Raw genomic sequence first — 72,089 nt, 5'->3', positions numbered from 1 at the left:
TTACTTAAGAACAAATGGTCAGTATTTGCAAACTTCTATTTCTAAGACTTGTGGTTACCTGTTTCTAAATACAATTAGAATATACTATATGTTATCTCAAATATCAGCTTCCTGAATATAAGGTGATCCTTCATTTTCCAAAAGGAATATTTGTAAGTGAAATAAGGATTTTTTTCCAATTTGAATATATAAAGTTACAAGGATAAAAACAGTCAAAGTTCTACTTATAATATTAATTTTTGAATCAGATTATACCTTAGCCAAAAAGACCAAACCTGCTGCCGGCGAGTCGAATCCCACTTATAGCGACCCTACAGGACAGAGTAGAACTGCCCCATAGAGTTTCCAAGGAGTGCCTGGCAGATTCGAACTGCCAACCTCTTGGTTAGCAGTCATAGCACTTAACTACTATGCCACCAGGGTTTCCAGATTATACCTACAAAGTTAAAATCACATCAGTACAAATATTGGTTAAGAAATAGTGTTTTGTTTTGTTTGCCCTCACCTTTTGTTAAAAATTTTGTTCAGGCTCCTAATGTGCACTCAATGTCTCTCTTAGAGCAACTTTCTAAGTCATCTCAGGGGCTGAGTGATGTCTTAGAATCCCTGTATGATAATACTCACTGGATATTTTATTTTGAGAAACACCCTCTCACAAAATAATAGGATTTTTTTTCATTTATCCTGTTCTTCTGTAAATGGGCAACATAATCATAAACTGTTGTGATTGTAGCCTGAAGAAATAACTACCAAATCCATGTTAAATGTCGTTGCTCTTTCTCTCTCTTTTTTTTAAATTGTGCTTTGGATGAAGGTTTACAGAGCAAATTAGTTTCTCATTAAACAATTAATATACATATCGGTTTGTGACATTGATTGCCAACCCCGTGACATGTCAGCACTCTCCCCTTCTCATCCTTGGTTTCTGCATTTCCATTTGTTCAGCTTCCTGGTTCCCTCCTGCCTTCTCAAACTTGCCCCTGGGCTGGTCTTTGCTCTTTCTTTTATCAGTGCTATCGGAATTGACTCGACGGCAGTGGGTTTGGTTTTTTTCATTTATCTCCAAAATTAGCATTAATTGAGTTCATTTCAGGTTGCTGTCTTGTCTGAACAGTAACTTTTGATCAAAGCAGGGTATTAGAAGAGCACCTCCTAATATCAGAGGTTGCACAAGGACTGAAATATAAGGCAGCCCCTTCCCCCTTCCCATTTTGGGAAGGATAATTTTGGGAAAGAAAACCTCACCTTACAACCTGACACATTCAGTTTGCTTGAATTCTGCATGTCTTGCATTTATATAATAGCTAAGAATTACAACGACACTCTCCATCCCTATGTCATGTTTGAGTTAAACCTTACTAACGATCAATCCTTGGGCAGAAAGATAAACAAGCGAGAGTACACAAACTCTGTAAGTAATAACCTGCTTATTTCCAAAATCTACTTGAGAAGACCTAAGGTAAAATACTCAAGTGCAGTAAGACCCTTAAATGAAAACAGAAGATCAGAAGCATTAAAGAAAGAAGGCAAAAGGCCTGAGATTCCTTAGCAAGAAGCACAGGGCAAAACTGTATGCTTGAAGACAGGAGAGAAACATAGTGGAATACACATGTTTTATTAACTGATAAAATGAAGCATGCCAATTTTTCAAATGTATTTTTCCCACTGTAAAATTAGAAAACTCTTCAATATAGGAGTCCTCTATGAAGAAAGTGAAGAAAGAGTGGACATTGCCCTCATATTCGCTTTACAGAGTGGAAGAAATTGCCTTTCTACGAATCCCTTTGAAATTACTACTACAACAACGCTATGTGCATCATAACATTTATTGTAATTTACAGGTGGTGACCTTCAGCAGATACGGTCAGGCAAGCAACATTTTAGCCAATGATAGATTTATTCGAAGACCTGACGACCCTGCCATTTCTCTAGTCATTCTGCCTTGTAACCTTCACTGCCAGGACTTTCAAGCTGGGCTTTCCTCCTGAGCTAGAGAGAGGGCAGTTTGAGGCTGAAATCTCTGGTGAGAGCTTGGAGTGCAAACATGCTGTGCTGCAGACTGCAGTAGGAGCCATACATTCTGGGCAATACAAACATTCCCATGTACTGACTACATGTAATCGGCTTTAGCTGGTGTTCCCTTTGATTTTCTTAACACTTGAATGCTGCAGATAAGACAAGACAAATGTTACATAGTAAAGATTGGGTGTGTGAAAGGAAACGTTCCCTGTGACAATGGTTTTGAAGAGTTTGGACATTAGTAGGTGGAATGCAAAGAAGGGAACGACTCCTCACACGATGGATCTAAACACAACCCCAAATGTGGCAATCTATCAGTAAGGGCAAGGTTTGAACCCATGTAATTAGAAAGTCATGATGGAGCAAATGCTTGGAGAACAAATCATAACAGACAAATTGCTAACTATAGAATTTTTAATCATTTTTTCATGTCTTGCTTCATTTTGGTCTCACATAGGCACTGGGTTGATAGTGATGTTGAATTGATTTATACTAACATTGTTGTTTTCAGATCAGTAAAGCACCAAAAACTTTCTCAGCCTCAGGACTTGTTAGCAAAATGAGCCAGGACAAGGACTCTGGTCTCTTGAACCCAGACCATCATACTTCCCCTAGAAATTGAAGAATTGAGAGAAACTGAAAGAGTCTAAAGTTTTTGATTCAGGGCAAATCACAGTGGAATTATGGCTTAAAGCTCTTTGGTGGTAGAACGAAACTTATCGTTACAGGTAGGTATGGGAAGAATGCAATTTTTTAAGGTAATACCGGGGAGGCAAGAAAAAATTTGTTTGGAATAATAGTGAAAATGTTTAGAAAAAATGATGGAGGAATGTGATGGGGTAGAGATGTAGAAAACTAGGAGAGATTTTTAAGTTAATTCCTATACTCAAGGACAGCATCAACAATGTTACGCAAATATTGTAATAGGGTTTGGTTTTGTACACATAAAACCACATAGTGCTCATATATCATGTTTGTAATGATATCCTTAAAGTGTTTGACCCTGGGACAAATTTTATTATTAGTGCCAGTAAGTTTGACACTTTTCCTTTTTTGATGGTCAAATGGTGTTTGAAAAGAGCTTGGGCCTTGGTGTCAGACCAACTGGAGTTCCGAATCCACCACTTACTCCTTATGTGCACTTGGGCGATTATGCACTGGCCTTGGTTTACTAATCCTTAAGATGGGGTAACAGTATGTATCCTGCATGGTTGCACAGCAGTTGAATAGGAGAGTGTGAATAAAGTGCTTCACACATTCTCCAACACATACTAGGCGCCGGATAAATGTTTCCCTGACTTCAGTTGTAATGGGAGAATTATATTCAGTATGGAGAGTAGTTTGCAGTCGACAACGTTTACACAAGAATCAGGTGTACTTTTAACTACTGAAGTGTGAAGTTATTTCACTGTCCCCCTCATAGAAAATTTGCATTTGGAGATACTTTCTCTTAACACACATTTTCCTCACTTGGCAAGAAAGATGTGCTTAAGATGCATTTGTTTTAATTGTTGTTGTTGTTGTCCTAAGTGCTTTAAATTTTAATCCTTTATCTTAATTAATGTTGTCTCTAATGCCAATAGTTATTGGTCCTAAAATTTAGAGCCAATAAATTTAAGCTTCATGCTCAGGTTCATCAAGAAAAAAAAAATTACTTGAATTCATACAGATAGGGGTCAAGCTATTCAATCAATATGATACAATTAGATACAAATCATATGTCTGAAATTTATACTTAAATATGAAATATCTATAATTACTTATTTGGTAAAAGGAAAAGGAACAAAAAAAGGCAACACTTACAGAAATAAATACCAATATGTACGGTTGAAAAATCATTCTTTCAACTAAAAATGTACTTGATATATTTTATATTTATACAAAATTCATGCTACTGCATATTAATATAACATAAGCAACTCAGACAATTTAACTCAAATGTATTGTTTAATTATGCAGATGGCCATATATAAATGGATTGGACAGGTTTATTATTTTTTAATCTGGTTTCCATTCCATATGGGTCATGAAAAAGATGTCGACCACGAAAAACACTCTTAATTAAGTATATTTTCAAGACCATGTTTTAAAAAAATCAAAATGTAATATAGTAAACCAAAATTAGGGCATTAACCATATAGTATCAAGAATGAAGAACTATTAGACTGAGAAAATTTGGATGTTTAAGATTCGTTTCCCATGAAAGGAATTAAAGAATTTAATAAGGATCAAGAGTAAACGAAAGGTATATTAAGTAGAGAAAACTTCCAAGTTCATTATTTGATTTTCAATTTTATTATATAATAAATCAGAAATATTCCTATGGAAAAAAAAAACCTCAAATAAAATCAGATTCTTTAATACATTGACTGAAGATAAAAATTATGTAAATATAATACATAATTGAAAAGTTAATCGTTTTATATAACCTATTGCTTTTTATTAAATGAAAGTTTGTAGAAATACACAGGCTTGCTATTATAACCAATAAATATGCTATTTACACTAAAAACAAGATATATGGAATCAATTAAGCATATTTGACCTAAGTATATTTATAGCCAGATTTTTAAAAATCAACATGATATGCTTACTGTTTTAATATTAAAATCAGGAGTTTGCTGTTGTGTTATTAGATGCCACCAAGTCCCTTCCGACTCACAGCGACCCTAGGCACAACGGAATGAAACACGGCCTGGTCCAATGTCATCTGCACTATCCTTGCTATGTTTGAGCCTGCTGTTGCAGCCACTGTGGCAATCCATCTCATTGAGGGTCTTCCCCTTTTTGTATGACCCTCTACTTTACCAAGCATGATGCCCTTCTTCAGGGACTGTCCCTTCTGATAATATGTCCAAAGACTGTGAGACGAAGGAAATCTTTCTGACCTTGCTTCTGAGGAGCATCTGGCTGTACTTCTTCCAAGACAGATTTGTTTGTCCTTCTGGTAGACCTTGGTATTGTCAATATCTTCACTTATACCATAATTCAAAGGCATCAATTCTTCTTTGGTTTTGCTTATTAATTTTCCAGTTTTCACATGCATATGAGTCAACTGAAAATACCATGACTTGAATCAGGTGCACCTTAGTCCTCAAAGTGACATCTTTGCTTTTTAACACTTTAAAGAGCTCTTTTGCATCAGATTTGCCCAAATGCAGTATTTCATTTGATTTCTTGCCTGCTGCTTCCATGTGCAGTACATTTGTTAATCCAATGATTGAAATTATAAGTGGTAAAATCCTTTCCAATTTCATTTCCAATTGAAATGCAAATGCTTAGCCAGTATTCTCTTTCAGCTAGGTGTATGTTTATTTAATAATCCAACAGGCAATTTATTAAGGAAAAAAAAGAAGGAAATTTTTCATTTGAGAAGAAAAGGAAAAGAACAATCTTTGCTCCTGAAGCAGAAATCCTCAAGATTTTTTTCTTTCTTTTCTTCTCAAATGAGAAATCCAATATTTTTTCCTTAATAAGTTTTCTGTTGAATTCTTAAACAAACAAACAACTAGCTCAAGGAGATTACTAGTTAAGCATTTGTATTTCAAATGGAAATCAAATTGGAAAGGATTCTACAATTTATAATTTCAGTCATTGGATTAACAATACATGTATAATATCCTGCAATATTTCAAGTGACATGCCTTTGGAAGTGTATCATATTTTGTTATATATTTTGACATTATGTTCAGAAGAAACTCTGGAACTATAATTTTCCATATTACACCAATTGTACATATATTTATTCAACAGGTTGAAATAAAATAGTAGAACTTTGGAACAGTTCAGTAGCTAATGAGGTAAATTCAAATTTTGGGAGAGACACTGAGAGTCAAAATATGGATATGCTGATATGTGTGGACCCTCTCACTAATGGAGTAAATTCATTTTAAAGTAATTATGAAAAATATACCCCTGGCATATAAAAACACTTAAAATGCTTTTTGTGAACAGTTTCTAAGGGGAAACAAAATTTTGATAAGTGAATTACTTGATAAATTTCAAATAAGACCATTTCTGAGAATAATCAATAAAATGCTTATTGGAAATGCTACTGTTTTGCCTCTAAATTCAAGAAATCATAAATAATTTGGAGGTGCAGTTTTCATACAGCACTATCAAAAAACCTCGAGTGGTTCTTATATGAAATTGAGATGTTTATAAAGTTAGAGATCAACCAGAGAGAACACCATGAACTTCAGATCTGGGTATGGAATCCACATTAGACTCTAAAAGGTCAACTTCATAATTGTAAGTACTAATGAATTAGATTCCCTTTATAACGAGTAAACGTATATTGTTAAAAAACAACATTAACAATAAAAAACTTCCTCTTGACCATTACTCACATAGGAGATCAAATCAACATGGCGCACTCCATTCAACTAAATGAGGAGTCTATGATTCCACAGAGTTACAGATTATGAGAATGAGAGAGATGAGGATGTGAGTTATTCAACCAAAGAGGGTAGAAGTTCTAAAGTTCACACGATGGGAAAGGGAAGCACTTTAGAAGAGACCAAAGATTCTCACCTGTGAGAGATCCAAGCATGTTAAAGTTCTCAGCTCTCCTGTCCCACACCTTCTCACCCACCTTGAAAACATGCTCCATCATGACTGAACAAAAGAAATAAAAAAAAGTGTTCAAGAATATTGGAAGCCTTGATTATGAGGCCATTAAATATCATGTAGGGAGCTCTTAACCCAGATTCTAGTAGCTGTGACTTTTGGCATATTACTTCTCCTCCTGAACCTTCCCCATTTGTCAAATAAGGACAATAATATGTACCTTGAAACTTATTGCAAGGATGAAAGGCTATAGTAGAAGCTATATCAATGGCACCTTTTCTTCCATTGCTATGCAATAGATTGTTGCAAATGGCAACATTTGTGTTTCTCTAACAATGCTTTTTAATTGGTATTTCACTTTCCCCTACAAATAAAAGTCTTGATGCAGACCTTTCCTCCAAGGCCACAATTTTTCTTCCTTCAGTTTCTGAAACAATTGAGCACAAAGCTGGAACATATCTTTGTCTTCTTGAGAAATTTTTTCCCTGATGTTATTAAAGTAGACTGGAAAGAAAAGAACAGCTATAGGATTCTGGAGTCCCAGCAAGGAGATACGATAAAGACTGGTGACACTTTCATGAAATTCAGCTGGCTGACCGTGACAGAAAAGTCGTGGGATAAAGAACACCAATGTATGGTCAAACATGAGAATATTAAAGAAGCTGATAAAATGATTCTTTTTCCTTCGATAAAGAGAGGTATGTGTAAATATAAACTCCCAGAAAACTTATTCCTAAGGATATTTCCCACCTTTTTCTGTCAAGTATTGATGCAAGCAAAGAAATATGGAAATCCTTCTTAAATATGGCAGCACTAATAAAAAGAAAAAAAACTTTTTTTTTAATACCCTACTATTTCCCCGTAGAATGGGAATGGTGTAGGTTTTTGGAGGGAAAAAAAAGAGAAAAAAAAAACCTGAACATTTTACTTAATCTATCTCAGCCACAGTTTTGTTATCCAAAATGTTAAGGTCACAATGATGTTTTTAGGGTGCTGGACTACTAGCCAAAAGGCTGGTGGTTTGAACTCACCCAGAGGCGCCTCAGGAAACAGCCTAGTGCTCTGCTTTTGAAAGGTCACAGCCTTGAAAACTGTATGGCTCAGTTCTACCCTGCACACATGGGATCACCATGCGTTAGAATCAACCTAATGGCAACTAACAGCAACAACAACATACACAAATACGTTTATATGCTACACAATGAGTGCGTTTCTTGCCATTGGTAAATGTAGTTCAACAGACTTTTATTGTGCAACTAGTGTATGGGAGCCCTGGAGAGGATCTATAGATCAACAGACTAGGAAGAATTAGTGTCCCAAGGAGGATGTACTCCAGGAAAGGAAAGATACTCTTTTCCTTATCATGCTTGATTCAGATATGTCATCCCTATGAGGCACTTTGATGCAGATGCCGTACGTATTTAGATAGTGCGGCTATAGGGTTGTATCCTACCCCTGGCAGTGGTCTAGTACCTCACTATGCATTAAAGTCCTCGGTCTTAACAGACTAAAGGCACCAGGCACTGGGAAGAGATAGTTTTGTACTTTTCCCTTTAAGTAAAAAGGCCTTTTTAAGCAGTGTGGACCAAGCAGTAACTAAAGGTAGCAAATGTGACCTCTCAGATTGTTTTTCCAATTATCAAGTGAGACTTTAACACTTGCGTTGGTAAGTGTTCATTGCAACTCATGGGGCTGGGATAAAGAGCAAATGAAATAATGTCTGTGAAGATGCTGCTTTCAAAATTATAACACAGACACATTTATCAATATATTTCTTGTATTTATGTCCTTTCTTAAAAAGGATTAAAAAAACAGCTCTAATTCTCTACTTCCGTTGCTAAGAAACAGAGGGGAAGCAAATATGCAACTGAAAGGCTGATATAACCGCTTTGACTAAGTATTCACTTAGGTTCTGAGTTTTCTAGTGGTAGGAAAAAATGAGAATACAGTAAATTCTACAATGATTATTATCATAAAGGAGGGATGTTTCAGTCCATATTATGTTCCTATACCAGTTGCTGTTGAATTGATTCCCACTCATGGCGGCTCCATGTGTGTCAGAGTAGAACTGTAGGGTTTCCAATGACTGATTTTTCACTTGATTGCTAGGCGCCCCTGGATGGATTCTAACCTCAACCTTTCAGTTGGCAGCTGAGCATAATAAACCTTTTGCATCACCCAGGGGCTCCCATTATATGTTTTACTTGGCATTAAATTCTAAAACCAATGGTTCACATGAGTTTCTCATGGTAACACTGTAAGTGAGAATGTTCTCCTGAAGTTATACAAGTCTCCCATACTATTTCTTGAAAGTTTTTTTTTTTTTATATAAAAGCTAAAAATATGACATGGAACCCTGAATCAACAAAGCAATTCTGAGGAGAGATAAAACTAATCTGGTCTAAGTCTGTGACCAACCCTGACAGAGAGAATTTAGAATACACATAAATATTTCATTATGAGTAATTGTTACTTTATTGTTTTTACCTCAGTCAATGCATGGTGATAGGATTTTTATTTATCTTTTAACAAGTAAAGTCACTGTAAGGAAAAGAATGAGATTTTCAGGACTCATTAAAGTCAGTTGATGAAGGTATTTAACATTTCAACATTTTTACATTAACATTTTCATTCCTGGGAATTGATCTAAAGCCTATACCTCAAACTCATTTTTTTTTCCCCCCTTGATACGCCCAAAGAGGCAGCTCAAGTGACCTATTTGATTATTGGCATCTTTGAAGCTCTAACGTCCTGTCACCAGGTGGTTAGAGCTGTTACTAGGTATGCGAGCCCAGGCGTATAGATTAAGCTCAGGTGTCCAGGTAGTCCGTCACCAAGTGTGTGGTGCAGGCTCTCACCTACAGTCCTAGACGAGCAAATGTGATTGGTGTAGGCACAGGTATTGACTGTAGTAGGGGGTCACACACTGAGCAAGGCAGGGGGCTGACAACTGTCCCTTAGTGTCTGTGAGGAAAACATGTCCCTGTTCCCTAGAGCACGTAGGTGGTGGGTTTTGCAGCTGGAATCTGGGCACCCAATGCTGTTGGCTGTAAGGACTGGGAGGTACCACTTATTCTTGGACCCCATCACTGGTGGCTAGGTGGCATGGGTGGGGCTGCCAGTCTTCAGGCCCCCGATGTGGGTAGGTGAGGACCCTGCTTAATAGGCAGCGTGGTGTCAAATGTCACAAACCTGCTTCTCCACCAGGTTTTGCCCAAAGGGGTATTTTTTGATCTGCACAGTAGGTTAGATGCACGTATTTATATTTTGCTGATTGAGCACCGCTTTCAGTGATTCTTGAGGTGTGAGTACAGTCTCCGCTGCTTGGTTTCTTCTGATGTGGAAAACGTATCCCAAATGCCACCGCTTGCTTCACTGAGCTCACACCAGTGGATCTGGCCTGTGGGATGCTGTTTCCTGCCGGGTCAAGTCTGGCAACTCCTTGTTGCTTATGAACCATCTCTCCTTCCCCCTGCTGCTCAGTCTGATTCCTCAACTTTGCCTTTGATGTTCAGGGCTCCTAGATTGTCAAATATAATCGATTCACTTATTGTTTTTTTGGTCTTTGTTGTATGAGGGACCACAGGAAGCGTCTATGCTGCCATCTTGGCCCCACCTCTCAAACCCAGTTTTTAGAACAGACCAAAACAGCATCTTGTTGAGCACATAAAATTGCATAGCAGAATCTTTTCCATGTGGACAGGAGCACATCCCGTAGGAAAAGGATAAACTGAAACAACCAGTGTGCCAGTGCAACTGTTTCTCCCTATCCGACAGTCAATTATCTTCATGAAAATGTTTGTTTTTGTTTTTGTTTTGTTTTGTTTTTTTTACATCGTAGGTAAATACAACTCTCACCTCAAGTTTTACATTTTCGGAGAACTATAAATGTGATCTAGCCAATCTTTTTGTAACCAGGAAGAATTGTATTGAAAATGTTGAGCTCCTGTAATAAAGGCCATTTTCAGAGAAGAATTAAGATATGCAGAAGATTTTCTTAGTGTCCTCAATGGACACTAAGAACACTAGGTTGTCTCTTTCTAGGTTATTTTTTCTGTGTTTCTATGGATTATTTTTACAAAGTACTCTCCAAAAGCCTTATCTTATTTAATCCTCCACCACTACCCTTTGAATACTGGGTCTGCCCCTCGTTTGTATGACTTTTGGGAAGTTACTTATACTCGAAGTCTTATTTCCTGATTTGTAAAATGGCGTCATCTGTAATATAACTTAACTTGAGAGTGTTATTGGCGGTTGAACAAGGTAAAGCATGCGAAGCATTTAACCTAGCACCAGGCACAGTAATACTTACTCAGTGGACAGAGTAGAACTGGCCCAAAGGGTTTCCAGGGATCAGCTGGTGGATTTGAACTGCCCACCTTTTGGTCAGTAGCCTGAACTCTTAACCACTACACCACCAGGGCTCCAATGGGTGTTAACGTTTATTAATATCATTGGCATTATCTCCACAAACACAATTCCAGAAAACAATTTGCATGAAACAGGGAAATTGATGATTATAAGAAAAAATTCAGGGTTTTCTCTGCTTAGGAAAGGTATGGCTGCTTTCCTTGGCTCAGATGAGAAATCTCATGTGCCGAAACATAGTGTATGAATTGAACCTACTGAATTGCATAGAATTAGGCCATTTATTCTTAGGATTGTGGGGCTTTTATTTTTTAATGGCTGTCTCTCTGTTGGAAGACTGTGTGTGTGTATATATATATTTATATGTACACACACTCATACACACACACTGTCACACACCCACATACCATTAAATAATGGGCATGAACAACTGATTAATACTTGCTCTCATTTCTTCTAGACTTTGCACTTACAAATGCTACAAAATCTTGTTTGAACAATGAAGTTGGTAAGTTTTTGCCTATGTTTGCCTGTGGGTCATACTATAGCATATTTTTTCTCTTGATCAACTTAATGTTTACATTTACCTGGCTTAAGGTACAAAAATCAGAGTGGTTGGATGCTGCAGAATAGACTGATCGAGAGTTTAAATTAATCCACATTCCTAGTAGTCATCTTCACACACTAAACTGCTGGGTTTGGGATGAGATTGACTGTAAATTAGAATGTGCAGTGATGTGCTCTGAGTTATTTCAACAAATGAACTCCATTTATTCCTATGGCTTTTGCTTCTAATGACGGGGGAAAACATGATATCAAGTTGTTTCTATTTTTTTTTTTGCCTTTGGTTTTTGCTAAACCCATTGCTGTTGAGATGATTCTGACTCATAGTGACACTACAGGACAGAGTAGAACTGCCCTGTAGGGTTTCCAAGGAGTGGTGGATTAGTTCTTTCTAATTAGTTCTTCCTAAAAAAAAAAAAAAAAAAATTAGTTCTTCCTAGTTGCTAGTAAATAAGCTGACATTTACTGAGAGCTTCTGATACAGAAGGCATTGTGCTGTATTCTGCAGGAATTTTCCTGTGTAATCCTCATAATACCCCTATGAGGTGGTACAGCATTTTTCCCCCATTTTATTGATGAGGGCAATGAGCTAAAATTAAGCTCCCTATACCACATCACAATGTGGTAAATCTGGAATTTAAACCCTAAGCCATCTGAATCAAGAGTTCATACACTTAACTCAGCCCTCTGGTCTTCCTCTGAAATAGTCATAGAGCAAGAAATCTCAAGTCCAAGGCCCTAAAACCCAGTGGAGACATGGTAGGGGGTGGGTGCATGGTCTTCAGAGTACCACGGACTAGACTTTCATCCCAGTTCTTTTAATTACTTGTGGTATGAATATGGATAAATTTTTCTCTTTTATTTTTTTCTGAGCAATAATTTGCCTCCTCTACAAACGAAATAATTAAAACTAACTCAGAGTCATTGAAGAGATATGGAAACACACGTGAAATATCTAGCATAAGGTATCTCATTTAGCAGGTACAGAATAAATACTTGTTTCCACCCCTTCTCCCTGTATATGTACAAGGAAAGTTGCTAGAAGCATTGGCCCTAGCTCTATTAGTCCTTCCTCCATTTCCAAAAACAAGGGGACTCTGGACCTCACCTGCCACACCAGGCAAGGAGAGACAGTAACACCTTACCTGACCAAGGCCCAGAGGTTATGAACACATCACCTCTTGAGATCCCTTTCCACACCAAGTGCTATTGATTCTGAAGTCTGACTCTGAAGATCAAACACGTAAAATGGAAGTTTCCATAGGAAGCGGTTCAGTCTTATGGTTCATTGAGCAGCCACCATCATTGTCATTAATTATTTCTTGACATTGCGTATTTCTTCCAAAACTTCAGAGGCCATTAAGCGCACTTTTCTTGTAGTATCATAGCCACAATGGGACACATTTAGGAAAGACAGTTAGCTATGACCTTCTAAAAGTTTGAAGGATTTGGATTAGCCACTTCCCTCCATTTTCTATAATGCCCTTTTTTCTAAAATTTCCAAACCATGTCCCTGCCAACACCACCACATTTCCGTGTGTTGTAGCCTTCATAGGGATCGCACTTCATGCACAACTTCTAATGGTTCAGATGCTTCTATGTCAACAATTCATCTTTACATTTATGTTTAAAAATGTTGATGTCTGGGGTATTTATTCCACATGGAGGTGCAGAATTACAGAGTAGCTAAAAGCTCGTTCCCTAAAGGCATGCTGCTGTGGTTGAAAAGTGGTTCTGGCACTTGCTGGTTGCATGACATCAAGCCAATTACTTCCCTCCCTGTCCTAACTTTCTTTATTTGTAAAATGGAAGTAGAAATAATATCCTCTTCATAGGTTGTTGTAAAGATTAAATAAGACTAAAGCTTTACATACAAAGTTCTCAGAACAGTGTCTCGCATTTGGTTAATGCTCAGTGAACATTATCTATTTATTATTACTTACAGACATGGTGGGGATAAATAAATGCTAAAAGCTAATTATTAAAAATATTTTTTCTATTTGGGCTCATTCATTCAAAATGCAACCTTAGTCTTTAAGACTTGGAAGTGTCTCAAGTGAATGTTGGCAGAGTTCATTGATTAACTAGACCTGCAAGCTGAATTCTGAGTTGTCTTCTCATTGATGGTAGTAGTGGTAGATTTACTTTTGGGTTCTTGTAGGTATGTGCTCTCACTTCAATATAGATCATCATAAATAAATATTTGTGACTGCCCACCCCATTAATACGTCCTGTCCTTTCAAAAGAACAGAAGAAACTAACTGAACAACTTCTCTTAGATACCCTGCGGCTGCAGCTCATGAACACCCCAGCGTATTATACCTACCTCCTTCTCCTTCTCAAGAGTGCTGTCTACTTGGCCACTGTTGTGTTCTGTCTGCTTAGAAGAACAGAAGTCTGTGGTGATGGAAAGAGTACATAGCAGATGGTGGCACAAAGGGGCCATCTTTTCTTCATTTTTATTGTTCCTAAAACTTTCTGTTCAGAATCTAGCTGGATTTTCTTTTTGAGTTTCGGTTATTTCAGTTCCCATGTGTATTTTTTTTTTTTAATGATGCTATTATTGACCAGCTGAAACCACTGGACAAACTAGGAAAAGCTTACTTTGTAACAATAACAAAAAATTCTACCACTACCCAATGGGAGGGCCAAGAGGTCGCTTACAGAAGCCTTTGGCACCATTTTTATTATCATGTCCATCAACTTCTCCAAGCCAAGCCAAATAAACACACTGATTATAGGCAGTGTGCAGTTTCTAGTCATACCCCTTTACCAGTTACCACTTGGTGTTGCATTGTTTCTGACTCATGGTGACCTAATCTGTGTCAGATTAGAACTGTGCTCCACAGGGTTTTCTATGGCTGATTTTTCAGAAGTGGATGACCAGGTCTCTCTACCAAGGCATCTCTGCATAGACTCGAATCTCCACCCCTTTGATTAGCTGTGGAGCACTTAACCATTTGCATCACCCAGGGACTTCCTGCCATGCCCACTTAGTGTGTTCCTTAACCAGATGGGCCCCTTAAAATCTTCCATTTTATACTCCCTGAAGCTACCCTCTTTGCTATGTGAATTCTGTCCTTTGTTTTTTACATATAGGAACAATAAATTTAAAAAATATTATAACTCTGCTTTTGTTGATGTGTACTTTAATTTCATAAAATCTAACTGGAAGTCCAAGGAAAGAAACAGCTTGGCAGTTGAGCTATGAAATCCAGTGTTGGTTGTGATGATGGTCCAATTCCAATTCCTACTCCTTTCGCTGAGATAGTAGTTATGACTCTTTCCTTGGAGCACTGGCTCTGAGAGGAGCCACAGGTAATGAAGGTGCAATGTTACTTCTCCTTCAAAGATTACCAGGTTCAGATTCATTTGGTTTGGCACATTAGAGCAGCAATAACACAATGCCTAACATGACTTGCACTGCTCTATATGAGAGTTTCAGAAGCATTGTCTTTGCTGATCTTCACAATAAGCCCATGAGAGCAGCACTAACACCAGAGAAGCAGTGTGGTGGAGTGGTTAAGTGCATGGACTGTGGACCCAGAGTGCCTGGGTTTGAATCCTGGATCTGGTTATTTAGTATCTGTGTGACCTCAGGCAAGTTATTTGCACTCTCTGTGCCATAATCTCCTCATCTGTAAAAGTTACAGTGCCCTATCTCCCAGAGTTGTTGTGTGGAATAGAAGATTGCTTGGTACATGCAAGGTCTCAACAGCATTAGCATCTTCTGGCATATTCTGCTGGTCAGTCTACTTTAGAAATAGTAGATACCACAAAAACAAGCACTGACTATTAACTCTAATCTTATTTCTCTGTAGAGAGGTTAGATGTGGAAGGAGCAGGGACTTAGTGAGCTCCTACTATGCAGCAGGCAACTTAGATACACAATCTCATTAATCTTCCAAGAGCCTTGGAGGTAGATACTGTTGTAGTCCACAGTTTATACAATACAGAGATTTACTTACCTGCCCAAGGTCACTACTTGGTAAGTAATAGTCATGATTTGAAGCCTGGTTTCTCTGAATCCACAGCCCATATTTTTCACACAGTATCATATAGCTTCTTTCCCTTCACCCATTTTCAACCGGGGGAAAAAAAAATACTGGCGTTGCTTCTTCACTAAAGTCATCCTCCAGGAAGACAGTCAAAGCTTTCTTAAAGACTTCTGGGTACATCTGTATTTTCTCCTCACATATATACCAATTGTCACCAATTCATTTTTTGTCTTTCTTTTTTGGATAAACTGTGCCCTATCAATCTGAGAGCAACTAACAACAACTCTGGTTATTACCATAATTGCTCCCCTTGTTATCAACATCATCGAAATCCTGCCTTGCTCTGTGCAAGTGGGTGTGTACCAGATTTGTAACTGCTCTTTTAGGGGATGCTGATAAGATGAGCTGTGAGTCTCGGACATAGTTAGGACCGTTAATGGTGCTCTCTGTATATGTATACATGCTGACACCCCAGCTCCTTCTATAGACTGAATGAGCCTGGAGGTCCTCACATTAGCCCTGTGGAAGACCTAATGTACCCAGATGCATTTCTCATGTAGGAGGCAGGCCATTGCTTCCTGGCCCAATACTCTTTCCACGACTGTACAACTGCCACATGGTGTGGCAGGAGGAAGAAAAACAAACAAAAAAACCTGTTGTCATCGAGTTGATGCCGACTCACAGTGACCCTATAAGACAGAGTAGAACTGTCTCATAAGAGTTTCTAAGGAATGGCTGGTGGATTCAGACTGCCAACATTTTCGTTAGCAGCTGAGCTCATAACCACTGTACCACCAGGGCCTTGGTGAGAGTAATACTTGACTAGAAATCACACTTCACGTACAGTGAGAAATATTTCACAGACTACTCGGTCTAGTTCTAAATGGCTGTATTATTTGCTCTTGACCAAGTCATAGTGCCTAAGTTAACCCATCTTTCTTTAAAAGAAAGTGTTCAAATTAAATCACTCCTCACTATGTACCAGGTACTGGTGTAAACACATGCTAACTCATGTAATTCTCACAATAACCCTTTGAGGTATGTACAATGATCTCTACTCTACAGACATGGAAGCTGAGGCAGAGAGGGGCTAAACAACGTCCCCATAGTCACACATGCAATAAGAGACAGAGCTGGGATTCAAACCCAAGCAGTCTGGGTTCGGGAGCTCTGCTGTTAACTTCTACATTATTTGCTACTAGTAGAAACATGTTACTTTTATTGAAACAGGAAATTTCCTTCCTTACTAGGTTAAGAGCTGAGTAAAGAGAACTATCTCTTTGCCTGCCTGTATTTCCTGTTGTTCCTATGCTGTTTTTACAGCTGGAGGGTTATAGGTCAACTTGTCACATGACTTCTCATGCTGGGAAGACTTTTATAGACTGGCTTCCTAGCTACCATGGGGATAAAAAAAAAATGTGCGATTAAAGTCCATGATACTCAGTTGGATACAATAAATACCAGAACAATTGGCTGCATTCACAGGTGTGTGATGGAGAAATTAGGCAATGATTTATATAGTTCCACATAAAAATAGTTACGTCTCAATAGCCTTTACAGACCTAACACACCTTATACCCTTTTCTACTACAAAACAGGAAAACTTCACAGTAACACTTCCCAGCATTTTCTCCATCATAAATTTCCTCTACTGTTTTGGAATTATTTTCCTCCCAGACTCCATTTTTGGAAGGGCTGCATTTTTTAAAAGTGTTTGACTATCAAGCAGGACACAACAGTTAAGTAATACTTGATTTTCCTCTTTTTATTAATCAAAGTCCTATGTAATTGCCATCAGAAATTCTGAGCAACAAGAGACAACCAGAGATACTATACCAAGATGATACAATTTAGCCAAAAGGCTCGAAACTCAACATTTTCATTAGCCAGGAAACTTATCTAGGTAGATGTACAGTTTCCATCATATTTTTCATTTTATTTGAGTAATAGCAAGTATCACTTAGTGAACACCAGGAATTCTGCCAGCCAGTTTACATTCTTTATTTCTAATGCTCTCAACTGTACCAAGTACAGGCATTACACTAAAGTCATCAATAAGAAAACTAGGTCCAGAGAGGTTTAAAAAAATGCCAATGTTAAATCCTAAGTAGCAAAGCCCACACCTGATTCCAGGTCTGTCTGATTTAAGGCCTGCTGCTCTATCCATTATACCAGCAGCTCTCCTCCTGGCTGCTTTTAAAAATGACTGAGGCCTGGGCTTTATCACAGGTCAGGCATCAGTATCAGGACTTTTAAAAAACTCCTTAGGTAATTCTAATGCACGGCTAATGTTGAGGTCAACAAGTGACAGAAATAGCTCCAGGACTCCAACACTGCTGCCTCAGATCTCAAGCAGTGAAAGCCATTTTACAGCATGTTATACAAGTATAGAACATGCTTCACCTTCAAAATGTTCTTACTGCTTGACCCATCAATTTCCTGTACTAAGACTTAAATGTGCAACAATGTTCAGTCACTGTAGCAATATGTATAGCAGCCAAAAATTAACTCACTGTCCAGTAAGAAATTAATAAAATAAACTGAAGTGTGCCATATGATGGATTAGTATGTATTCTATAAAAATGTAGACCTAAAAGAAATGGAAAATTAATCAGAAAGTACTGTTGAAAAAAAATAATACGTATGGCATGACTCCCTTAAAACATTGTTAGATAATGTATTCACACGGTTCAAAAATCAGAACTATAAAAATATGCATTGAGAACCTGCCTTCAAGCACAACTCCACCTTAACAGGTCACCGTTTTTACTTGTTTCTTATGTATTATATACTTCCAGTTCTTATTTAGGCAAATGTCAATGTATGTACGCATATATACACATGGAGTCCTTGGGTGGTTGAAATGGTTAATGTTCTTGGTTGCTAGCTGAAAAGTTGGAGGTTTGAGTTCACCTAGAGGCACCTCAGAGGAAAGACCTGATGATGTACTTCCGAAAAATCAGACATCGAAAACCTTGAGCAGCACAGTTATACCATGACACACATGGGATTGCCACGAGTCAAAACTGACTCCATGGCAACTGTTTTTTTATATATGGTGGCACAGTGGTTAAGAGCTCAGCTGCTACCCAAAAGGTCCGCACTTCGAACCCACCAGCCACTCCTTGGAAACCCAATGGGGCAGTTCTACTCTGCCCTATAGGGTCGCTATAAGTCAGAATCGACACGATGGCAGTGGGTACATTCTGCTTTTTCTTCTTCAAAGGTAGTATACATTATTCTGCACTTCTCTTTTCACTTGTACACTCTAGAGCTCTTTCTAGGTCAGTATATGGGGACCTTTTTATAGCTGCATGGTATTTCACTGGTGAACGTACCATACCCTATTTAACCAGTTCCCTATGATAGACCCTTGGCTTATTTCCACTCTTTTGTTCTTATAAAAAATGCTTAGGTGTGTTTTTGTCATTTGAAAGTGTGCATTTGCAATTTTGATAGGCATTGCCAATTTGTGGTCCGTAGAGAGACATCATGGGGCACTTCTACCAAATGTAAGTGCTGAGACTGTGCTGTTAAATGTCAGGAATTTGCTAACCTGACAAGTGAAAAATAGTATCTCACTGCAGTTGTAATTTGCTTTTACTTTTTTTTTTTTATGAGGATAAGCATGTTTTCATATGTTTAAGGTCCACTTATATTTCTTTTTCTGTGAAATATTTGCTCATGTCCTTTGAGCACCTTTCTACTGGGTAATAATACTAACAAGTATATTTATGTGTGTGAGTATATTTTTACAGGCAGAGATTTAAAACAGAATGTTCAATGGATAGGCAGGTGGGTGGAAAAATAAGCTGTTGTGTATTCTTCTAGTTTTTCTAATAAATCCTTTTAAAAACTTTTATAAGATTAAAACAATGTCTAACTTAAAATGGGGCAAGTTATTTGTTATTTTTTAACAATCAGCTTCAGTATTTCTGTGAAACAGATTCTTCTGGAAACCAAGTCCAGGGTTCCTATTGGAAACAAGACCAACTTCATACAAGAAAGGTTAAATTTAACTTAGATCTGCTTGATTCTCATAAATTTGATTGGATTTGTTTAGGCCAAATATATGACCCTCTACTTAGAGATATGGGCTATTTCTGCATTGAAAAAGCAAAGAAGCCAAGGGGAAACTTTCAAATCCCTGAAAGCTTTATGAGAGTGATTTCACTGGCAGAGGGTACTAGGTAGTGTCTCCTGCTGCTTCAAATTTCTTAGCATTTTCCTTCCCCACTTTAGCCTGGGCAGCCCATAGGTAGCGTAAGGGGGAGAGCAGTAGTGGTGGGGGAGACAGTGGGTGGCGGGAGAGCGGCAGTGTGGGTGATGGTTTTTATTTTCTCAGGCTTCTTTTGTTTATGTGCTCTGCTAAATGCGGTTAATTCGTGGAAAATGCTCAAAGCCAAACCAGCCCCTAGTTGGGGTCCTGCGAGGGGTGGCTACGGTGTTATCAGATAAGGACAGTTAAACCACAACTAACTTTGCTCACTTTAAAAGGCCACAGCTAGTGGAAATACAAGATCCAGCTACACACACGTATGAGATTGATATTAAACATACAATTAATGCTGTGGCTAGGTTGGGTTCCCGTTTTTTTATACAAAGTTTACCCAATTAGCTACTATATGAGCTGGAAACCTCATGCCCAGCAGTGATCAGACACTGCACCTGTGATCTTCTCTCATGACACTGCTCTGAAGGAAACCGTGAGAAGGACTTCTTGTAGGATTAAAATAATCCCCAGTGCTCCACCGACTATCTGTGCTTTGCCACGGTGTGCTTCTCCGATGCTGGTACCTTCTCGTGTCCTCTTCTCGGTGTAGACAGGGTGACACAAGGTTCGGTCCTGCGGATATATTATCACAGACTGCAGATGCGGGCGGCAGCTATATGCTTCTTTCCCCACAAGAAATATGGAGGCCCTGAGTTCAACCGTGTGATTGAATGACACAAACCGTATCAGCAGAACGATATATAAAGTCTCTCTAAAGGAACAAGATGACTTCAGAGCCAATCCAAGCAGACTTAACAGAAGACATTAACGGAAAGCATGAACAGGGTCGGTTAGAAGAGGGCCGTTCGGCCACGCTCCCACCTCTGCCCTGCCCAAACATGGTGCAGAGTGGCTGCCCTGGCCCACGGGCCCATGCTATCCAGGCCCAGGAGGGAGTATGACTCTATCGGGATGCAGACTTTAGGCTTGCACAGCCTGACTTCACTGCACATTCAAATCATATTAACTAATTCCCCCTGGTCTGTGCTCATGGAGCCAACTTCTGACCTAGCTTTGGCTTCCCTTGAGGGTCAGTTGCACCCTACTGGTTCAACCCAGTAGGCCCGGGTGAGAGCCATTGCTCAGGCTAAATGAATGCACTAATGTTCTGGCTCAGGCATCATCTATGAGCTTGGAGTATGTGACTCCACTCCTGCGATGGGACATTCTCACTGTGACAACCCTGTTGGGTTCCTGAGGTTTTGGTCCCTCAGTGCTCCCTCATCATGAGAAATCCCTCCTGGTTAGACCCTGACCTCACACTGAGCCTCCCTTTTGCATTTCTGATATCTGACTTGCTCTTAGAACAAGCATAGATGGACCTGATTTGGTTCAAACAAACTGCCAATTTCCACCCAAACCAGCACTATACACAATTAAGCTTTTCTTGACTGTCAGAATGAATGATGGAAGAAAACTAATAGGCATGTGGTGAATATTCAGGTTTGAAAAAATAGCTCACAATATTATTTGGTTCATTTTTAATTCAAATTAGCCAAACACAAAGGAAAAATAATAGCAATGATTTCATAGTGTGGGTTCAAAATAAGAAACTCAGAATATTTCAGAACCATCCTTTCTAAGAGAAAGACAGTGTTTAATGATAAAATAATACAAAATGTCTGGTTACATTTTACAGATCCAGTTCCTCCTTGTTCCCCTTTTAAATATCTGTAATTGCAACACTTTAGGCTAAATACATGATGAAAAACAAGTAAAAATTATCGTTTTGATAGGGTGGATTTTATTAACATTTTAAAATTGTACAAAGAGTGCATGTGCATGAGTTAAAAAACACAAGGGAAACATGGGGTGTTACAAAAGAAATACAAACTAAGTTTGAGACACAAAACAAAAACCTCCATACTGTGAATCAAAATAAAAAGGTACTTCATTTACCAAAAAACTGTTATGTCAATATATTAAGAAGTGTTCTGATTATGAATACAGCACAAGACTTCTGCGATGATTCATGAACAGATCAGATTCATTCTCACTGAAAACAGAATGGATCATGACATTATCTTACTGGCCCCAAGCAGGCTACTAAATGTACGTGGATATGGTACAACGTCTGTGAGGTATTATAATAAATAAGTTCTTATCAGCCATTCAACAAAGTCAGCAGTGGATGTCAGCATTTCTACTTTCCAGAAGGAGACCCCCATCGCCAGCCTTTTTTCCTCCTCTGATGACATTCGGGAAGGGCTTTTCACACTATGAAAAGAAAAATATTCGAGGTAGTGTCAAAAGGCAAAATGCTATGTTTTGCCTTAAATTTTTGTGACAAAATCTGTGCCCTAAAGATGGGCTGTGCTGCAGACACATAAAGCAAAGGGCTGTGTGCGTGATCACACAAGCATGTGTTTTAAAGCATTTTATAAAAGGATGAAAAAGATCAACTATTCATGCCCCCGCCTTTTTGCTTTCTGTCTAAACTACTGCTGTATAAAGAAGGGGCTGAAGTGTGATGGAGGCGGGTGATGTGGGCACAAGGGCTCCGTGAGAACCTTCGCTAGACTCTGCTGCTTTGGTTGGCCAACCGGCCTATATCCAAGGACACAGACTCCATCAAATACTTCTTCCTTCTGTGATTAAATAATTGGGCAGAGGTGCTAGTACTACAACTTACTTTATGTTTATTTGCCCTGCATTTATGAGGCACAACGTTTTCCTTTGATGCTTTAAAGGGATTTAACAATGTGTTTCCCCTTGAAGCCTATCAAGCACTTCAGCTTTGAATGTAAAACACCTTTTATCTCAGAAGCTCCAAGGCACTCGAGACAACATAGTGTTGGGTTAGTATGGACCCTGGTACCAGACTGTGGGTTTGAGTGCAGTTCTGCTCCCCTTACTAGTTGTGCTGTCTTGGACAAGTTACCCCTTTCTGCCTCTGTTGCCTAAAGTATAAACTAGGGGCAGTAACAATACTTACATCTCAAAGGGTTGCTGTCCTCACCACACAAAAGCAGTAATATCTGTAATTAAACCATGTCTGGCACATAGAAATTCTGGTTAAGTAAACAAAAATAAAAGGAGTCCTGGTGGTACAGCGGTTAAGTGCTTGGCTGCTAACTGAAAGGCTGATGGTTCGAATCCACCAGCTGCTCTGCAGGAGAAAGATGTGGCAAGCTGCTTCCGTAAAGATTTACAGCCTTGGAAACCCTATGGGACAGTTCTACTCTGTCCCACAGGGTCGCTATGAGTCGCAATCCACTCGACGGGAATGGGTGTGGGTTTTTTGTTTTGGGTTTTAGACAAAAATAAATGCATTTTTATTTTACAGAAAATTTGGATTCAGGTATTTTTCATACTTTACAAATTTAGATGTATACAGAAAATGTTATTTTACATTGATAAAATGTGACTGATAAGTGAAAGTTAATAGGACAAATCTGGCTATATACTTCCATTTATAATGTTTGAATTTTACTTTGAATCTACTAAAAAGAAAAAATTCTCCACATTTAACTACTTTGTTGTTACAAATTCATTTTGAAACACTTACTTTAAGAAAAGCAGTACACTCATAGGTCTAAGAGTGGTTTTTCACTGTCCTGTTTTTCTTCAGCTTCTTCTTCAGATCCTACATGGTGGCGGAGGAGGAGAAAAAAAAATTTCACTCTAAGTGGTAAACAATTTCTTTAAAATTACAACATATGAATAAAATTTTAAATGAGAGATGCATATAGTGAATCATCAAGAGATTTAGGCTAACAAAACTGTAATGTTAGAGTTTTACTTTATTTCTTATAGGAAAAAAAACTGTAATGTTAGAGTTTTACTTTATTTCTTATAGGAAAAAAAACTGTAATGTTAGAGTTTTACTTTATTTCTTATAGGAGAAAAACCTTTCAAATATATTCGATCACTCGGGATAACTCGTCAAAAAGGATTTCAACTTACATAGTACCAAATGTGTTACTCTTCCACGTCTTTGCTGGCAAACTTGCATATATTTTTAAGTGCAGATACCTTTGAGCTCTGGTACCCAGAATTTACTCCAAGTAGTATTTAAAATCACTTTTCCTGGTGAGTGAGACAGTGGTGAGGGTGACGTCACATGGCCACCCTTGTGTGCTGCTGCCAGCAACCACTGTTAGGACTGTTCTGGATCAGTGGCTCATCAACTTATATTATTCATACATTTGACCCAGTCATTGCACTCCAGAATTATTCCCTTAGGATCTACCCCTGAAAATACCATATTTATTATCCATGACGGTGCTTCCCCTGACCAAAACCAAAAAAACCATACCCGCTGCCGTCATGTTGATTCTGACTCACAGCGACCCCACATAACACAGCAGAACTGCCCCGTTGGGTTTCCTAGGCTGTAATCTTTACGGAAGCAAGCTGCCAATTCTTTCTCCCTTGGAATGGCTGATGGATTTGAACCATCGACCTTTCAGATAGCAGCCACACACTTAACCACCAGCGCTCCTCTCTTCCCCACAAATATTAGGAAAAAAAAAATCTAAATGTCCGAGAATAAAGGTTAAATAATTACTCTATGAAATATGCATGCATTTATAATTATGTTTATGGACAGTTTATAAGAACATGGAAAGTGCACATGCTAAAAAGTAAAAGCAAACGCATAGCTGTACATACCATGAGGTCTTATTTGATAAAAAGAAAAAACCAAATGTACATGTGCAAATCAGAAAGACTAAAGAAAATACCCAGGTGACCTTCAAATATTTTCCTATACATTCCAAAATGTCTACAATAAACTTGAATTAACACCGTACTATTTAAATTGTAATTCTTAAAAGCAGGGTATAAATAATACAGGCAGTATGGCCATAATTATGTGAGACTGCATGCACAATGAGGAGGAACTATACTAAACCGTCAACACTGATTTTTTTTTTTGGATAAGTGATTTTAATTTCTGGTTCTTTCTATATTTTTATAAAAAGCATGTTATCACTTTTTAAAAAAATTTTATTGTGCTTTAGAAGTGAAAAGTTTATAGCTCGAGTTAGTTTCTCATTCAAAAATTTATACACATATTGTTTTGTGACATCAGTTGCAATCCCTGCAATGTGACAGCACCCTCCCCCTTTCCATCCCAGGATCCCCATGTCCATTTGTCCAGTTTTCCTGTCCCTTCCTGCCCTCTTGTCTTGCTTTTGGGCAAGAGTTGCCCATCTGGTCTCATATATTTGACTGAACTAAGAACACATGACTCCCTGTGTTACTGTTTTATAGGCCTGTCTAATCTTTGACTGAAAAGTGGGCCTCGGGAATGACTTCAGTTCTGAGTTAGAAGGGTAGCCAGGGGACATAGTCTCGGGGTTCCTCCAGTTTCTGTCAGACCAGTAAAAAAAAAAAAAAGTAAGTCTGGTCATATGTTGACTTTTGTTCTGCATTTTTCTTTCATTCTGTCCAGGACCCTTTATTGTGCCACGTATTACTTTCATAGTCAAGGAAGAGAAATAAAAGGGACCTGTGAGACGACCAAGGCAGCAGGTTAGGGATGTAACCTATTCCCATTCAAGGAAGAAGCAGCTTGCCTCCACTGCTGCTTTACTTTTATTAGATAATCCACTTCAAAAGTATGATTTTTTTCTTTTGAGAATGCCCGCCTGCGTTATAGCGAAGAACAAATTTGGTATAGGAGAAAGAATGGCTGAGAATCTCAAGAAAAGATTGTGTCCCACATCTTAACTTCATAAATGTCATTGAGTTCAGGTTAATTTTTTTGTAAAATAAATAGATAAGGATATAGTGGTTGGAAGGCTTTACTTTACAGCCTATTAACTGCTGTAAATTATAGAAACACAAGTGTGGTTTAACTGCCTTCTCACTCTGAGAGGCTCTGAGGAAGACAGTCATACCAAGTCTTCCTGTCTCCCAGCTTGCTCTACCTGCCAAGCCAATGGCATTTGAACCACACAAGATGATGTGTCTTGGAAGTACCTGAAGTCCTAAATAAAGCTAAGCCTTTAATGAAAACATAAAATGTGCTCTTTATATAATTTAAAAGTTAATGTTAGCAGGGACTTCTGGCTGCAGTCAGGTGAAAAAAAAAAAGGTGAGGAGGCCAATAAATCCTCTCCCCGAAAAGCAACTATAAAATAAAGCTGGATAAAATTGACCAAAGTAACCATTTTGGCACTCTGGAAATGACCAAAAGCATATAACAGTCTGAAAAATGTTTATGTTTGAAAAACCACAGACTTCAGGGAAGAACAGTGGTGTTCTTGCTTGGGCCTGCTCCCATCCTCCTCCCTAACCCAACACCGGCTTGATGTACATGGAGGTTCTGCCAGGGTGGGGATAGCTCATGAGAACTGGTAGTAAACTGTGTGGCTAAAAAGAGAACTCACTTAATTTGGAGTGGGGAGTGTTGCTCACACCCAGCAGCACTGATGATAAAGTCACAAATTCTGTGGTGGGCAAGCAGGAAGGACCTCCGGTGCTACCAGCCTGAGGTTGCTGCTAGTCTGCAGCTAGAGCAAGCATATGCCTGGCTGAGGCTAAGTGCATGTGTAGCCAAGACCCAAGAGAGCCCAAGGTAGCCAAACACTCTCGAGGCTGAGGCTGTGAGCATGTGCAGAAGAGGAATCAAAGAACCCAGCAAAAAATAGGCTGGGGAAGCCTTGAAAATGGCCTGAACTTTGAATATGCTTCCATCCCCATACACATATCCATTTGGCAAAGGATGGAAGTCTGAGTCAACGTGCTTGAGCACAACCTTTGTCCAAGCATTGGCTACCACTATGTAGCAATATAGACACAGGGCAACCTCTAAGAAGCTAGGCTGAAAAATAAAAGCAAAACCTAAAAAGACAAAAAACGAGAAGAGACATCAGTAGCCATGCACTGCAGGGGTCATAGATTTCACAGATTTAGCCCAGGCAAGTTACTGAACAGACAGACAGGCAGCAACAGTAACAACCTTCCAGGGAAAAATCAGAATCCAGAGTTACTACAATACGTTATATAAAACGCCCAGTTTTCAACAAAAAAATTACAAGTGAAGAAATAGGAAATGTAAAAGCAACAATAAAACAAAACAAAAGAAAATAGGAAAATGTGACCATTCTCAGAAAAAATAAAAACGAAAACAAAAAGTCAATAAAAACTGTCTGAGTGTCTCCAGATCCTGAATTTAGCAGATAAATGCTTCAAAAAGAAGCTATTAAAATGAGTCCAAAGAACTATATAACACCATGTTTAAATATAGAAAAGAATGACATTAATGAATCAATAAACAGATTCTCAAGAAGCAGCTATAAATTACCAACAAGATAATTAAAAAAAAAAAAATTCTGGAGTGGAAAACTATAAACACTGAAAATATTCACTGAGGAACTCAAGAGAGTATTTCAGATGGCAGAAAAAGGAATTCTTAAACTTGAAGATAAAATCAATAGAAATTATCCAATTTGAAGGACTGAGAGAAAAAGGCTGAGGAGAAATGAAAACAGCTCAGAGACCTGTGAGTTAACATGAAGCATACCAATATATATGTAATGGGAATCCAGAAGGAGAAAAGAGAAAAAAAAAAAAAAGGGAGTCAGAAAAATATCTGAAGAAATAAAGGCTAAAACTTTCAAAATTCATTGCAAAATATCCATCTACACATCTAATAACAACTTGAACAAACACCTATTACAACATATACAAAGAGATCCATGTGTAAGCACATCTTAATCAACCTACTATAAGTCAAAAAGTCAAGCATGCATGAAAATGAAAACAAAACATATCAACGTTTATGAGATGTCCCTGAAGCAATGCTTAGAGGAAAATGTATAGCTTTAACTCCCTAAATCAGAACATAAGAAAGGTCCCAACTCAATCATATAAGCTTCCACCCTAAGGAACTAAAAAAAAGAGCAAACTAAACCCAATTCAAGCAAAAGAAAATAATAAAAACTGGCATGGAAAAGAGAGAAAAACAAGAAAGAAAATCAATGTAATAAAAAGTTGTTTCTTCACAAATATCAGGAAAAAAAAAAAATTGACAAACCTCAAGCTACAATTACCAAGAAAAAATGAGAGAAGATACAAACTACCAAAAGTCAAGAAAAAAAGATGGGACATCACTACCAATCCTGTAGCAATTAAAAGGATTATAAGGAAGTGTTATGAACAATTTATGCTAACAAATTAGACAATTTAGAAGAAATAAATGAACTCCTAGAAAGATAAAAATTACCAACATGGACTCAAGAAGAAATAAAAAATCTGAATAGGTCTATAATAAGTAAAGAAATTAAAGTGGTAATTTAAAAAATCTTCCCACCAAGAAAAACCCTGGCCCAGATTTCTTTACTGGTGAATTTATCAAATATTTAAAGAAGAAATAATATCAATACTTCAAAAACTCATTCAGAAAATAGGGGAGGCGAGACTTCCAGCCAACATGGCGCCACAGACAGAAGTACTACGCCGTCCCTCCACAGCAAAGACCCAAAAAGCTAAGTAAAACAGAGACAAATGTCATTGCTGGAACCTGAAGTGTCAAACGAAGAAATAAAGAACTCAGAAAATAGCAGAGGAGAGAACACTTTGAATAAGATTCGTGGTTACTCTCAGCTGGCATCTAATTAGAATTTTAATGCCTTATCAAGACTTGTTTAGAAAAGATTGTATTATGTAATTTACCTATTCCTCATTTTAAGTCAGTCTTCTGATAATTTAGGAGGTGAAAAATTAACTTTCCTTCAGTCACAACTGGTTCATTTAAGCCACCTGACCACGTGTAACAACCTCAACCTAATCATTTTAAAGAGGATTGGGCTTCCTTATTTTCCATTTAATACACAGGTAAGCAGGATGTGGTTACGCCAACAAGCAAACCTCCCAACAACCCACCTTTACATCCTTTAAAAGTATGTCTACTGAAATGTTCGAATTTTCCAAATCCCTGTGGTACTGACAAAATTCAAGCCATTTCTTTACAAGGAAAAATGCTAAGATTTCTATTTTTGGTGTTTCCAATACCTTTCTTTTCATGTATTCATTCACAGGTATTATAAATGTACTATGTGCCAGGCACTGTGCTAGGTGCTGGGTAGGGAATGACAGAACAGGCAAGGCAGGTCTCTGCTGCCCTCACATCTACTAGGGGTCAATCAGTGATGTATCAGGACAGTGGAAGCTTATGACTTCAGCTACTGTTTATTTTTCAGACCTGTTTCATTTTTAGATTCTGGCTTAACTAGAAAGCTTTGCTTTAGATAAGAGCCGCCTTTTATTACGCACATTAATTCCAATAGTAGTTTTCAATTTTAATTCTTTCCTAAATTGAACTTTCAGACAACACAAATAAACCACTTTGTACACTCCTCTGCCAAGTACTACTCCGCATTTTTTTTGTTAAACAAAGCATCTACCCAACATGGTGAAAAGTGTTTTTGCTCTTGTTTAGCTTGATAACCCAATAAAATGGAAATGCTTCTGACTACCACTAGGTGGTGGTACAAGTCACAGGCAAGAAGCCAACAGATAATAGCTTGAAAAACGCTTGAGGTGGTATTCCTTACTACTATTCTGCTGTTCTGAATTTCTAATTAAAAAAACACATTCGTACTGAGAAATTTTACTAGTCTCAGAAAAAGAGGTGGCTATACAAAAGCATGAGCTAGAATGTGAACTTCCTTTTTTTTTTTTTTTTTAAAAGAATGAGTCCTATGGTCTTCAAAACAGCTGCATGAAATAAACCTTATAATGAGGTAATGGAAAGTTTAATACTTAATTCTAGTTTTGGCTGGCTTAGAAACAGAGTTTCTGCTAATCCATATCGGTATTTCATCTGGCTCTATGTTTCTGTCCTTTCTACTGCTTTTAGATCCAACACCAACAGTTCAGAATATCAAAGTATTTGGAGTTCCCCTAATATGCTGACATTTCACACTGTCATGTCTTTGATCATTCCCAAGGCTCTTTTCAGCCTAGAATCTGTTTTATTATATTGTCTGTGTTTAAGATATTTACCATGCTTAATGCTGCAGTGAGGTTCTGATGCCTGACCTGGGCAAGTGGTGGACAGTGCTGCCTTTCTCAGACCTGGGGAGTCCTGGAGGAAGGTCAGTGTAAGGGATGAAAGGCAATGAGGAAAGCACCGAGACTCTTCCCCTTGTCTGCCTGTCTTCTAAGATGCAGATCACACCACAATGTCTTTGCTCCTTTGCCGCCCTTACGTGTTGTGTTTACTTCTCTGCGAGGTTCTCACCACTGGTCTCACATCAAGGTCATACGTTACTTATTTTTGTATCTGTAGTGCCTGGTATCTTGTTGATGTCAGATGGATCTTAGCTGAAAGCTGAGAATAACCGTATTTTATTGACTATGCAAAGGCATTCGACTGCGTGGATCATAACAAATTATGGATGACACTGGGAAGAATGCAAATTCCAGAACACTTAATTGTGCTCATGTGGAACCTATACATGGAGCAAGACGCAGTCATTCAAACAGAACGAGGGGATGCTGCATGGTTTAAAATCAGGAAGGGTGTGTGTCAGGGCTGTATCTTTTCACCACACTTATTCAATCTGTATGCTGGGCAAATAATCCAAGAAGCTGGACTATATGAAGAAGAACGTGGCATCAGGACTGGAAGAAGAGTCATTAACAACCTGTAATATGCAGATGACACAACCTCACTTGCTGAAAATGAAGAGGACTTGAAGCACTTACTGACGAAGATCAAAGGCTACAGTTTTCAATATGGATTATGCCTTAACATAAAGAAAACAAAAATCCTCACAACTGGACCAATAAGCAACATCATGATAAACAGAGGAAAAATTGAAGTTGTCAAGGATTTCATTTTACTTAGATCCACAATCAATGCCCATAGAAGCAGCAGTCAAGATATCAAGTGATGTATTGTACTGGGCAATTCTGCTGCAAAAGACCTCTTTAAAGCATTAAAAAGCAAAGATGTCACTTTCAGGACTAAGGTGCACCTGACCCAAACCATGGTATTTTCAATTGCCTCATATGCGTGTGAAAGCTGGACAATTAATAAGCAAGATGGAAGAAGAATTGATGCCTTTGAATTACGGTGCTGGTGAAGAATACTGAACATACCATGAACTGCCAGAAGAACGAACAAATCTGTCTTGGAAGAAGTACACACAGAGGTGCTCCTCAGAAGCAAGGATGGTGAGACCTCACCTCATGTACTTTGGACATGTTATCAGGAAGGACCAGTCCCTGAAGAAGGATATCATGCTTGGTAATGTAGACTGTCAGCGAAAAAGAGAAAGATCCTCAACAAGATGGACACAGTGGCTACAACAGCGGGCTCAAACATAGCAACAGTTGTGAGGATGGTGCCAGACAGGATAGTGTTCCATTCTGTTGTTCATAGGGTCACTATGAGTTGGAATAGACTGGATGGCACCTAACAACAACAATGCCTGGTATACTGAATGCTTGCTAAGCGTATTGAGAGAGAGAGTAAGAGACAGACAGACTGAGACAGAACAAGTGAGTGTGCAGGCCAAGTTTTTGAATGGTGAACAGAAACACAAATATTATCAATTTTTTTACCTGCTTCAGATTCAGGAGGAGAATAAAACTGACCATCAGAAAGACCACCAGGTATAAGTGCTGCCCTCTCTGAAGCATCTTGAACTAGTAGGAGTCCTAGAAGAAAAGAAATTCAGATGCTGGGATGATGTTACATTCTTACAGCTTCTCGCAAGATTAAGCACAGTAAAATGGTGTTACTAGTACATTAAAAATTTTTTAGTAAAAAGAGGTACTTCAAAAATCCTTCAACCATTCTACCAGAAGGATTTTTTTTTTTTTTTTTAAATTAATGAACTAGGAACCACTACTGTAAGGATAGATACCAACTAGTTTAAACAAATGCCTTATGCTACCCATGGAATTCTTTGACTCAGTATTTATAGCGTCTTTCCCTTGGTAATACCCACCTCCCTACGAAAATCAACAATTACAAAACCCAAACCCAAAACGAAACAAAAAATCAGGCAGCTTGTACAAACCAAACACTGTACTGTCTGCACTTGGTTAGAGAAATGCCAAATGCACAGTGTAATAAGAGGATGGACTTTTATATATATATAGAAAGTATTTAAAAAGACAAAGAAATATTTATGCAATAAAAAGTTCTCAGAAGTATATTAAGGAAAAAACCCAAAATAGAAAAGGAGGAAGTACGATGTGGTCAGCTCAAGAACATGCACAGGGTGAGAGCAGCCATCACCACTGAGCTCTCTTGGCTGAAGCCTGTGTTAAGGCAGAGTTGGAGAAAACGGCAGGCCAAGCAGCAGGTGCCAAGTGTGTGTAATATGTACTACTGACAGGTAAACAAATGCTGCCTTGAAAATGTTCATTAATTTCTGTTCCACTTCATTGGTTACTTTGAATTTCATTTAATTGCCTAAGCTTTCAAGCCTCATTTACATTAATATTTAATACATTTTTGATAGAGTTCAATTTGATGTCTATATAAAATAAAGAAGTGACATCCACTTGATTTACTTGACCCTTTTCTACAATATGTTTTCATAAAGGAGCAGAGGCTACAAGACAGATGACACATTTTGGTCTGATTAATATGTTTTTCAAAAAATCTGCTTTTGCATTATACCCTTTATCTTATAGATTTCTTTTCTGTAAAATTAGATTTACCAAAATAAAACTACTTGCAAGGATATCTTCCTCCCTCTGCTTCTTGAGGCTACTGTGATCATGCTTAACTTTCTATAGATACAAGGTTTTTTTTTTTTTTCTATTAAAAAACCCAGATAGGCAGGGGAAAAAGTGCCAGTGACTGACAGAGGCATAAACATGGTACGTCTTGAAACTGCAGGGGTCTCTGATTTGATGTTTGATTATGTAATCTCCAGAGGGTGGGTGGGTCCAGGCAGCTTCCATTAGTGACATCATGTGGAGAAGAATCCCAGCCCAATAATTAACCATGAAGCTCAATCAATCACTTTTGCCTTCCTAGTTAATATCCTGGGACACCCAGAGCCACACACTGACATTAGCACGGCTTTGACAGGTCTCACTATTACACAATGCTAGCTATCACACAGCTACTCCAGGACGATGATGAAAGCCTGAGATGGTTATGCATTTCTCTGGCATGCTACCTTCCTCCTCTGGCTCCATCTTCATTAACTCACAAACAATCCCAACACTGTTCTGATTATGGCCCATTCAAAACTCCCCCCACTCCACCCCCTCCTTTGCTATCCGAGTAGCAATGTGGAACTATAGAAAACCGCTGACTTTCATTTGGAATTGCTGCCTCAGCTCACTTAAAATTGGTTTAATTTTCTCTGTCCTTAAACAATGAAGTTCTGTTTATACTCACGGAATGTTTAGCGTCCTATCATTATTATTACTAGGGAGAAAAGGTCAACTGGTCTGAGGAGAAAGAGGTGCTGGCTATTTTTGTTGCTGTTACTTGAATGCCTTTTTCACGAGTGTTTGTACTGTATTCCCGCTCCAACAGTTGGCAACAGCAGCCACGTTCTGTTATGAGCCATTCACTTATCCCTTCCCTTGATTTCTGCTGTTTCCACTGAAGAACAGAGATGGTTGACCTGCCTAACTCCATCCATCTGCAGCTCCACTCAAATTAAGACATCCTTCCAGCTCAGTACTGGGTCAGCTGAAGGAAGTTAATTTTAAGAGAAACTTACTGTTTTCTTCTTCCGCTTCTTGAGGTAACACTTTGAAATCCAGGAACCAGGTCTCAATCCAGGCGAGGATGAATGAAATGATGGGCAGCACATAGCCAAAAGCCCCTTGAGAGAAAAGCTGGAAGAACAGATGCCACCAGGAGAGAGAAACGCAGTTACCACAAGCTCACATGGGAAAACGAGGCTTTGTCATTACAGACGGCAAATGTACAGAGAAAAGTGCTAGGCCGTACCTTTGAGAGGATCACTTTTGCTAATAAAAAGGCACTGGTCACTGCGGTCGTCAACTGAAAGACACATAATCCAGTATCTTCGAATTAGACATTTTATACTGTGAAGGCGCCTCCCTCACACAAGAACTGTCGTCACCCATCTGAACCAGGAAAAAACCCAGTGCTGTTGGCGGATAACTAAAAAAGCTTCGCTTGGCCCCAGTGCCTGGCTCCTTTCCACATGGCTCACCTCTATCCCTTAAAACCCAGGCTGGGGCAAAGTGGGCTTCTGTGTGGCATTTACTCTCCCACTGCTGCTTGTGGTTTCCCTTCTCCCACTTTTTAGAAGGCTGCTGTGCCGGGAAACTAAGTTTTGTCCATCAAGGTACAACATCCAAACCCATTACCACCACTTAAAAGGATCAATGAAATCCACAAGCAGGGTTCTTCCTAGGGGTTGTGAAACCCAGAAAGAATCCCACAGTTCCTAGGCCATGTCACTCCATCCTCCATCTAATATTTTAGCAGGGTGAAACCTGACCAAAGTAAATGCCAACAGCAGCCTTGACTGACAAAATGGAGGCCTGGGAGCATCACGTATCGTGCTCAGTAAGTAGTAACAAAGTTGAGAAGTTAGTACTGGTTAACAAAACACCACCACCACCACCACACACACACACACACACACCAGCCAGAGTCAGTTGCTTGGCAGACACAGCCTTTTACATACTGATGGTAATTAACTTTACAGGCTGACACTAACTGTTCTTTAGGTACCAGCTGACTTCTCCTTCCCGCTGTCTGGGCTCTCTCTGCAATTGTTTTTAAAAACAAGTATCAGAAAAGAAAAATGGATTTGCTAAATCTGACTTGTCCTTTTAATATTTTGAAAGTAGATACTCAAGAAAATGTCTTAAAACCCTCATAGAGTAGCTCTATGTCAGGCACTTCTCTGAAACAAATGGAACAGATCATCTGACCACACAGTACACATTACGGAGACTCTGGGATAGAATGTCCCCAATGAGGAATGTTGTAAAAAATTTGGAAGGTATAATCATCACAGCTATTGTGATACAGACAAAACAGTAATCAGAAATGGGAGACAAGTCTGGCCAAGACTATCAACCTACTTCTGTGAATGTGAGCTTCATCTCAGCAGATGGTCTGATCATGGCCCTATGATTCTGTGAATGATCAGAGGAGATGGCCCAGGCAGACACGGCCCTGCTGGAATCCACCCTAGGAGCACGGCACAGACTTCTTTTCCCAGTTGGTCAAGCCTGACCTGTCCCACACACAGACTGGAGGCCACACACTCTACCTACTGGACTGCAGGTTATTCCTGAGCAATTCTTTCCAGTCTGATGAGCTCGACATTTCCCCTCATATACCTGCCTTATTAGAGCTCTCAAAACCGTGACTGTTCAGACATCTGTGGAAATGTCAAAAATAATTCAGGAAGAATAGCTTATAACTGTTCTTTCAATCAATAAAAATTTACTGAGGGTAAATGCCATGTACCAAGCTCTGTTCTAGATGCATGAAAAAAATGAGTAAAAAGTCACCGCCTTCAAGGAGCCCAGAGGCAACAAGAAAAAAAAAGCCCACTGGAGATTTCCCTTCAAGATTGAAAGTGGGGAAACAAAACAGGGGTGGGGATGGGGGTGGGAGAAGAAGACTTTATTAAAGTCCAAGTCAGGAAAAATCACTAAGCAGTTTTTATCAAATAAGAACATTTTCAAATATTTTTGTGGCAGTGGTACTAATCCCATTTCTTATTTGCAAAGTGGAGTAAATGGTTCTTGGCCAATAATTACTCTTGGGTCTCTGGATTCCTCATTTAGACCAGTGTCCATAGAGATGAATCTAGTTACTCATTAACACAGGAAAGAAACCCTGGCGTGTTAAAACTACTGAATGGGGAGGAAGGAAATCGGAAAAAGCTAGTAGAATTCAACCCAGATTTAAACAGCATCTTATTCCAGATCTAGCTGCATGAGCAGGTTCTGGAAACCCCCACTGGAGGGGATCAATCCTCATCCAGGGCATACTCACCGCGATTGCCCACCAATGGCGCAGTCTGCATACAGCATATGCAAGTATTAACACTTTAAATCGAAAAACTGCCAAAAGCTATTAAAAAAAAGAGAGAGATACGTTATTTAGGACATATATTAAAAATAATTTAGCTTTACTTTAAAAATATAATAAATAAAAACAATAAATAATATTAAAAATAATATAATCTTCATTATTCTGATTTAGCTGGCACCAGACTATAGCATTTGGGAACCCTTGCTCTAAAACTTAATTATACTACCACCCATATAAGGCCTTTAAATTAATTTCCCATTATCAAAGAATAACATGTCATTGAAGGTTTATTTTTTCTTTCTTTTTGAACCCACATGAATATATATATGATTATTGTTTTAAGGCAGGAGAAAATCTTCTGGAAGTTGACTTTTCCATTCCAGATACACTCACTTTTAGAAGCTACAGGTTCTCAGTAAAGCCCACATCAAAACTCTGGTTTTTGGGGTCTTGGTGAGAGGTCTACCTTTTCTAGTAGCTAAGTATCTCATTATTTACTATGGGTCATTGAAGCCTTTTATGTGTATTATTATCCTACATAATCCCCCACCCCAACAATCCATGAGTCAATCATTATCACTAATCCCATTGCACAGATAGGGAAACTGAGACAGAGAGGTTAAGAAAATTGTTCAAAGCCACACAGCTCCTCAGTGATGAAGCCAGGATTTGAACCCAGGCAGCTTGACTTCAAAGAGCAGGGATCTTAAATACTATGTCACAGCTGCCTTAGTAACTTTCATGCACTAAAAAATTAAACACAGAATAAAATATTACCAATTTTAGTTTGAAAATATGCCACCTGGTAGAAGTCAGGTGACTCTTGAACAATTAGTCAGGGTAGGGATGTGCCAAAAGGTCCTCACTAATCAAAACTGCTGAAAGGCTGGGGGCTGACAACTTCTTCACTGTCATGGACCAGAAGACCTCACTTAAGATCTTTTTATATAAGTGAAGTTTTCAGGCTACATTTGTTCTTATTATGCCACTTTCACTAAAAATGTGTTTTTCAACAATCTGCCCTTGGGTTGTGTCCTCAGTCATTACAACTCTAATTCTGCATTCTGGACACGGTAGGACAAGCCTTTACCCCTTTATCTCTATGTGTCTCAGGTTCCAAGGTTTCCCAGTGGTTGTGTCCATTTCCCAGGTCAGACATGACAGTCCTTCCAATCTGAATTAATGAGTCCTATTATCTATCTGTCCAATACCATGAATACCATTAACTCCCTAAGCATGGTGGCCAGACAGCCCTTGGAGATCTGGCTGGTGGATTAACCTGGCTTCCTGACAGTTCCTGACTCAGGCCATTTCAAGATAAAATTAATAAGAGGAAAAAAAAAAAGAAACCATTTTATGATTATGTGTTAATAGTTCTAGAAGAAAGAAATATCCAGAAATTTGAGACTTCAACATGCTCTGCTACCAACTTAAATGACCTAGAGTAGGTCAAGAAACTGAATCATGAAACTATTCACTTTGGAAAAATAAGGGGATTAAACTACATCAGTAGTTTTCTAAATATTCTGTAGCAAACACTTTTTCAGCAAAATCCTATGTGGAAGCCTAACACACTGAACAGACAAAAGTGGAACTACTCAGGTTGCAGACAGTCCTACCCTTAACCACGTGAATAGTGCCTCCATGGGTCTAGAGATAGCAAATGAAATAGTTAAGATGAAATTTGGGGAAGTCACTGTGAATTTTAATTGCCTATGCTATGTCTAACGCAATGTTAGAATGTGACTTACTTATACTATAAGTTACAAAGAGATACTATTGAGCTATAGCAAACCCAATCAAAGCCATAGTGTGTCCTAGAATATAATACACTCATTTAAATAAAATGAATGCCTTATCTACAGATAAATTGCATCTATTTAATTCTACAACTGATATTGCCCAAGATTACCAATATATAACTTTATTCAAAAACCACTATTACAGTAGAATAAAACACAAAATTATTATTAGAAGCACACCCTGATAGAAATCTATCTTAAAGCAGGAAAGAAACATCATTTTTCAGTGTGCAATTATATAAATAGGTGAATTCTTTTGATCATTAGGGTATATCAAAGGGTGCATTATTTCATCCGTTTGAAAAAATAAACAATCTCCTCCACGGAAGTGGGAGTGGCTCCTTCTGCCGCCCTCCATCATCTCCCATTAATCCTTTTTTCTTGAGATGACCAGATAGCTCTAGCTCAGCAAGAGAGAAGGAGTACTGAATGGGCCCATAACTAAAGGAGAGGGAAACACAGCATTCAAGGGAAAAAAAAGAATGGCATAGACTTTGGGGCCTATTATTTAAAGGAAATTTGCCTTTTGTTTTCATCACGTCTAAAAGAAAATATAAAACAGAAAATACTTACAAATATATCAAAATAAGAAGAGTAGTAGTCATACCGCACTACCTCCTTCTCCAACGTGCTCTCGATGCCTCCATTCACCTAGAGTAAGAAGTAAAACCAATGAGAGATCTTTGTGTGGAAATAATACAAAAGAACACACAAGTAAGGTCTGATATGTACTTGTCTGCCTATCTTCTTAGAACCCAGAAACGTTAAAATATGGAAGACAAGAACATCAGAGTTGCAACAGAAAGTATTGAATGGCATTCCCACTTAATTCTGAATTCATTCATTCAATAAATATAAACGTGTAATTAAGAACAAAGTAGTTCATATAGAGGGAACAACTAGCATAAAGGCCCCAAGATGGAAAATAACTTGGTCCTTCCTAAGACCAGAAGGAAGCAAGAGTGGCTGATCTGTGGCGGGCCAGTAACAGCAGGTGGGAGAAGTAGTCTCAGAGGCTACTGGGAGGCTCTGCAAGACAGGGCACAGCATTTGGATTTTATCCTAAACTTTGGTAAGCCAGTGAAGGATTTTAAACAGAAAGTGACACCATCTGATTTATGTTTTTCAAAGGTCACCTGGCTACTCTGAGGAGAATAAATTGGACGGAGGGCAAGAGCAGATGCAGGAAAACCAATCAGGAACATGGAGCAGCAGTTTGCATAAGTGATGACACTGGCTTGGTTGAGGGTGGTAACAGTAGAAATGGAGACACGCAGTCACATTTGGAATATATTTTGGAGGAATTCTGACAGGAGTTACTGTTAGATTAAATGCAGATGAAAAATACAAAATAAACAAATCAATCAAGGATGAGTTTTCATTTTTGGCCTGAGTATCTGGGTGTTTACGGAGATGAAGGAGGAGAAAAGCAGGAGTCGTTAACTTCTGGAAGATCTCAAAACCATGTTTCTTATCTGCTCCAGAACCTACAACAGCTCACTATTACAGTGAGTCTAAACACTTGTATATAGCTTTTAAGAATTTCAATAACATGGCATTATCTTACCTATGCAAGCTCATTTCCTAGGCACCTTACTTTCTAGCTAAGCTATTATTTTTTCTGACTCTGTCCCTACCCACTTCAAAACACATACACACACGCACAAATACACACAAGCATACTCCTGTCTCAGTGCTTCCGCTCACCTTGGTCTCCACACCCTCTCCCCACTGCTCCCACAGCCCAACCCCACATCGTCTGTCTATCCTCAGTCCCATCCATCTTTCCACATCCAATTCACATGTCCTCCACATACTCCCTCAGAAAACTCCAACTTGCCCTATCTCTCCCTAATCTGAGTTTCTGTTATCCTTGGTTATCACAGTGTAACTATAACACTATTAATGGCGACTGTGGGATAAGAGAATCAGACATGTACCTGAAACAAATGTAATAATAAAGAGAGAAGAGGAACTAACAGATTTTCATTCATTCTGGGTTAAATTTATCTTAGTTAATATGAAATTATAATGTATAGTTGTATAGCGCTTTAAAACTGCCAAGGAGCTGCTATATATATCTTTTCATTTGATCTTCACAAGAACCCAGGAGGAAGACAAGACAGGTATTAGTCCAGTTAAATGACTGAGAAATCAAGGCCCAGAGAACTTAAACAGTGTGCCTAAGGCTACAGAGCGGTAATGGTGATTCTAGGTCAAATTAAAAGTGTTTTCAATGACTGCTCTGACAGGGAACACAACCGAGAATTCCTGAGGGAGCTGGGGAACAGTGGGATGGAGACCTCAAATTCTCGTAAAAAGACCAGACTTAACAGTCTGACTGAGACTACAGGGACCCTGGAGGTTATGGTCCCTGGACCTTCTGTTAGCCCAAGGCTGGAACCATTCTCAAAGCCAACTCTTCAGATAGAGATTGGATTATATAAGACAGAAAATGATAGTGGTGAGGAGTGAGCTTCTTGTGTCAAGTAGATACATAAGACTATGTGGGCAGCTCCTGTCTAGGGGCAAGGTGAGAAGGCAGAGTGGGACAGGAGCTGGTTGAATGGACATAGGGAATAAAGGGTAGAAAGGAGGAGTGTGCTGTCTCATTAGAGCAGTTAGGAGTACATAGCAAGGTGTACATAAGTTTTTGTATGACGGACTGACTGGATTTGTAAACTTTCACTTAAAGCACAATAAAAAAAAATCAGAAGTGTTCTGACATTTTCTAGTACACCACAGTCCAAAAAAAAATTATAAAGTAGGAAATCCCAGCAGGAAATAAGCATTGATAACGGCCTTTTTTTTAGGCCATGGTCTCAAAGTGTCCAAGCTTTAAAAACAAAACCAAACCCAACAATTTCCCTTCTACTGTCACTTTGATTACTGTTCTTGTCAGTCTAAAGAGTCTGGAGAAATGTAGACTCCTCAGGAATACAAGCCAAAGTGAATTTCAGATCCAAATTGGAAAATCAGTCAACTCAAGGGTAGACCAAGGGAAACCCAAGACAAAATTAGAACCATCCCTTCAACTGGCCCAGAAGAGATCAGCTGCCCTTAGGTTTTTCAGACATAAAATGAACCAAGGTAGTATTAGGCTTTTTTGGACTTGCCCAGCCCCTTCAGTCCAGGGGAGTTAGCTGCCTGGTAGCAGGGAGGAAAACAGCTAAGTTGGAAAGCATAATGAGGGCAAAGTACTTTTTCATGTTGAACAGCCTGGTCCTGATACTTCTCTAACGGCCTACGCACCTGTTTATGACATTTTCTTTCCTTTCTTAAAATGCCCACATTACAGGGCAGTGTAAAACATGTGCTATGTCTTCCAGCTAAACTCTAAATCCCATAGTTTTTTTTTGTGGACCTAGCAACATCCAAATCAGAAGCCGGTGCTCTGGCACACACTAGAAAACGGTGGATCTGGGTGAGTAGCAACTTAAGGAGTCAGATATCAAAAGAAAATGAATACTATTGGGTGTCATGAAAAACCCAGGTCAGGATCAATAATTGGAAAAAAATAGAACTAGAAATTGGATGTTAAAAAAAAAAATTACTAAAATAGTCATGGTGAACTATCTTAAAGATCACAGACCTTTGATTTTCTCATTTTACAACTGGGGAAACTGGTAGTCAGTGGAAAAACAAGGATAAAAGTACATTTAATTGCTAGACCTGATGATTTTGAATTTATGTCGCATATAGACATGAACAGATCCCCTCTGATGAACAAGAACAGGGTACAGCTCGCTTCATTTACACTTTCTTAAGGGAATACGAGAGGAGGGAAACAAGAAGTGTGATCACCAGACCCGTGAACCCCCACCAAAACTCTACTTCATGGCTTCCCCTCAAATAAAAGCACATAGTGATTTTTTTTTTTTTTTTTTTTTTTTAGTGATATTAGAGGCAAACCAATGAATGCCTTGGCTTTGTGCTGTCATTAAAATATTTTTTAACTCTGTCCCCTTAAAAATGCTTTCCTGTTAAAAGAAGCATTTCTTTTTCTTTTTCATCTCTCATTATACACGTTAGTCTTGAAAACATCTTATTCCTTTAAAATGCAGTATTTTAAATATTTTCTTTATTATGTACATATGGAAGAAACAGGAAGAAGAAACACGCCTGTATTGCTATATCGTATTACTGGCTTCTTTTGCTTCAAACAAAAATAAGGCATATCCATTGTGTTAAATTTACAAAAGAAAAATCTGTGAACAGAAAGAGTAGACTCATGTATATTATTGTGATTCTGGAAGAAATCTCATCTTCTAAAGCGCAGAGTCAAACACTGTGCTTGGTTACTTGCTTTTTAAGTATTTTCCTCTGTCATGTGAAAGCATTTATTTTCATTACATGCTTGCTGCAGGTGCCTTGGGTCCCAGCAGAAAGCCCTTTTAACACATAAACTCAGCACTGCAGGATCTGGGATGAAATTCCAGTTCTGCCACTAACCATGGGAATTTAGGCAGGTCATGAATCATCTGTGGACCTTAATTTCCTTATCTGTAAACCAAAGGGATTGGTTGCTAAATCTAGTCATGGACCTTTCTAGAATTAAAATTCTACCATTCTATGATCTCTAACCCTGGTGGTGTAGTGGTTAAGAGCTCGGCTGCTAACCAAAAGGTTGGCAGCTCGAATTCACCAAGCACTCCTTGGAAACCCTATGGGGCAGTTCTACTCTGTCCTATAGAGTTCGTATGAGTCGAGATCAACTTGATGACAATGGATTTGGTTTTGGGTTTATGATCTCTAGGTTCTTTTACATTCTTAAAAAATTCTTCAACTTTTTTTTTTGGTGGGGTAAGAGGGACACTGTGATTTTGTAATGGGTAGGTCTTATGTGTTGGGAATTCAGGTAAAATAAGACCTCCTTTTTTTTTTTTTATGTATTACACATCCTTCTGTTTTCTTTTGTCTGTATGGAAAATAATGACTTCAATATTATCCAATTAATTAGGCCCTATGTACTCTCATCCATTAATTCTTGATTATAAGAGAAAACTTATCTAAATTAAATGGTAAAGAGTAGAAAGTTCTGATTTCATAACATTTGCATTATTAGGCCTAAATATAGCTCAGTAAATATGTTTCCATAATGAGTTTTGTTTCTCTGTTAGGATTCATGATGAAACTAAATGAGATTCAATGACCCTAATGATTAAAAGTCTGGTCTAGAATTGGCATTACTGCTATGAACCAAAATATTAATCAAAGTCTAGATTAAGATGTTGGCATTTGCTATTAAAAGGCAATAAAATTCATCTTCAATTAAGAATCTCAACAACTGTCCAAAATTTCTTCATTTTACATATTCCTTATAAAGCACCTAGCACTATGCCTGGCAAAGAGGAACCTCTTAATAATAAACAGCAGCCAACATTATTACTACCTAGGTCTTTGCACATATTTCCTGAAAGTAAATTAACTGATGAAGGTGAAAGAAGCAGACAACTTTTGTCTTCGAGAAAAGGCTTCTAGAAGAGTTTACCTATTAGCTGGGAAGGAACATAAATAATCAGACTCAAGGTCTTAGGGAGAAAACTGATTTATTGGGTTAAATAAAATATATTATTAAAATACTTTTCACCTATATACTTTTACTTTTACTAACGTGGTAAAAAAAAAAAAACCTATTGCTGTCAAGTCAATTCCGACTCATAGCGACCCTACAGGACAGGGTAGAACTGCCCCATAGGGTTTCCAAGGAGTGGCTGGTGGATTTGAACTGCTGACTTTTTGGTTAGCAGCTGAGCCCTTAACCACTGCATCACGAGGGCTCCAATACGGTAAACAGAGAATTTAAAACTACACACAAGGCTTCTAGTGTATTTCTATTGAACAGCACAGGTATAAACAATTATTTGAATTCATGAAAATTGCTATATAAGCCTGACAAAACAGAGGAAACCTCCAAACATTTCTAGGACAACCTTTCTGATAAAGTATGAATAAATAACCTCTTCTGCAAAAAAAAAGAAAGCATAAACCAAAAAAACAAACTCACTGCAGTCAAGTCGATTGCAACCCACAGCAATACTATAGGACAGAGTAGAACGGCCCTACTGAGTTTCCAAGGCTGTAATCTTTATTAAAGCAGAATGCCACATCTCTCTCCTGCAGAGCAGCTGGTGGGCTCAAACCTCTCAGCAGCCGAGTGCTTAACCACTGAGCTACCACATATGCAAAATTCTAAACATGGGAGCTAGAAAAGTAGAAGCAACATCTAAAACATATTTAAAAAGCAGACTACATTGTATGGAGCAATGGTCGGCAAACTTTTTCTGAAAAAGGCCAGATAGTAAACATCTCTGGCTTTGTGAGCCAGATGGTGTCTGTTGTAACTTTTCAACTCAACCACTCAGCACAAAAGCCACCACAGACAATATATAAACAGAGGGGCATGGCTGCATGCCAATAAAACTTTATTTATAAAAATAGGCCAGCTGAATTAGGCCTGTGGGCTGTAGATGCCAATTTTTGTGATACAGCATGAATTCAAATGTCAGAATCCCAAAGTGAGTTTTAAATTAATGAGGTCTGTTTTAAACAATGACATTAAAGGCCAAGAAAGGTCCAAATCAGCTGGTGAAAGTCCAAATGTTGCCTCATTTGGAAAAAGATGGAACTCACTAAATGAGGCAAAAACAATGAAAAAAATGAGAAAATTATTTATCTCTGGAAATAATTCTTAAAAAGTCATGAAAAAACTTACATTTAACTCTATTATCCACAGTAATGTTACAAATAAGAGGTCAAAGGTGACAAACAGACAGAAAGTCCTCCTGACATCGGATATGCCTTTCTTTTCCCTTCCTTCATAGGACTCAATCCTGGCCATGAGCTGTGTGGGGTTGATGGAATGGACATCACGCAGAGAAGCATGAGACCTCTGGCTCCCAGTGAGAGCATTCTCCATGTCTTCTGGTAGGTGGTTCATCCTGGAGGAGCATTAAAGGAGCGTTTCGCTGACTTCACCATCCCTAGAGAGAAGAGACCTAGGGAGAATAAAAGAGAGACACCAAGTTAAATGAGAGCTCACCTAATGCAACTGCACTATGCCCACTACCACACAACTATTTCTGTAACCTGGCAGTAGTTTCTGAGGATTGTGGTAGTTTCAACATAACAAGCAAGTGAAATGAGAAGCAATTCACGATGTTATCAACTAATACTAAAAAATGACTTAGGGAAAAAACAATAAAGAAGAATGCAAATATATAGTAGGGAAGGCTGGAGACAGGATGTTAACCAAAACTACAAGGTGTGGCTGATGACCTGGAGCAAGGTGACTCTTGGTGAAAGAGCCCAGCCAGTTCCTTTGCTGTGCCAGCGAGAAAACCCCTACAGTCCTAAACTGTCACAACCCATGGACTAGTAAAACACTGACTGAACAGTTTCCCAGAGAAAATGTAACCAGACGTGTGCTCCAGCTATAAAACATCTGTTTCCCAAAGAGGAACTGTTTGCTATATAAAAAAAAAACAAACCATTGCCATCGAGTTGATTCCGACTCGTTGCGACCCTACAGGAAACACACGATTTCCAGGGAGCAGTTGGTGGATTCGAACTGTCAACCTTTTGGTTAGCAGCCGAGCTCTTAACTACTGCATCACCAGGGCTCCAAAGGTTAAAGCCACTATGCTTTAAAATGAGAACCACTTCTACCGAAAGTACCTAATAAACTGAACTGAGCATTCCTCCATCGTCTCTTGCTTAATGAAGAAGCATGTTTCTAAGTGTCATCTTGGAAAAGACGTGAGCGTACTAAGCGTCATCTTGAAAAAGATGTGAGCGTACCCCAAAGAGTTCAGCACTATGCAAATACCTCACTGATGATTACAGAAACTACAGCCCTATGTGGAGATGCAGGTCCCCCCTAAAGCCGGGAAGTGCTTCTGTAATGAGAGTAAAGAATAGTAATCTAAGCAATCTGATCTCCTCACGGATGGGACAAGGTCCTTAAACAGAAAGCGTGGTGGGTGGTATTATTATTTGCTAAGTATTCCACATTCCCCTCCTGCAGTACCCATCCTTGTGGGGGGATTATATGCCCCTACTATGTTAAGCTCCTGTATTTCTTTGGCCAATGTAATGCAGGCAAAAGTTTACGTTACTTGTGACCAGAAGTCTGAAGAGACTGTGTAGTTCACCAGGTTCTCTTTCCTTTTGCTGCAATGACTGGCAATGTTCAGATAAAGGACAGCCTTTTCAAGGTAGGTAAAACAGAAATTGGAAATATATTGTGACACTTCCCTAAAGTGATATAGTCTTACTTGGTCCTACTCACTCTCAAGAACTTTGTTTCTCTACACTTTATCTTAAACTTCTCCCTTCCCAATTTCAGTAATTAAAGTCCTTTCCACACTTTCATATAATGTAGTGATAAAATGACACGACATTTTTGAAACCAATTTGGTTATATGAACTAACATACTTAAAATATTCATACCTTTTAATCTAGTAAATTCTACTTCTGGAAACTTGAAGGAAATTAAACTATAGACCTTCAATGTTTGATCTACGGCGTTATAAGTCAGGCTAGTAGTTATCTTTGGGGAAAAGGGGAGCGCATTTAGGGAGTTTGGTAAATTTCTCTTCTTGACGACAGTAGTGGTAACATGGGTGTGTCCACTTAGTGGTCATTTACTAATCTAGTGGCACACTCACTTGTGAAAATTCCAAATAAGAATTGTGCACTTCTCTATATGTATATTATCCTTAAATAAAAATCCTTACTAAAAACGACTTTATCATAATGTATCTGTAACAGTCCCAATTAGAAAACAACCTAAATATCTAACTATAGGGGAATAATTAGATAAAGAACAGAATATTCATAGTATAGTCATTAAAATAAATGCTTATGAAACATTTATAGTAACTTGGAAAATACTTACAATGTTAACTAGATTAAAAATGTGACTAACAGAATATACATACATATATATCTGTGTTTGTGTATATATGCATATATACAGAGAGAGCCCTGGTGGTGCAGTGGTTAAGTGCTCCGCTGCTAACTGAAAGTTTGGCAGTTGGAATCATCAGCCGCTTCTCAGGGAAAAAGATGTAGCAGCTGCTTCCATAAAGATTTACAGCCTTGGAAACCCTATGGGACAGTTCTCTGTCCTCTAGGGTCACTATGAGTTGGAATGAACTCGACAGTAACAGATTTGCTTGGGTTATTTATAGATATATTTCACAACTCTGTAACATAAAACCGAATTTTTAAAAGAATATATAAAATATTTCATATGTTAACAATGATTATCTCTGGCTGATGAGGTTATATTCCCCCCAATTTCTTCTTTTCTACAGTTTCCAAACTTCCTATTTTGCACATACTACATTTAAAACGGGATAGACTCAATTTAAAGGCTATTTTTAATAAAGTCTTTATTTTTAAAAGTCTTGGACAGATGTTTCCCTGGAAATATTCACGTGACTTCTCCTCACCTGTCTGCTAATGTAAGCACTCTTAGGTAACAACTTCTAAGTTGTTGGGTAAGTTTCCTCAGAGTCAGCAAATCGGCAAAGCATTCTGAAAAGGTCAAAAGGAGTCCACTTCAATGCTTTGTAAAATAAAACATAAAGTGTCAAAAACTGAGAGTATTTCTACATGATTTCTGTCTCAGTGAGATCAATACCATCGTATAACAACAACCCAGTGGAAGGAGTATCACTAGCATATTCCCCAGTACAGCAGCTCTTAAAACAAAGCTTGCAAAGCATTGAAGTTATTTGTCGGAATTCCAAGAGTAAATTCTGGAAAAATAAATGCAAATGAATGTGAATAGTATGTTTACTGTGACCAAATACACATTTTGAAGCTGAAAAAGAAAGGTGAAATGTTCTCTAAAGCTGTACCTGGATGAGTACAGACACATTCTACATTAAGAAAAATCAACCTAGGAAATTTTTAAGCCCATTCAATAATCTAGCAACTAATAGAATTAAACAATTAACTTAAATTCTTACACTTACTAAAATGTAAATTCAATAAACTGAAACCTCAGAGGACTAATTTTAGGAGGAAAATTATTTGCAAGGTAATTAGATCATTTTCATACTCTCAGTCCCCCTTTCACAAGCCCACTCCTTGTAAATACAAAAAGACAACAAAAGTCAAACACCAACCCTAGAAATCTGTGGCTTGATATTTAAAAAATGACATTTATACAATGCTATACACAGACTTGACTTGGGAAATGAGAACCATTACATTACTTTTCAGAGGTGTGTGTTTGTGTACGAAGGTATGTATGACTAATCAGCTAGAATTTAGATACTTGCAATAGCTTCAATAATAAAGTTATGCAAAACACAGACTGTTCTGAGCAGCCTGACCTGGATCAAGTTAAAAAGAGGGATAGCTTCCTTTTAATGTGTAATAAATAATATATAATATTATTTATATTATTAAGAGAAGAACAATTCCTAAAGCCCCTTATTAGTCTATGATTCCAGGAATTTATCCTGTGTCCTTCTGAAAGAATCAGTCCAAGTGTCAATTGCTCCAGGAAGACTCGCCTGAAAGCCTCACCACATCTCAATCCGCAGGCTGGGTCAAGTGCATCTCTTTCAAGCTCCCCTGGGACTGTGGAGAGGCCACTTACAGAACTACTTACCACAGTGGGCTACAATTATCCATCTACTTGCCTGTCTCTCCCACGACCTCGTGCACTTAATTTTTTTCAACAGAATTTGTTTTACGCACCTCTCTCTCTGTATTTTTTTATATCTCCAAAGACTAGCACACTACAGGGCACACAGCAGGAACAAAACAAGTATGAACTGAATAAATTCTATCTAGCATCCAGCACACAGATCAGAATACAGCAGGCTGCAAAATCAACACTGAATTCAGAAAACCACAACTGTTCATTTCTTAGAAACAGCTTGGATATTTTCCCAGATGTCATTTCAGAAGTATTAAATATTCAATCCCTGGTATTGAGATACTCCCTGGGGCTGCCTTAAGGAAAGCTAAGGCTCTCTAACAGGGTGTTAAGTACTGATTAGCTGTACACACAGGAAATTAAATCTACAATTCAGGGTTTATTCTAACTGCCGGGGAAACATGGGAGGAGGGTGGAGAATCATAAAATAAAAATATCCCCTTATCTTTTTTTCGGCTCTGCATGAAGAGATGAGAATCCTCTTTTGTTGATTTGGTTTTAGAAAAAGAGATTGATGTCTTAACTGTTTCATCTAGGTGGGTAACTACCCTCTATACTATAATAGTTGCCAGATATTGTCACAATTACGTTGCATAACAAACTACCCCAAAATTCAACAGCTTAAAGCAAGATTTATGCTTAAGCTCACAGGTCTGCAGGTTGTTTGAAGTTCCACTGATCTAGAATAGGCTCAGCTGCACAACTCTACTTCAGGCTTTGGGCAGCAGTTTGCTTCAAACTGTGGGTTCAGATCTGCCCCGTGTCTATCATCCTCTTTGGACCAGGCCCAACCGTGGTGTGCTCTTCTCATGGCCAAAGGCAAGAGCACAAGAGATAAGGCAGACCATGCAAACAATTTATAATCTCTGTATACATCGTGGCTGCTCACCCAAGCCCAAAGGCAGTAGAGCAGGAAGTATTCTCCACCCAAAGGAAAGGGGGAGCTGAGCAAAGAATTGCTGATTAATATTCCAATCTAGCCATCAACCTTCTAAGCTAGGAGCTAGAAAACTATGGCCTACAGATCAAAAATGGCCTGCTGCCTGTCTTTGAATATGTTTTATAAGAACACAGCCACACCCATTCCTTTTGTCTACAGATGCTATCACACTATAACTACAAAATTGAGTCGTCTCAGCAGATACCATATGGTCCACAAAGCCTAAAATATTTACTTTACTACCTGTATTTTTCTAAAAGGAGGGAATACTGCTTTCATCAGCTTCTCAAGGGGGACCTGGATGAGATTTGGAGTCATTGTGTTAGTGTTAGCAAAAAAGAGTACATTAATTTGAAAATATTAAATTTTTCAACACACGCTCTAAGCTGATTCTGTGGCTAGTAAAAACCTGTAATTCATTCTTACTTTTCTACAGGTTGCCCTAATGACACGTCGGGAACAGGTGGTACTGCCTTACATGGGCTTATCCGAGGGCCACTTAACAGTGCTTACAGCCTGGGCAAGCTGCTTTCTGCCTTATTCTCTTTCCTGAATGCCACACTACTAGAACTGGAGGAAAAATTCTACCCTACACTTATGCTGGCAGCTTCTAAAATATGATATTCCTTCTACATGAAAACAACAACAAAAAATGCGATCCTCTGCTTTTGGAGAATCGCTTGCATCTTTGGGATCCTTCTACTGCATCTGTTCCCGTGCTGGGTGCAAAAGCTCAGCCGCAATTCCAGCTCTCTTCGCTTCAGCACAGAATTAATGCTGCCCAGATGGTAAACAGAAGCAGTAGCTACCACTTAGCTAGACCTTTACAGGAATCTCCCAATTTCTCATACCGTTTCAGGTGTAGAAACCCAAAACTGCTGCCGTCGAGTCAACTCCGACTCATAGCAACCCTACAGGGCAGAGAACTACCCTATAGAGTTTCCAAGGAGCATCTGATGGATTCGAACTGCTGACCTTTTGGTTTGGAGCTGTAGCTCTTAACCACTACACCACCAGAGTTTCCAGGAGTAGAAAAGGACTCTTGATATTTGACGTGCTCTTGGTGACAGCCAAACCAAGCCTCCCAATCCAACCATCCAGCCTCCTTCTCTGTGCTGCTTTCGCCAGGACACTGTATGTTCTCCTCCAAGAAAGAATGTCAGAATAACAGACATTGAAAATATTTAATTCAGAAAGGCCTTAGTCATCATCTTATCCAATGGCCTACAGAGTAAATTTGGTACACAGACAGGTTGTGCTTGGTCTTGATACACTGTTTCTACAGATTCTGAATGAATCACTAGCATTTTAAATAATTAATTTTCATATAAAAATCAAGATTTTCAGCTTCTCCTGAAAAGCTGTAAGATATAGCATCACCAGGTCTGTATTCCTTCACTGTGACAATAAAGCCAAGAGCTACGGATCTCTTTAGTGGGGCATGTGCTCTCCTCTGCGCCTCAGTCTAGGCCTAGGCTGCAGCCATTTGAGTTTGCAACCTGATTTTTCCAACTGCCTTGTTTTACAGGCAAAAAAGCGAAGGCTGACGTGGATTATATGCATACATCTACCTAAGAGACATTTTAAGATATATTTTAGGATTCAAACTCGAATCTTCCACTTCTTTCCCCTAGATTAGCCTGCCACACCCCAGATTCCTAGAAGGACCCAGGAGGGACATCAGAAGGTGTTCAAATGGCCCCTGGGATGCAGTTCTAGGTTGTCAGAGGCCCTGAGGACAGAAGCTGCCTCAGGACCTCGGATTCAATGCTGGGCTCACTGTACCCTGGGACTGGGTTTCTCTTGGGGCAAGAGGTGGCCCAGGCTGGCTATCTTCTTGCAAAGCACACCACATGTTACAAGACCCGGTTTATGAAGTAAGGGTCCTACTTAGAGCCCTCAGTCTGGAAGATGAAGCAGCTAGAAGTGGGGAATGGGAATAGCGAGGGAACAACCTGACATTTACAAAGATTCCTCGCCAGTAAGAGAAACTGGCATGATGACCAAAAATCACAGATGCTTTAAAAATAAAGTTGGTTGGAACAGAATTCAAATTCTTAAAATGTCCAGACTTCCTGGACCAGTTGAGACTAGAGTGCTCCCCAAGACTGTCTCCCTCAGATACTCTTTAAACCTTGAACCAAAATTATCCCTGGAGGTCACCTTTTAGTTAAATAACAGATTGGCTCATAAAAATAAATATCATCCATGAGTACTGTGCTCCTTTAAAAAAAAAATCACTTATATGAGACTACAAACCAAAAAAGAAAAAACACCAAACCCTTTGCCATCAATAGTCAATGATTACTCTAAAGCAAAGGTGAAAACGTAAGGGGGCAGGGAAACTACAGTACTGCAAACATACAACTAGAATGGAAATAACGAGATCGTTGACACTTTGTGAAAATGTAATACATGTCACTAAACAATCTGTGTAGATACTGTTAGATGAGAACCTAATTTGCTGTATGAACTTTCACCAAAAACACAATGTTATTTAAGAAATAAAAATAAACATGCATGGAAAAGAGGGGTGTGAAGGTAAAGTCCAGAGTATTAAAAACCACTGCAAGACAGAGACACCATCATATTCAGACAGTACCAATAAAAGATGGGAAAAGTTATGCCATGCCTAAGAAAACCTGGCAATTCTACAAGGTTAACACATGTCAAATTCAACCACTTAGTCAACATTTCATAAAATTAAAATGTTCTACTTAATGTTTGCTTAAATGAGGCCATCTATGTTTTTAAAGTATCTCAAAGTTGGTTTGTGGATTTGCAGGTATGTTCTAAAAAAAGAAAAAAGTATGATTCATAGTTCTGCACCGTTAGTGATGCTACGAGGTGTGTCAATTTTACCTTGGAAAGTAAAAGACCTGGTGGAAATTTGATGAAAGTAACTTCATAAGAGGTTATTAAAAGATAACCACTGGGGAAAGAAGGGTTGCCAGTGGGCAAGGTTAGAGAGCTGAAGCATTTACACAACACCCCAGGCTTCCTGAGCTGGAGAACAATCACCATGAAGTACTACAGGAAGTTAAATAAAACCAAAATCACACAGACCTTTCTTTGGCAAACTGATCACTACTATTATGTTGATATTTCAAAATAGCCTTAGTTTTCTTTATGTGTATATGTTTCAAGTTAAATATGACATCTAGCAAAACAATTTTAATGTCTGAAGTACTGGGTTAAATTTTAAAACACCTACAAACCACATCCAAATTAGTAGTTGGAAGATGGGAAAATATTGTATAGAGAAATATATTTAAAAAATCAGTTGTTTCAAAATAATAAGTGAAAAATTCTAAAAAAAAAATTTAAATAAAATCAACTTATTGGTACTACTGCAAATAAAAACTAAATCTTCCCTAGGTCAAGAAGTCAAATTCTGCCAGCAGATCCCTGTTAATACACCAAGTGAAAATGAGTGAAATGTTTAAAAAGAAAAAAATGATTTATGTGTGTGTGTGAAATGCTACAAAGCTGATTTGCTCATTCTGTCAGGGCTGCAAATGGTGGAGAAAATTCTGAAACAACGAAAATAATATCACCCTCTGAGAGTTAAGCTAGAAAATCAATGCATAATCAATCAGAGTAGAGATGTATAAGCCAATGCAGTCAAGTATAGCGACCCTGAAGGACAGAGTAGAACTGCCCCACTGGGTTTCTAAGGCTGCAATCTTTACGGAAGTAGACTGCCACATGCGACTGGTAGGTTCAAACCACCCATCTTCTGGTTAGTAGCTGGGTGGTTTAACCACTGTGCAACCAGGGGAGTATCTATGATCTAGCAAGCTGACAGGACATATGATCAGACCTAAAGAGGGAAAAAGGGAATGTGCTCATCAGGCAGGGGTGAGTCAGTCAGGAAAAGAGGAAAAGGGGTGTCACAAGTCTACAGTGGTTGTGTCCATCCCGGCAGGCACTCTTCAGGTGGGGCACCTTGTCCATCAGACTTTAAGTATCTCCAGTCCACTGCCTAAGCTATTCTTAAAATTAACATGATCACATCAGGATATCATCAATGTCTTTTGTCACTGAACAAAGTAATTTAATAATGCCCTGCCTGACTCCCCCAACCCTTTTCTAATTCCAAGCTTCATATGAAAATATGATATTCTATATAGAGAAACAATAAGCTGATCAGGTTGAAATAAACATTTGTTCTACGGCAGTACCTGAGGTGTTCATTGTGAATTCTGAGACGTGAATCCACCCATGGGAGGCAGAGCTATCCCAGTGGGGATCTGTAAACAAAGCTGAGGAGTCAGGTTTCTCAGTCAACAAGAAAGAAGGCTAGATTCAGACACTAATAAAGTCACCAACATGATGTCACTGAAAAGCACTTTAGAAGGTGAACACCTAGATTTCTCCTGATGACCCTCAATGGCATCTGTTGGATCATCTTTCTTTGGAATGGGTACAAATATGGATCTGTTCCACTCGGTTGGCTGGGCAGCTGTCTTCCAAACTTCTTGGCATGGAAGAGTGGACGCTTCTAGTGCTGTATCTCTTTGTTGAAACATCTCAATTGTTATTTCATCAATTCCTGAAGCGTTGCTTTTCGCCAACACCTTCAGTACAGCTTAGACCTCTTCCTTCAGGATCATGGGTTCTTGATCATATGGTACCTCCTGAAATGGTTGAATGATGACCAATTCTTTTTCATATAGTGACTCTGTATTGCTTTCATCTCCTTTTGATGCTTTCTGGTTCATTTAATATTTTGCCCATAGAATCCTTCAGCTTAAGAAATGCTGAGCATGTTCTTCCCTTTTGGTTTTCTATCTCCAGATCTTTGCACATTTCATTACATGATGTAACTCTGTCTTCTCCAGCTACCTTTGGGAATCTTTTGTTCAGTTCTTGTACTCTGTCATTTCTTCCTTTCCCTTCAGCTACTCTACGTTCAACAGCAACTTTCTGAGTCTCTTCTGACATCCATTTTTGGTCTTTTTTTTTCTCCCTGTCTTCTTAATGACTTCTTGCTTTCTTCATGTATGATGTCCTTGATGTCATTCCACAACTTGTCTGGTCTTTGATCATTAGTGTTCAGTACGTCAAATTTATTCTTGAGATGGTCTCTAAATTCAGGTGGGATATACTCAAGATCGTACTTTTGATCTTGTGGATTTGTTCTACTTTTCTGCAACTTTATCTTGAACTTGCACATGAGCAATTTCATAGTCAGGCCCTAGCCTTGTTTTGACTGATGATATTGCACTTCTCCATCGTCTTTTTCCATAGATGTAGTCAGTTTGATTCCTGTGTATTCCATCTGGCGAGGTCCATGTATATTAGTCACTGTTTACGTTGTTGAAAAAAGATATTTGCAATGACGAAGTCATTGATCTTGCAAAATTCTATCATGTGATCTCTGGCATCGGTTCTATCACCAAGGCCATATTTTTCCAACTACCAATCCTTCCTCTTTGTTTCCACTTTCACATTCCAATCACTAGTAATTATAAATGCATCTTGATAGCATGTTCAATTCAATTTCAGACTGCAGGCTATGTCCAGACTGAATAGAATAGCCTACCCGCCCCCCCGCCCCCAAAAAAGTGAAGAAGCTGGAAAGAATTACCTAGAGTCCTGGAGTCAGACAGCTTTATAGGTACTTTAAAATATGAAATAAAAGATGAATAAAATTCTATAAACTAATCCAGAACATTAAAAAAGGAAAGCTATCATTATCGTTAAATGTCGTAATAAAGCTTTAATAATAAACTAACATTATTTGACAAAGAATGCACACAACAAAAGCATAAACTAATCCTACTTATTAACAATTATGTTAATTATGTTAACAACATGAATAGCTTCCTTACTCTGAGACTTTCTGTGTCACGCATAGTGTTGAGGGCATTACATGTTATTGTTGTTAGCTGTTGTCAAGTCCGCCCTGACTCACTTCATTTAAGCCTCACAACAGCTCTGAAAAGTAGGTCCAATGGAGAAGAACGTATTCCTAAGGCATCATGTAAGTAAAAACTCGTATAGACAAAAACCAAACCTGATAAGGGAGGACAGATATTTCTGTTTACCCACTAAAATGTTTCACTGTATTTCAAAAGCATGCATGAACACAACTTAAAATTCACTTGGGCCAAAAGCTCTGAAATTATGTACATTTTGATGAGTTTTTAATTTAAGGGAACTTGTATAATTTTAAACTTTGTAGAATAATTCATTTCCATATAGGCACACAGTAAGTTAAAAGCTTGGATGCTGACCAAAAGTTTGGCAGTTAGAATCCACCAGACACTCCTTGGAAAACCCATGGCAGTGGCTCTACTCTGTACTATAGGGTTGCTACGAGTCGGAATTGACTCGATGGCAATGGGTTTGGTTTAGTTTTTTGTCTTAAAATGTAGTCCTCTCAATTCTTATTCTCCAAGTTTTGAAAGACATAGATATGGAGAAATACATCGTTGATATAAGAAAAACAACAGTGCAAGAAGAAAGAAACTTGGCAACTGACGATTGGCCTAGGGATACAGAGAATATCAGAAACAGAATATTAGAAAACAGAAGAGGTGTGTGTGCCTGATTTTCAGGGACTATACATGTGGAAATAGAGGCCGTATTTTTGATTTATCAGTAGAAGCCTGAAAACTCAACTGTAAGATGGAATTTCCCAAGTGTTAAGTATAAGTTCAATTAAAAAAAAAAGCCAGATGAGTGTGGGGAGAGTTTCACTTTACAGGAAAATATCAGATAATACAGAAGGAATAAGAAAATTAGAAAACTACATTTTGTAACTACCAATGAAATAATTGATTCAGACAAATATCATTAATGAATGCCAAAAATTATTAAGTAAAAAATTGTTGGGGAATAGACTATCCATAGTCTCAAGGTATTATCCCTCAAATTACTTCATAATTTCAATGGGAATAATGTACCTTTACAGTCTGCAGTCACCACCTGAACCAAGTAATCAAACTGCATCACCAAGACTTGGACAAGTTGGTCTTATACGCCTTCCGATGACATGCAATAAGAAGTATACAACATCAATTACGAAACAGCCTTGCCAAAAATGTGTAACCTGAATCTAATCATAAGGAAACAATCACACAAACATAGTACCTAGGACATTCTACAAGACAACTATCCTGGACTCTTCAGAGAAGTCAATATTGTATAAAACAAAAGGACAATGAAAAGAAAGACTGTTGTGGGGAAATCCTTCAAATGTAAAAGAACACAAAGAGATATAACCATCAAATACAATGTATAAGCCTTGCTCAGATCTTGAACTTAAGAAAAAGAGAAAAAGCTACAAAAGACAATTGGTAAACTGATTATATATGAGATGATACTATGGAAGTACTGTTAACTTTCTAAGTTTAATAACAGTATTCTGTTTATGCAGGAGAATCCTGTTATTCTTAGGAGATATGTGCTTAGGTACTGAGGGCTAAGTGTCGTGATGGACACATGCCTGAGTTGTTCAGAAAAACAAACATAAACATAAATAAATACACACACCCCCACAATATATATAAGTATATACAATAAATATATTTAAACATAATATGTATGTAGTGTATGTGTGCGTGTATATACATATACACACATATGGCATATATGTATATAGCAAAGAGTAAACCCAAATTTTCATTGTAAAAAATCACTAAATCGACTTTGCTATATGTATAAGCTGCCTCTGAAAGCATAAAGGAACCAGAATCATCTTTGAAGACCTCTTAAATCATTCTAGAAAACAGACTGCACAAGGATTTTGTATATACAGCTTTGTATAATAATTCTTATGTACATGGAAGTTTGAGAAGAACTTATAGACTTCAAGGAAAGCCTACATACAGACATCCAAATAATTCTCCCCTTAGAATAACTATCAAGTTACCTAGACATGAATGCGGACTGGTTGAAGGCTTCTAAAGTGCTTGTGGCTGCAGAAAGAGTCATTCTGTTTGAATTCTGAACTAATGTCACTTAGATACTTGATGATGGTCTTTGTTGTGGTTGTTGTTATAGGGCTTAAGTGAAATAGTGCAGTTACATCATGCAAAGAGTTGAGTCTAAAGTCTCCTCAGGTCTTCAGTTAAAATGTGCACAAAATATCATTGTACTATAAGCTTTTAAAAGCCAAGTTTGTTCTTCCTTCGTTCCCTACATTAGTACTGAAACTCCTCCCAGAAACTTAGGAACAATATCTTTTACAGAGCACCACCTACAAATGCCATGTGTTGTTTTATTCATGCAGCCAACAACTTTTAACACTGCCTACATTTCAACCGCTTTTCCTTCGGTTCCTCCTCTTACTTTTAAGAACATGGATAGTCCTACGTACTATCTATATCTGTATCTTCAGTTTTACCCAGAATGTTTGTTTTCTAGGTCTCCTGCTTTCTAGTGCTGTTTATATTTGTCTGGGATGTAATTAATGCATTTACTCCATCCTGATAAATCCGTTCACTCTTCGCTGCTTCTGTTCCCACACAATACATTCAAGGCTCCCTATTAAAGCTCCATGTCATTTCTTGTAATTTTGTCTCGTTCAATGATTTCCACTAATATCAGAGCAGATGTAAGTACAGCAATTCTGTGTGCATAAACAGAATTTAGCCTTTTGAAAATCTGCTTTAAGACTCAGATATATTTAGACATTAATATCAATGACTTAGAAAAATTAAAGCAGAATATAAATGGTATGTTGTTTTTAAGTCATTCGTCTAATAGAAACTAGTTTATCTCCCCGGCCCAAACCTGTTCCCACAGTAATTTTACTTCTAAATGATCTATTTCCTATAGGATACTAAAGATACTAATGAACTGTTACTTCACATATAGCATATAGAGGGCAAAATATTAAAACTTAAAGATGGCTAGGTAAGAACATTTCAGTGTTTTGACAACTTATGAGGCAAACCTAAAGCATATATTGCGAAGCTGAGTCTCGAGATTTATTACAAGATTTAAGAGTTGTACTTGAGTGTTTTTGAAAATTCAAAGCTTACCCAAGAACATACCACATCTGTTTCACTTATTCCACAAATATATTTTGAGCACCAAAATTGTATCACGTGTTCCTCTAGGCACTGGGGATTTATCAATGAGCAAAACAGACAAAGTTTCCTACAGCTTACTTTCCAGAAGAAGAAGACAATATACAATATAATATGGCAACATTAAATTGAGTGGCCAAGATGACCTCATTGAGAAGATGGGATTTGAGAACAGGCTTGCAGGAGGTAAGGGAGAAATGCCATGCACTTACTTGTCAGGAGGAAGAGCACTGAAGGCAGAGGGAGGATTAAGGGCCAAAGCCCTGAGAAGGATGGAGTTAGTTGGTCAAGCAGGAAGTTCGGCCAGGAGGTCAGTGTGGCTGGAGCTAAATGAGAGCCATGAAGAGCAGCAGGAGGTAATAACAGAGAGGTTAACAAGGGCCCAGGCCTTGTGGGACCACATCCAGAATCCAGTGCCGTCAAGTCGATTCTGACTCATAGCAACCCCACAGGACAGAGCAGAACTACCCCACAGAGTTTCCAAGGAGCGCCTGGTGGATTCAAACTGCCAACCTTTTGGTTAGCAGCCGTCGCACTTAACCACTAGGCCACCAGGGTTTCCTGTGGGACCATACAAGCCGCTATCAGGACTTTCCCCCTATATAACATGGGGAGGCTTTGGGAGGTTTTCAGCAGAAGAGGGGACATGATCCGGTTTAAGCTTTAAGAGGCTCTCTGCTGAGAGAAGCAGGGAGACCAGTTAGGACGCCATGGCAAAATTTCGGAAGAGAGATGACATACCAATTTAGCAGGGTAGGGTGCCGATAATGGAGGTGGTGAGAATTAGCTGGTCCTAAATACAGAGCCAAGGGTATTTGGTGATAGATTGGTGAGGACTCAGGAAAACTCCAAGATTTATGGTCTAAGGAACTAGAAGGATGGAGTTGCTATTTACTGAAATGGGGGAGACAGAAAAGAGGCACCTTTAAGGGAGAAGATTCAGTTTTGAGGGAGAAGAGGCAGTTCAGTTTTGGACACACAAAGTTTGAGATGCTTATTAGCATCCAACTGGAGACAAAATAAATGGTCAGATATGAGCCAGGAGTTCAGTGGTTTGGGTTAGAAATATAAATTTTGGGAGTCATCAGCATATAGATGGAATTTAAAGCCATGAAATTTACTTACAGCAGAAATTAAAATGTTGGCACTTTACTTCATAAAAGATGAGAAGAAAACAAAAACTAAGAAAGTCCATGCTATGAATTGACTTATGCCCCCAAAAAGTTATACTGAAGTCCAAACCCCTGTACCTGTGAATATGACCCTGTATGGAAATAGGGGTTTCTTCTGTTATGTTAATAAGGTCATACGGGAGTAGGGTAGGTCCTAAACCTAATCCCTTTTGAGTAAAAAAAAAAAAAAAAAAGTGGTGTCTTATAAAAAGAGAAGAATAGGCACAGAGACAACACACAGCAAAGATCCCATGTGAAGATGGAAGCAAATTAATCTACCAGCCCAGGAACACCAAGGAGTGCTGGCAGCTACTGCTGGCATAGTGGTTAAGAACTATGGCTGCTAACCAAAAGGTCAGCAGTTCAAACCCACCAGGTGCTCCTTGGAAACCCTATGGGGCAGATCTACTCTGTCCTTTAGGGTCGCTATGAGTCGGAATTGACTCGATGGCAATGGGTTTGTTTTTTTTGTTTATTAGTAGCTTAAAGAGACAAAGAAGAGCCTTCCCCTAGTGCTAACACCCTGAATTTGAACTCCTAGCCTCCAGAACTGTGAGAAAATAAATTTCTGTTCTTTGAAAGCACCCACTTGTGGTATTTTTGTTATGAAGGCACTAGGCACATAAGACAGTGCATTTAATTTTAGAACAGAAATTAATCATGAGGTAGGCCCTATTTAAATGCAGTAAGAGTCTTTATTTTATTTAATAATACGCATTGAACACCTACAATGTGTACAGACCCAAGCAAACATTTAAAAGGACATAAAAGGTAATGTAGGAGATCTGCTCTCAGCAGAACTTAATTCTAGTCGAGGAGCCAGACATATAAATAATACAAGAGAATGACTGAAGGGAGGGAATAAAATCAAGTATGTATTCTTGGCAAAAACTATGTCACTGGAGTCTCGGGGGACATCTCAGTCAACTGGCTTAAAAAAAAAAAAGTCACTGGAGATGTTGCTTAGCCCCAGGGAAGAAGACTAAGCTGGAGAAAGAGAGGCCATTTGAAAATGTATATTTGCTCTTCCACAGACCATGGGTTAGCAAAAATGGCAGCAGTCCATGGAGCGGCCAAAGTCGTATTGGGTGGTACACAAAACTTGTAAGCCCACCAGCCCTGTAGGGGTCAATAACCTGGAGACGAGGTAGCCAGTCATTTCACCAGTATCAGCTAAGTTGGATGGCTGGCATGGTGTAGCTACATCTCATTACTGGTTGGATAAGTCTCACCCAAGATGGGCTCTGGGAATAAGAATATTCTTTTTTTCTTATCTTTTTCAGAAGCTGCTATCAGGTAGCCCAAAATAACTAGAACAGAGTCTCTACAGCTACATTTTTCCAACTTCTACTGTCCCTTTCCAATCTCTGGTTCTCCTTCTACTAGATCTGGTGCTCGAATTAATTGTGTACCTATTTTTCCCCCCTTTCTCTGCTTCAGCTCTAATTCTTCCATTCAAATCTTTTCTCTGCAGCTCACTCAGAAACTCTTGTTTTATAGGTCATAGAAGCTATTTATCACACCATTTTCCTTCAGGAGACAAGTAGGTCACATCCACAAGTACAAAAGACTGTTTTTTTTTGGAGGGGGGTTGCTGACCATCCATCTTTTGCCGAACTTTCCTTTGTTCCCACAGAACAAAATCTCCCCTTAGCTTTTCTAAAAACCACAATAAATCCCTTACACGATACCTGATGGTTATTGCAGAGCTATCACTATTTTTTCCAAATTTGATCTCATTAGTCAACCATTAGCAGACAGGTATGCAGAGGAAGCTTGATGCTCCTCAGTAACATATTCTCATGAATGTTTAAAGGTTCCTCTAAGTGATGTGTTGCCAGCCTTAACAGTGATGGAGGCAATAGTTATGTTGCTACCTAGATAGATGAAGGTCCCTTAATTAAGGAACTTGAAATATTTTCCAATAGGTATGAGGATACCTCTGCACCATGCAATGCCACTTATTCAGTGTTTACTGAAAGCAATTTTCAAATAACCTAAAAATGCTGTCAACTCTTAGCACAGAACTGGCGATCTTATTAATCTAGATCTGAAAGTCAACAGTGTCCACGGCAGTGAGCTACATGCTCTTCTAGGAATCACAGGAAAGTGACCAAAAGGACACACTTAGCAACTATCCTTCTTCATCACAAAGAATTAATAATGTGTTCATCATAGATTCTTTTGAGGTCTCCCCAGACCTATCTTCTCCCTAAAGAGAAACAAGAAGCTGAATTTCAAGTAGCTGGCTGGTGAGTGGGCAGCAAAGCCAACATGGCTATTCCCAGGCAAGCTTGGTTTCTCTTCATTCAACACTTTCCTGGAAGGGCCGAAATAAGAAATGTTCCTGCAAATGTCACTCTAGCCAACAGAGGCATCTTCTACTCACTGGTCCTTTAGTGGCTCTGCAGCTGGTGGAAGTGGCATGCTAATAACAATGCCAGGGAAGACATGATGTTAACTGCCTCAGAGTTAGTTGAGGCCAATTTCCTATTTCACAAACTAGAGCATGTTCATGCAAAGGAGTGCCATTCACATCTGGAAACCCTGGTGGCATACTGGTTAAGAGTTCGGCTACTAACCAAAAGGTCGGCAGTTTGAATCTACTAGGCGCTTCTTGGAAACCCTATGGAGCAGTTCTACTGTGTCCTACAAAGTCGCTATAAGTCAGAGTTGACTCGATGACAACGGGTACAGGCATTCACATCTATGCCCAGGAATAGCTGCCAACAGGACAGAAGTTACATATATTACCTCCCATAATGATATATAAGGATGGTACACGGGTCCAAAAAAAATTGCAGCACAAATGGTTAACATGCTTGGTTGGGTTCACTCTTCCCCAGGTTCATTCTGCTACAGAGGAAGCCCTGTGTATGTGTTATTATTACTAATAATGTTATTATTATTAATAATGCCAAAACCAAGTTTTGGATATACTCCCACCTTAGTTGGAGAAAAACCTATTAGTTCAAAAGCTCTTGTGTTACCTTTGATGAATTTAATATACTGGATAAATAGTAAAGGGTACTTTCTAAGACTGTGGTTCCATATGGTTAATTAAACAGCAAGTGGTCAATTAAAAAAAAAAAAAATTGAGAATATATTTTCCTGAAACAAAAATCAAACCTGAATGTGCTCTAGTGAGCTATAATACACAATATTGTATATTGTCCTGGAAAATATGGGACACGGGAATCTGTGGTTACTGTAACAAAGAAGGTACTAGGCCGCCCTCCAAAAACTCTGGGTTTAATATGCTGAGGATGCCCACCAATCCCAAGGTATTTTTTGAAAAATTGTGAGTGGAGTACAAGTGACAGAGAAAGATTTTAAACTAAAGAGCCTACCAAACCCCAGTGCTACCCCATTCCATCCTAGGAAAATCCTCCAGGCTTAAGTAGTTTAGGGAAACCCCGGTGGTGTAGTGGTTAGGAGCTACAGCTGCTAACCAAAAGGTCAGCAGTTCAAATCCACCAAGCGCTCCTTGGAAACTCTATGATGCAGTTCTACCCTGTCATATACGGTCGCTATGAGTCGGAATCGACTCGACGGCAGTGGGTTTGGTTTGTTTTGTAAGTAGTTCAGAGTCAGGAATCCTTGGTGAGAGGTACTGCTTTGATCTTGAGTCACAACAAGAGGTATCTTCCAGATCCAGGTCAACCCACAAGCAAAACAAGTGAAACAATCCAGAAAGACCTGACCTGTGCTGATACACCTGTAAGAGGCTGCCAGGAGCTCTGATGCTGAACACAAGAGCCAATAATGGCCTGCAACAAGCCCCTGCTGCTGTGAGCTGGGGGACTGACCAAGAAGACTGGCCTAACACTACAAGTAAGAAAGGTGCCCTGGGCCATCCACATTTTCTCTCTGGGCCTCAGTTTTCTCATCTATAATGTTAAAAAGTAGAATTAGTATTACCGTTCTCTGATACCATAAGCACAGAGAACATTGTCTGTATTTGCAAAAATGTTCCTTCAACATTTAAAGCCCAAAGAAGTGAGCTCTCTCAAGGGGTTACATGATAACTAGAGAACTCAGACTCTTAGCTAAAACAGGAAAGAGGTTCTGTTGAAACAAAGCCAAGAAAAGCATAACAGTGCTTTACTCAGAGATGAAGTAATAAGAATGTAAATAAAACCAGAAGGCTCTTCAGTCCGTGAAAACTTTACATGTATAACACTAATTGTTATTTCTTTTAAACTGAAGTCAACATATATATAAGCACCCATGTGAGTTGGAATCAACTAGATGACAATGAGTTTGTGAGAAGGAGTGTCTGGGTAGTGCAAACAGTTAAGTGCTTGGCTACTAACTGAAAGGCTGGCAGTTTGAACTCACCCAGAGGTACCTTGGAAAAAAGACCTGGGGATCTACCTCTGAAAGATCATAGCCATTGAAAACCTTATGGAACGCAGTTCTACTCTGAAACACATGAGGTCGCCTGAGCTGGAATCAACTCGACGGCAGCTGGTTTGGTTTTTAGTTTGGTGTATAATAATGCATTATTAAAGATAACAAGATTGGTAAACTGAGTCACCAAGACAGTCTCTCGAAAATGCTGTGAGAAGAGAAGGCTTTCATTAAAGAGACATAGAAAATGTTTCATTGAGGAAGCAGCCTTTGAGATGGACTTAGAAGAATAGGTAGAACTTTATGGGTTGGCATTGTCCATCTAGAAGGCATTCCAGGCTGTAGACAGAGTAAAAGCAAAAGCACTAAAGCTGAAAAGCTCAAGGGTAAAGTTCAGGAGTCAAGTGTGGGGCATTGCGCTCTTGGCAGGAAGACAGAACTGTAATCTTGGGTCAAATCATAACAGGCTGGATCTTCAGAATGTGGATGCCAGTTGACGAACGTTTAAGAACAGAGATACCCAGTGCCATCGACCGTCGGTCAAAATATCCAGCAGATTGCTTAAAGAGCAAAAGAACTCGCTTGTTTAAGTTTAAATATATTTCAACACTTAAGAATAATTCCTATAATATTATCCTAATTTGACTAATGGAAAAGACAATATTTCGTTATTGTTGCTGCACACCATCGAGTTGATTCTTACTCATGGTGAACCTGTATAACACAGCAGAACTGCCCCATAGGGTTTCCTAGGCCATATTCTTTACAGCAGCAGATCTCCAGGTCTTTTGTCCAGTGGAGCTGCCAGTGGGTTTGAACCACTGACCCAGCTGACCGCTTAACCATAGCAACATCAGGGCTCCTTCCATTACGTTGTGTGTGTGTGCCATTATGTCATACCAAACCAGTTGCCACTGAGTCAATTCTGACTCAAAGTGATCCTATAGGACAGAGCAGAACAGCCTCATAGGGTTTCCAAGGCTATAATCTTTATGCAAGCAGACTGCCACATCCTTCTCCCTCGGAGAGGCTGGTGGGTTCAAACCTTGGACCTTTTGGTTAGAAGCCAAGGCTCCTATTACCTATATTGTTAGGTTAGGTTAGGTTAGGTTAGGTTACGTTAGGTTAGGTTAGGTGAGGCTATAGGGTCAAAAAGCCCTGCAGAAAGTAAATTAAGTTAATAATCTATCATATCCCAATCATAAATACTAAACTAAGCAAACCTTAGAAATAAATAATGGGTTTTTTGTTGTTATTGTTTTTAAGTTTAGGAACATACTAACCCATTTCTCAACCATGTATTTTATAAGCTGATTTTTACTTACTATTTTTCAACGATAATACATTGGTAAGAAACGGAAGTTACACTTCTGAGCCGACCCAAGGACTTCCTCAATTTTGGGAAGAAATTCTATTCGCTGACAGGAACTATAAGCCAGCAAACTTAAGACAATATTCCCAGACTTCTAAGCATAAGGTTAAGGCTGGGAAAATACTAACAAAGTTTTAAACTCCTTCTCAAACATTTTTGAACTCATAACACAAGGCATAAAATGTCATTTTGAAACCACAGCTTTCTTCCTACTAACAGAAACCAAAGACCCATCCAGACAGCTCACACCCGCTCAACGCTCAGAAAAGAGAAGAAAAATAAAGCAGAGGATTCTTTTAGCTCTACAAGAAACACTGTCTTATCTTTTTAAAATTATCTTTTATCAGTTTATGGACAGTACATTTATGCTGCTGAAAGGCTGTATTTTTATATTTACAGGAACCCTTGTCATGGGACTTTCATGAAGACTGTGAAGTATAGCAGAAAAAACACTAGGCTGAGAATCCGCAGGGCAAGAATTTAGTGCTGATTTGGCTACCATCTCTGTTATGTTTTGAAAGTCACTTAACTTCTTTGGGCCTACACAGCCCCACTTCCAAAATGAGAGGGTTGAACCATGTGATCTCTAAAACACCACATCATAAAACATATTTTTAAATAACAGAAATTTGTAGCTGCTGTTATACACTGGGGACATCAGTGAGGCAGAGTAGAATGAATTAAGTTTTGGAGTCAGGCTAATGAGTGTTTAAATCCAGGCTCTGTCAGTAAGAGCTGTGTGGCCTTAAGTGTAAGTTTCTTTATCTATCAAGAAGGAATAATATTCCTGAAGCCAACTCTTCAGACATGGATTGGACTGGACAATGGGTTGGAGAGGGATGCTGGTGAGGAGTGAGCTTCTTGGATCAGGTGGACACCTGAGACTATGTTGGCATCTCCTGCCTGGAGGGGAGATGAGAGGGTAGAAGGGGTTAGAAGCTGGCAAAATGGACACAAAAAGAGAGAGTGGAGGGAGGGAGTGGGCTGTCTCATTAGTGGGAGAGAAATTGGGAGTATGTAGCAAAGTGTATATAAGTTTTTATGTGAGAGACTGACTTGATTTGTAAACTTTCACCTAAAGCACAATTAAAAAAAAAAAAAAAAGTACCAGACTTGCTGGCCTGAAAGAGATTTGAGAAACCCTGAGAGTGTGGCCCCAGGACACCCTTTTAGCTCAGTAATGAAGTCACTCTTGAGGTTCACGCTCATCCAAAGATTAGACAGGTCCATAAAACAAAATGAGACTAAAGGGGTACACCAGCCCAGGGCAAGGGTTAGAAGGCAGAAACCTGGTAATAGGAAACTCAAGGTCAAGGGGGGGAGAGCGTTGACATGTCATGGGATAGGTAACCAATGTCAAAAAACAATACGTGTACTAACTGTTTGATGAGAATGAGCAGCTAAATTGTCTGTAAACCTTCATCTAAAGTACAGTAATAAAATTATTTTCGAAAAAAAAGAAGGAATAATATTTATCTTTGCACTGTTGTAAAGATTAGGAAGTCTGTAACGTGCGTGGCACACCCTGGGTACTAAACAAAGGCAGTCATTAAGTCTCTAGTCAGTAACAAAGTCTAATAGTAAGCCCTACTTCACTTGACAATGCCATTTCCTGGAACTCAGCTTAGAGAAGAGCAGGGACTGACAGTCCTTTCCAAAGGGAAGCACACAAAGATAATACTGGAGAGGATTCATGGTTTGGGAGTAGGGAGGGTAAAAGCAGGGAGTTGAAGATAAGCAGAGGCTTTGAGTCCTGCACATATTTATTGACAATGAAAAAGAAAGAAGCCATGAGGGACACAGAGCTTGAGGAATAAAAACATTTTTTTTTTTTTCATTAATACAAAGGACGCCTGGTGGGGGAAAAAAAGAGAATTATTGCAATGATTTCATAACCAAAGTAAAGCAGAGAGCTGGTAGGGGTCTATGAGTGTCACTAAAAGAAAACAGTAATGGCTGTGCAATACACAAATCATATTTCCTTTGTCTGTCTGCAATCCTTACAAGCGATACAGACAGTCTGGCTCCTGCCCAGCTCGAGGGTGTCATCTCCTACTATCCGCCCCACCTCACTCTCCCCTGGGTTCACTCTGCTTCAGACGCTGACTTCCCTTCTGTCCCTGAAACTCTCAGGCTCCTTCTTCCTTTAGTTCCTTTGTACTGTAACCTCTGCCTGGAAACTTCCCGGTAGATCTTCCCACGGCTGACTCATTCTAAACATCCAGGTCTCAGCCTCCTCAGGAAAGCTTTAGCAGACCGTTCTATCTGATTTTCCGCGCACCCTAGTCAAACTCTTATTCTGTAATCTTTTTTTTTTTTTTTTGGCGCTTATCATTATTTAAAATGGTCTTATTTGTTTACAGAAATATAAGATCTTTGAGGGCAGGGATCTTTTCTAAATCGTGCCTCTTTCAATCCCCAACACGTAAAACAAAGCCTGGCATAGACAAGACAACCTATCACATTAACTGTCCAAGGAATAAATGCAAATGGCAATGATCACCACTCTTTGGTGAATCTAAGTATGTGAAAGTCCTCAGAAGACGTTTTACCTTCATTTCTTTAAGGAGTTTTATGCAATAATGCAGTCTTAAAAGGCCAATGCTTGAGACAGTCAGATTTTAAAGGGAATGAATATTTCATAACAACACAAAATATTACATAAATGTCTGCATATTCTCCATGGTGTACAGTACACATTTTTACTTTATGAACTATACTTATCCACCGTCTTATTATTAGAACCCATAAATAAAGATGCTTTTTTTTTTTTTTTTTGCAAAATTCTGCTTCTAGAAAGAGAGGGTGTATGAGCAGGTGGTACATGAGTGGGAATTATCTTTCAGAACCCTTCCCAACAAAGAATTCTGATATTAAAGAAATGACTCATTCCAGTATATTTCAGGTGTTAGACCGGTGGTTACTTTGTTACCTTGCTAAATTTATTCAAACTAAATTTATTACTGAGCCAAGTGATGAATTCAGTGAGCCCATCTGTGAAACAAAAGACAAATGATTTGGGGAACAGGTACCCCACCCATAGTGAACAACTGCTCCATTAAAAAGATAAGAAAAGTTCCAAAATGTTAATTCATGTTTGGACTAAAAGAAAAAAAATCTCTTTCTAATCCTAAACCAAAGTTGGCATGCTAGCGAGAATGCAAAAAGTGGCCAGGTACCCGTGAGCGGGGGAAACTGTGGACGAAAACCATTTTGCCAGGAAATTCATGAGTTGTCCTTTTATTTTTAATTTTTTTTTTTATTTTGACCAAGGCTTTCCTTAATGAATAACAAAGGCCTATAACCGACTGTGCCTAGACAACCCAGCCATCAACCCCAGTCACCATTCTTGGGCACTCTGGAAGGCCCATAGTGCAGCACGAGGCTGGAGCCCACCGGCAGCTCATCAGGGTCCGCAGGGTGAAGGAATGGGGAACTCACTACCTAAATCCACCCCCTGAATCCTGGTCCAAGCCTGGGGGAAGTGGGGCTCAGCATTCTGCAACTTCACTTTTGTATTCATTATAAACACAGCCTGGCTCGCCCCTCCTCCTCGGGCCCTGAAGGGTCGCCCAGGGCTCTGCAAACAGAACCGGGATGCCCGGGATTCAGTTTCCTTCCGCTGGTCTCTCGTGAGCCCTAGGCAAGTCATCTGACCCCAAGTCATCTGACCCCGGTGGACTCAGTTTTCCAACCTGTCCAATAGAGTGACGAGAAACCCAGCCTACCTCGTCGGGTGGTTGCGGGCAGGCTGCCCCAAGTTAGCCCAGGGACAGCGGCTCCCTGGTCGCGCCCGCAGGGCCCTCGCGGGCGGAGGGGCGGGGCGGGGCGGGACTGGGGACCAAGCCCGGCCGGCGAAGCGCAGTTCGCCGCCCGCTGCCAGCCGCCCCGGACTCCTCCAGCACCCGGCCCGTGACGTCAACACGCTTACGTCGCGCACACAGGGCGCATCTTTCCCGAGGCACCGAAGACCAGGCTGGGGCTGAGCACCACCCGAGTGGAGCCATCTGACTGGTGGGAGAGTCTGTCAGTCATCCACCGGCCAGTAAGCGACTCAGGAAGGCGGGCGAAGGCCGAACGCCCTGCCCAAAGGAGAAGATGGAAAGCTGGGATTTTGGTGTAGAGAAGCTGGAACCGCTTGTACTTCCCGTCATCTCGCATCTGTCGATTTTAGTAAGCGTTCCGCTTCCTTCTAGTTGGTGATTCTGCTTCTTCCACCTTCGTCCAGTGTCTTCGTCCAGTGGTATGCAGGAAAATTCTCCTTCCCATCCCAGTTCCTCAGTCACTCAGCCTCCTGAGGGCAACCAGTGTTGCAGAGTTCTTGAGCGTTCTTCTAAAGACTTTCTAAATGTTATTCTGAATTTAAAATTGCACAAATAATATCCCCCCAAAAATTAAATATTACATATTCGGCCAAAATCCCCCTCAGGTACCAATCATAGGCCCTGTGTCTAGATGATGGCTCCTGTTTCCTGTGTATTTACATATTTTTAGAAGTTATTTACATTTTCCTTTTCATTCAATGTATCTTTGAGATATGTATATGTATATACATATGTGTATGTATATGTATAACTACCTCATTCTTTTAAAATATTGCATAGTAGCCCTCAGAATCAATATATATAATTGAGCTAAGCTCTCTAAGCTTTCTCTCCTAGCTCCTTCAGATACTCTCAGATGCCATCAAACAACAGTTTTCTGTCTAAATTTAATCCAGTTTTATAGTTCTTCATGGTGGGAGTTTGATCTGATACCAGCTACACAGTTACAGCCCAATATGGATTGAGCATGTTGATAACGTTTTTGTATGCCCAAGCAAAATGTAGTTCTAGGCATCATACGAAAAATGTTTACATGAGGCTTCTCCCTCTCCAAACTTTTATGGTGTTGGGGTAGTGCGGGGCCTGTTGTTGTGTGCCATCAGGTCGTTTAGGACTCGTAGCAACGGCACAGGACAAAGTAGAGCTGTCGCATAGGGTCTCCTAGCCTGTAAGCTTTACCAGGAGCAGATGGCCAGTCTTTTCTCCCATGGAGCCTCTGGTGGGTTCAAAGGGCCAACCTTTCAGTTGGCAGCCAAGTACTTAACCACTGCACCTATTGTAAATATGAGATAACTGTCTAAATTACATGAAACATACCTAAAATGTTCTACCTAAACTATGTTAATATAAAAATTGAAATTTTCAGGGAAAGTTCTATGACTTTATGCCTAAGTCATCTGCTGCTCCTCCTTCCACTTTCCACTTTAGACCACTTACACCTATCTCTAGCCCAGATCGTGTACTTAGCAAATGTGTGTTGAATGATGATGCAGAGTACATACCATTTTACAATGTGGAAAAGTAATGCTCTCATCTAATCCATACTCTGTACATTCACTAGTTAGTCTATGTGAAATATAATGAAGCCTGAAGTCTTACGATAGATATGTCTATAGTGGAAATCAGTAATGCACATTAGAGTTGGATTGAAAGGAAATGATAAATATGTAAACTATTAAAGTGGTAGAATTGACAAGACTTGGCAATTGACTTTATCTGGGAAAATAAAGTAGCGAGGTGAGGCTCTCAGCCATCTGACTTGGGTGATTAGTTGGAGAAATTGGCCCTTAACTTAAACTAGGAATTCAGGAGGAAAGCCAGATTGGGGGAAGGGTTGGAGTTGAGGCTGTAAAATCAGTTGTGAACATTTCGTATTGAGAAAGCTGTGGTTCATCTGGTAGGCATCTAGATTATAAATCTGGAGATTTCAGGAGAAACATCACTGTGTTTGTTGTTAAAAAACAAAACAAAACAAAAACCATTGCTGTCAATTCCGACTGATAGTGACCCCATAGGACACAGTAGAACTGCCCCATAGGGTTTCCAGGGAGCACCTGATGGATTCAAACTGCTGACCTTTTGGTTAACAGCCATAGCTCTTAACCACTGTGCCATCAAGTTGGCTCCCACTCATAGTGACCCCATGTACAACAGAGTGAAACACTGCCTGGTCCTGCATCATCCTCACAATCATTGTTATGTTTGAGCCCATTGTTGCAATCACTATGCCATTCCATCTCATCGAGGGTCTTCCTTTTTTTGCTGACTCTACTTTACCAAGCATGATGTCTTTTTCCAGGGACTGGTCCCTTCTGATAGCACATCCAGAGTACGTGAGATGAAGTCTTCCAGGGAGCGTTCTGGCTGTACTTCTTCCAAGAAAGACTTGTTCATTCTTCTGGCAGTCCCTGGTATATTCAGTATTCTTTGACAACACCGTAATTCAAAGACATCAATTATTCTTCAGTCTTCCTTGCTCATTATCCATCTTTCACATGCATGTAAGGCGATTGAAAATATCGTGGCCTGGGTCAGGTGTACGTTAGTCTTCAAAGTGGCATCTTTGATTTTTAACACTTTAAAGAGGTCTTTTGCAGCAGATTTGTCCTATGATTAATACATAGTTTGATTTCTTGACTGCTGCTTCCGTAGGTGGTGACTGTGGATCCAAGTAAAATGAAATCCTTAACAACTTCAGTCTTTTCTCTATTTATAATGATGTTGCCAATTGGTCCAGTTGTGAGGATTTTTGTTTTATGTTGAGGTGTAATCCCTACTGAAGGCTATAGCTTTTGATCTTGATCAGTAAGTGCTTCAAATTCTCTTTGCTTTCAGCAAGCAAGGTTGTGTCATCTGCATATCGCAGCTTGTTAATGAGCCTCCAATCCTAATGCCTCGTTATATTTCATATAGTCCAACTTCTTGTATTATTTGCTCAGCATACAGATTGAGTAAGTATAGTGAAAAGACACAACCCTGATGCACATCTTTCCTGATTTTAAACCACTCAGTATCCCCTTATTGTGTTCAAATGACTGCCTCGTGGTCTATGTACAGATTCCTCATGAGCACAATTAAGTTTTTTCTGAAATTCCCATTCTTCTAAATTTTATCCATAATTTATTATGATCCATACAGTCAAATG

General features: G+C 39.1%; 1 protein-coding gene across 3 annotated transcripts; it reads right to left on the bottom strand.

The window, feature by feature from the left end:
- Nucleotides 1–21,351: 21,351 nt before the first annotated feature.
- Nucleotides 21,352–69,032, bottom strand: STARD3NL (STARD3 N-terminal like). 3 transcript variants are annotated; one of them, XM_049893938.1, is made up of 10 exons: nt 68,849–69,032; nt 47,017–47,101; nt 44,273–44,555; nt 38,131–38,208; nt 35,717–35,794; nt 33,680–33,733; nt 33,447–33,564; nt 31,315–31,410; nt 23,300–23,377; nt 21,352–22,008 (listed from the first exon to the last, which is right to left on the bottom strand). In XM_049893938.1, the coding sequence occupies exons 3-9, from the start codon at nt 44,495–44,497 to the stop codon at nt 23,319–23,321; spliced, it is 708 nt and encodes a 235-aa protein (XP_049749895.1). In that variant the 5' UTR covers nt 44,498–44,555; nt 47,017–47,101; nt 68,849–69,032; the 3' UTR covers nt 21,352–22,008; nt 23,300–23,318. The 3 variants fall into 3 exon arrangements, with proteins under 3 accessions (XP_049749895.1, XP_049749894.1, XP_049749896.1); XM_049893937.1 differs by lacking the exon at nt 47,017–47,101; XM_049893939.1 differs by lacking the exons at nt 47,017–47,101; nt 68,849–69,032 and adding an exon at nt 56,094–56,154.
- Between the last annotated feature and the right edge of the window lie 3,057 nt (nt 69,033–72,089).

This window comes from Elephas maximus, chromosome 8, assembly GCF_024166365.1.
Source record: "Elephas maximus indicus isolate mEleMax1 chromosome 8, mEleMax1 primary haplotype, whole genome shotgun sequence".
Classification (NCBI taxonomy): Eukaryota; Metazoa; Chordata; class Mammalia; order Proboscidea; family Elephantidae; genus Elephas; species Elephas maximus.
Note: the sequence above shows the minus strand (reverse complement) of the source record. Positions and strands in the feature narration are given on the sequence as shown.

Coding starts and splice junctions, on each gene's coding strand:
- STARD3NL (XM_049893938.1), bottom strand. CDS start 44,497: ATGAACCACCTACCAGAAGACATGGAGAATGCTCTCACTGGGAGCCAG. Junction 35,795..38,130: donor CTTCTTATTTTGATATATTT/GTAAGTATTTTC, acceptor TTTTTTTAATAG/CTTTTGGCAGTTTTTCGATT. Junction 31,411..33,446: donor AGAAGCGGAAGAAGAAAACA/GTAAGTTTCTCT, acceptor CTTTTCTTCTAG/GACTCCTACTAGTTCAAGAT.